The sequence below is a fragment of the Camelina sativa genome, chromosome 8 (assembly GCF_030686135.1).
Source record: "Camelina sativa cultivar CO46 ecotype springtype chromosome 8, ASM3068613v1".
NCBI classification, from domain to species: Eukaryota; Viridiplantae; Streptophyta; class Magnoliopsida; order Brassicales; family Brassicaceae; genus Camelina; species Camelina sativa.
Window position 1 is genome coordinate 19,438,107 of NC_141887.1, and position 56,286 is coordinate 19,494,392.

At 36.0% G+C, this 56,286-nt stretch overlaps 4 protein-coding genes and 2 pseudogenes across 4 annotated transcripts; 4 read left to right on the forward strand and 2 right to left on the reverse strand.

The window, feature by feature from the left end:
- Positions 1-8,922: 8,922 nt before the first annotated feature.
- LOC147940182 (uncharacterized) lies at positions 8,923-10,584 on the reverse strand (annotated as a pseudogene).
- A 4,335-nt stretch (positions 10,585-14,919) lies between these two features.
- LOC147940183 (putative pirin-like protein At3g59260) lies at positions 14,920-16,552 on the forward strand. Its single transcript, XM_087463191.1, has 7 exons — positions 14,920-15,059; positions 15,158-15,207; positions 15,304-15,342; positions 15,444-15,472; positions 15,569-15,631; positions 15,718-15,818; positions 15,907-16,552. The coding sequence occupies exons 1-7, from the start codon at positions 14,971-14,973 to the stop codon at positions 16,394-16,396; spliced, it is 861 nt and encodes a 286-aa protein (XP_087319317.1). The 5' UTR covers positions 14,920-14,970; the 3' UTR covers positions 16,397-16,552.
- A 10,053-nt stretch (positions 16,553-26,605) lies between these two features.
- On the forward strand, positions 26,606-27,109 carry LOC147940184 (uncharacterized). Its single transcript, XM_087461188.1, has one exon. The coding sequence runs from the start codon at positions 26,606-26,608 to the stop codon at positions 27,107-27,109; it is 504 nt and encodes a 167-aa protein (XP_087317314.1).
- Positions 27,109-27,666, forward strand: LOC147940185 (uncharacterized). Its single transcript, XM_087461189.1, has one exon. It carries the CDS (start codon positions 27,109-27,111, stop codon positions 27,664-27,666), a length of 558 nt encoding a protein of 185 aa, XP_087317315.1.
- Positions 27,667-40,353: 12,687 nt separating this feature from the next.
- LOC147940186 (uncharacterized) lies at positions 40,354-42,015 on the reverse strand (annotated as a pseudogene).
- Positions 42,016-46,351: 4,336 nt separating this feature from the next.
- LOC147940187 (putative pirin-like protein At3g59260) lies at positions 46,352-47,984 on the forward strand. Its single transcript, XM_087463194.1, has 7 exons — positions 46,352-46,491; positions 46,590-46,639; positions 46,736-46,774; positions 46,876-46,904; positions 47,001-47,063; positions 47,150-47,250; positions 47,339-47,984. The coding sequence occupies exons 1-7, from the start codon at positions 46,403-46,405 to the stop codon at positions 47,826-47,828; spliced, it is 861 nt and encodes a 286-aa protein (XP_087319320.1). The 5' UTR covers positions 46,352-46,402; the 3' UTR covers positions 47,829-47,984.
- Positions 47,985-56,286: the final 8,302 nt, after the last annotated feature.

Below are 56,286 nucleotides of genomic sequence, written 5' to 3' on the forward strand. Positions count from 1 at the left end.
ATTACACAACACACCACTTGTCTTTTGTAGTTCACCACTTGTCATTACCAAATGTATAAGTGTGTGACTCATGTCTTTTGGAGTTCACTATAAATAAGGTGTTGTAAGAAGAGTGAGATAATAAAAGTTGTTTTTGATCAAAGAAAGTCTCTCTCACTCTCGTGGTTTCTCCTCCCTCTCTCACTTTATTATTTCTTGTTCTCTTTACAAAGTATTACAAACACATTAAGAGTTTTGTAGTTATAGTGCACAACAAATTATACCTTTTTGTCAGTAATAGCCTTTTTGATTATTTTTTTTATAAATAAAAAAACATTTACCAACCCGTACCTACGTATTATGTTATAATCTTACTAACCCCAAACATATTCAACCGTTACAACGGTATATTTTAAAACAATGAAAAATAGAAATTTGTTTTGGCTAAAAACTATAAATATTTTGCTGTAAAAATTAAAATAAAATTTTAAAAAAAATCTCTAAGAGTTCAAATGGATTAATTTCTCTATAGTGTATATATTTGTCTTCATGGTGTGTGTGTAGATAGATATACACATATACTCAGTTTCTGTCTCCACACATACATATAGCCTTTTGTGAGCTAGTGAGATGAGTAGGTTTGTAAATTGAGATTTTAATAAATTTTAGTTGTAGTTACTTTGTCAGATTCATTGAATAAATATTCAATCAATATAGTAAACCAACCCATATTAATAAATAATAAATACAGCAAAATTAATAAACTTGGTCCAAACACTTTGACCCAACTCATTTTCTGAATATAATAACAAATACACAAATTTTAGTAATCAAAAAATTTAAAAATTTAAAATTGCAATAAAGACAACCATAACCGATCATTACAAAACAAAACAAAAAATCAGAAAGAACATTTTATAACCATAAAAATGGGTAAATTCCTACTATATATTTTCCCTTGTGCTGCATGCATACACGTAATAGATCCGGTTATGTTTCCATAGTATACAAACGTAGCCTTTTATGGCGGGAGATAGCTAGGTTAATTGTGTCAATTGGAATTTAATAAACTTGGCATATTTATTTACTCCATTGGAATGAGCTGATAAAACATAGAGATGTTTATATAGTTGATACTAAATACACCAAATGTATTAATTAACCAATTTATTTACTCCATCGAAACAAAAAGTAGTTGATACTAAATACACCAAATGTATTAATTAACCAATTTTGTCATTGGTCCAAATATTTTGATATCCCAAATAAAGTTGTAGTCTCTCATCCATATTGTTGTGCTATGATGGTAGATTTTGTTTCTATCGTTAAGCCGATAACAAATATCAAAATATTATTGTAGTTGCGAGGATACAATTATGTATAATAATACTTCCGTTAGATAGTGTCTGATTTCAAAGACATTACTTTATCCACGTCTATGTTATCGCTTTGTCAAGGTCAAACTAATTATGGTCAAATTAACAATGTCTACATCATCAGTTCCTATCAAGCGTGCCATGACGTACAGTGAACCATGATATTCCCAAGTTGGCTGCAAGCCTGCAACCATGGTAGGCGGGAAAATAACCGTACGCATGGCGTCAGATTCTGAAATTACTCGTTTTTTGTTCATGTACAAGGTAGTTAAAAAATTTAATCATGTTTAAGAATATTTGAATTCTCCAGGCTTTCTTTAGGAACAATACACAAAAAAAATCTGAAGCGATCGACAACTCACATGGAAGTCGTTGGAATTTTTTTAACATAATAATATGTTTTGACTAATCAATAATCCGTTATTTGTATATACGTTCTGATCATTGGAGATACGAACATTCGACGATCCTATATGGAGATGCGAGATCACAAGAATAAGAGAAACGCGTACATTTATAAACGAACTTATAATAACTAATCCTGATTGAAAACGCACATGTTATGTTTTATTTTTTAAGGCAAAAGTTACATTAATTTCAGCTAATCCAAATTTTATTAATTGACAATATGTCTTCAGTTGATTGTGGTTATATTAACATATTAACCGATGGTAACTGTTGGAATAATGAATTGTGGTTATATGAAAGAAAAGAATAACAATAATGTATGCAATTAAAAATAGGGTAATAGCAATCTGTAGCCCTAGAAGACTCGATAATTAACTGACACAAACAAACATTGTTTTGTCAGTATTTGTGTAAATGATTTTACGTTATTGTCTCTCACCTTTTTTTTCACAAGTTGTTTAACTTTCATCTTTTCTCTCTCCTTGCCTCTTTCTCCGACGAAGAGTTTGCTTTTTTTGCCCCAAGAAATTGACATCAACAAATATTTCACAGCAAAACAAAACTAAGTTAGAATATAACTGATTTTCAATGATCGCTGAAAAACAAAATTGTAGAACTTCTTTAATCGTGATATTGTTCTCGGAGCTGGTGGAATCGTGAGAAGATGACGGAAGATGGCAATGGCTAGATAAAAGATGATGATGATATATAACCCACAGTGGTGATGATGTGAGAGGAAGAAATAAGGCATAAGTGATACCGGCGGTGATAATATAAACCGGGATGATTGTGAGTGAGTCTGGCATAGGCGGTGGCGGCGAAATCGCAGAGGCTATGGTGGCGACGAGACTACGGTTAGCTTCCACAGTTGAGCGAAAGATACCTACTAGATCTAGTGCATCCACAGCTTTATCTACAATTTTCTGGTAACAAAACATCTCAAATGATGCTAATAGGATTTTCAAAGTTTTGAAATCGATTCGACCAAAATTTTCTGGTAACAAAACATCTCTTTATTTAAAGTTGTATATGATATATTGAAAACCTTAGCATGTTCTAAATAATTTATCACGTTATCAATTGTGAATGTCTCTAACATTCTTCTTAACTCGTTATTGTAATTTTTATCATGTTAACATGTAAAGTAAACTTGATTATATGCCACATATATTTAATAGTTAACTATATAAATTTACAACCGAAATCACTAAATGCCTCACAGTTATTTTGGTATATATGACATAAATAAATAAGTAAACACAATAAATATAAATTATCACCTAAATCATAAACTTATCGCGCTATCAAATGATTTAACATGATATATTTATAAGCTTAATTACATATATATTGTTATCGTGTTAATCCAATAAACAATTATCTAACAAATTCATAATATGTTTTTACTAATGCATTTGGTGAAAAATTTCGTCAAAATTTAATACAAAATTTTTGGATATCAATATGTAATCTTATCTTGATATCATATTTGTAACGCCCCGACCGCCACCTCTCAGTAGGCCCTATATCCAATCCCAGTCCATGGGCCCACCTTCCTTAATGGGCATTACGTCCTCTCACTAGGCCCATGGGCCCATCTATATCCGACGATCGGTTTGCTACGTCCGAAAGGCTTGAAAGACTCGTTACCGTCCAAACAAGTCACCACATGATATTTTCCTGTGTTTTGTCCTCACTCGCACAGTTCTGACAGTCACTTCCCGGTAGGTCACCCATTTTAAGACTACTCCTGTATAAGCTTGCTTAACTCTGGAGTTCTCTCAGTACCTTTGAGTGAAAAGATAAGTGCACTTTGGTGACATAGTGTAACGCTCCAACCGCCACCTCACAGTGGGTCTCATGTCCAATCCCAGTCCATGGGACCACTTTCCTTAATGGGCCTCACGTCCTCTCACTAGGGTCTTGAGCCCATCCATATCAGACGGTCGGTTTGCTACGTCCGGGAGGCTTTAAAGACTTGTTACCATCCCTACAAATCACCACATGATCTTTTCCTGTGTTTTGTCCTCACTCCCACAGTTCCGATAGTCACTTCCCGGAAGGTCACCCATCCTCAGACTACTCCAGCTCAAGCACGCTTAACTCTGGAGTTCTCTCAGGCCCCTTGACCATAAAGATAAGTGCACTTTGGTGATATAGGTGGTCAAATCAATTCTTTTAAACCTCTTTGCAAGTCTCTGAAACCGGGAGTGTCACACATAGGTGGTTAAATCAATTTTTTTAAACCTCTTTGCAAGTCGGGGTGTCACAATTCAACCCCACTAACAAATCGCAACAACCTCGTTGCGCACCAAGACCGTCACCCCCGATGGTGTGAGTCCACTCGACTCCACACTCGTTTGGGTTCGGCTCTGATACCACTTGTAACGTCCCGACCACCACCTCTCAGTAGGCCCCATGTCCAATCCCAGTCCATGGGCCCACCTTCCTTAATGGGCCCCATGTCCTCTCACTAGGTCCGTGAGCCCATCTATATCCGACAGTCGGTTTGATACGTCCGGGAGGCTTTAAAGACTTGATACCGTCCCTACAAGTCAATACATGATCTTTCCATGTGTTTTGTCCTCACTCGCACAGTTCCGACAGACACTTCCCAAAAGGTCACCCATCCTAAGACTACTCCAGCATAAGCACGCTTAACTGTGGAGTTCTCTCAGGACTTTTGACCGAAAAGATAAGTGCACTTTGGTGACATAGGTGACCAAATCAATTCTTTTAAACCTCTCCGCAAGCCGGGATGTCACAATAACCAACCATGGAGAGAACCTCGGCTCCGCCCTCCTCCATATAGAGACAACATTGCGTCGAAAAAGAAGATGTGGTATTCTGTTTTAATCATTTTTTTGGGTCAACATATTAATCTTACATATTCCAAACTGAAAAAGGAGAAAGTAGGAGAAAATTTTGGTTTAAAAAATTAAGAAAAAAATATTTTTCCATTAAATACGTTTTACCAATAGAACAAAGTTGAAACCAATATTTTTGAATAATTTTTTTTGTTAGGTGAAAAATATGAGACGATCTATGTTTATATAGAAGTGAGTATTTATAAAATTTAGAATAATTAACTGTATATTTTCTTTAATTCCATTTCTATTTTTTTGTAGAATTAATAACTCAAAATTAAAAATAAATGTTATAATTCCGAATTTAATGAAATATATATATATATATATATATATATATATATATATTTATAATCTCCTTATAATTATTTTTAAAAAATAATAATTTATGTAAATTTTGTAATTTTTTGATAATTCTCCTTTTACATTTTTGTAAATTTTTAATCTCAAACCCCTTCTATTAAATATTAATTTTTACACATGTCAAAATCTCATATTGATATAAACTTGACACATGTCAAAATCTTATTAATGGCTAATTCTCAAAACCCAACTTTATATAATAAGATGATTAAACAAATAAACCTAGTGATTTTATGACTAATTTAGGTTATTCAACATAAATCTATATTTTATATAAATATATCACTCTAAAAAAAAAAAAAGATGTATCACAAGTAAACCAATTGTCATGGTAAACTCATCCGGAATAAATCTCAATTCTTACTTTTGCTCAATTTTCACTATGATCATAGTTATGATACCTTTGATACATTCAGAAGCTCTTCAAATTCTACAAGCTAAAGATTCATTTCGAGGTTACCTTACGAGAATCACGATTCAAAATGATAATGACTATCTTCTTGGAATCCATTGTAAATTTAGAGATGAGGATATAGGCTTTCACATACTTGGTACAGGTGAATTATTAGCTTGGAAATTTCACATTAACTATTATTTATCGATGCTTTATTTTTGTGGTTTTAGCCAAGGACAAATAAATGAAGGTGTGTTCACAATTTACAGAGCATTTAGAGATTTTTTAGATGTGCAAACTGTAAGCAGATGTCCACACAAAACCCAACTTATTCAATTATCACAATATTCACAATCACAATCATTCATGTAGCATAACAACAACACTAAACATATTCATTACTGCGTATACAAAAACTCAAGGAATTTACACACATATTTAGTACTTAACTTTTCAGCTTTCTCTAACTAACTTTTCTTATCTTATAAAATGCTTCTTTAAAGAGTTAATCAGGAAAGATTACAGCTTAAATAGTATCACCCTAAACCAAAACAATAGTAAATCAAGATAGTAAATAACCGAGAGTACATAACCGATATTACATATTCTGATACTCTCCTTCAAGATGGAGAGTACAAATTATGTAATCCCATCTTGGACAATAGATAAGTGAACTTCGGTTTTGGAAGTGGTTTGGTGAGCAGGTCAGCTAGCTGATGTTGTGTACCAATCTTGAGAGCTTTCATAAAACCAGAAGCGACTCGTTCACGAACCACATGACAGTCCCGATCAATGTGCTTCGTCCGTTCGTGGAAAACAGAGTTCTGGGCAATGTGTAAGGCAACTTGATTGTCGCAGTACATGACAATAGTATCAACCAGCGAAACCTGCAAATCTTCAAGTAAAGAATTGATCCAGAGCAACTCACAAGTAGTATTTGCCATGCTTCGATATTCTGCTTCAGCTGAGCTTCGACTAACAACATATTGATTCTTCGATTTCCAGGAGATAAGAGAGTCACCAAGAAAGATGCAGAATCCAGAAATGGACCTACTTGTCTCAGGACAGTTTCCCCATTCAGCATCAACAAATGCACGAAGGTTGAGAGTGGATGTAGCAGAATACAGCAGTCCTTGACCTGGATCATTCTTCAAATAGCCAAGTATACGGTAAGAGACATCTAGATGAGACTTGTGTGGAGCATTGACATACTGACTTAGTTTGTTAACTGCAAAACAAATATCTGGCCTAGTGACTGTCAAATACACCAATTTGCCAATTAACCTCCTGTAATAAGACGGTTCAGGAAGCAGCTCTCCTGTTTCGTCACTCAACTTCAGATTCAGTTCTATAGGTGTTGAGAAGGGTTTGCAACCAAGATAACCAAACTCTTCAAGTAACTCCAAAGCATACTTACGTTGACAAATAGAAATGCCTTCTTGTGAGCGAGCTACTTCGAGACCCAAGAAATAACGCATCTGGCCTAAGTCTTTTAGCTTGAATTCCTGAGCAAGAAAAGATTTGACAGCCAGCACTGTTGAATCTTTGTTTCTCACTAACAAGAAATCATCCACTTAAACAAGAAGAGCAAGAAAACCATCTGAGTTTGATTTTACAAACAATGTTGGATCAAAGGGCGACTGAGTGAAACCATGTTGTAGGAGAACACCAGAGAATTTGTGAAACCATTGGCGAGAAGCCTGTTTTAAACCGTATAAAGACTTGACAAGCCGACAAACAGGTTTCTCTGGCAAAGTCTCCCCCTGTCATGGAGTGTATCCCTGTGGCAAGGTCATATAAATTTCTTCCTCCAAATCACCATGGAGAAAAGTATTTGTGACATCCATCTGATTAATGCTCCAATTGTGAATGGCAGCTAAAGCCAATATTAATCTGACAGTAGTGAGCTTAGCCACAGGACTAAAAGTATCAATATAGTCAACACCTTCTTGTTGTGTATAACCCTTGGCAACCAACCTAGCTTTATAGCGTTCAATGGAGCCATCAGATTTATACTTTATTTTATAAACCCATTTACAACCAATGGCATGTTTGCCATCAGGTAAAGAACGAATCACCCAAGTTGATGTACTCACAAGAGCATCCAACTCCATGTTCATTGCATCAAGCCAATGTTGCAACAGCACTGCCTCTTTGAAGGTATTTGGTTCTTTTTCAGCAATTATGGCAAAGCAGAACAGATGATACTCAGGAGAGAGTTTATCGTAGGACAAAGAAGCAGAGAGAGGATGAGCAGTAGCATGAGAAGAAGAAGAAGAAGAAGGAAAAGAATGTTTTGTGGTAATGTTAGAACAATGGTACTGTGAAAGATAACTAGGAGCATGTGTTTCTCTTCGTGGCCTAAGAGTGTTTTCCATACCATTCCGAGCTTGATCAGAGTTTAAAGTGTTTAATGGAGTAGAGGATCATGATGGTGTGTCGACTGGAACAGTGTTTGACTCAGTGACAGGATTAACTTCAGGCCTAGTAACAGAGAAATCATCATATATATATTAATGCGTTTGATTTTCATGAAATGAATGCAGCACATCATCAAAGAAACTAAGTCCTGGTGTTGTTGTTTTATCAATAAAGGGAAAAATTGTTTCATGGAAATTAACATTATGAGTAACGGAAACAACATTTGATTCAAGATCCAAGACTTTATATCCTTTAAAACCAGGTTCATAGCCAATAAACGCACATGCTCTAGCTCTTTCAGTAAACTTATTCTTATCATGTGAATGTGTAGATTCATAACACAAACAACCAAACACTTTTCGAAAAGAATAATCAGGAAGTTTCTTATACAAGATTTCAAAGGGTATTTGATCATGCAAAACAGGTGTAGGTGTTCTATTTATCAAGAAAGCAGCTGTAGAAACACATTCTAGCTAGTAGGCAAGAGGAATGTTAGATTGAAAATAAAGTGATCTTGCAACATTTAGAAGATGCTGATGTTTTCTTTCAACAACAGAATTCTCTTGAGGAGTATATGCGCATGAATGATAATGAAAGATGCCAAGTTTTGAAAGTAAATCAGTGAATTGAAGTTCAGGAGCATTGTCAGATCGAATGCTCTTAACTTGTACTCCAAACTGAGTATTAACTAGGTTTAGAAAGGATGGAAATATATTTGTAACATCACTTTTAAGTTGAAGAAAATAGATCCAAGTGAACCGAGAGCAATCATCAACAATGGTAAGAAAATAACGAAATCCTTTTGCTGATGTAACATGGAAAGGACCCCAAATATCAATGTGAATCAGAGAGAAAGGTTCCTCAGAAATTTTTTTATTATTTGAATCAAAAGACAACCGTTTTTGTTTTGACAATATGACAAACTTTACAATGAAATTCTGAAAGTTTCTGACGAATATTTAAATTTGAAGACAAAGTTTGAACTCTTGAAATAGATGGATGACCAATACGCTGATGCCAAAGCTCAGGATAAACAGCACTGAAAGCTACATGATGATTTGTATCAGGAAGGCGTTGATGGTGTAAGAGATAAAGATCATTGTATTGATCCCCTTCACCAATCATCCATTCCTGAGTATGATCCTGAATGAAACAAGAATCATGATAAAAATGCACAGATAAATTTTTGTTTGTTTTCGTTAATGAACTAACACTAATGAGATTTAAATGGAAAGAAGGAACAAAGAAAACAGGATGAAGAATAAGACTATCACTAAGTTTTACTATTCCAGCAGTGTGAATGGGTATTGTGATATTGTTTGGGAGAGTAATATTAGTGTGATCAACTTGGTAGACATTAGAGAACATCCTAAGGTCACAACAAATATGACAACTAGCTCCAGTATCGAGAATCCAGATAGTACTTGGTAAAGTAAGGCATGTTTCGAAAGCAGAAATATAGTGAGAAGGTAAAAGTGATTTACCTTGAGCTGAAATAGAATCGTGATGCTGTGAGACATGCGTTGAACGTATGACTTGATACGGAGAACCTTGAAGTTGTCTATTCAATTGAGTAACCAGCTGAGTTATCTGTTCCCCACCATGAGATCTACTGACAGGAGTAAAGGTTCTTCCAGATTGCACCATGTTAACAGAATGATTTATCATTGGAGAAGTTCCATTATTAAAGCTAGTAGAATGTTGTCCAACAGGAGTAGAGTTTCCACACGAAGATTGTCTAGAGGATTGGTAAGAAATGCCATTATAAAAGATAGCATGATTTTGTGGAATCTGAACTTGTGGACCTTGTTCTGTAGGTTGAGGATAAATCATTTGTTCGGAGGGCTGAGAATACACCATATGAACTCCATTATGTGGTGTGAGATTCCCTTTAGACTTGTCTGCACTGTAGCTAGAGTTTGGAGGTACTTTGTATCCAGGAGGGTATCCATGGAGCTTGTAACAGCGTGCTATTGTGTGACCAAGCAACCCACAGTGAGTGCAGAGAGGACGAGGTCTTCCTTGTTGAAATCCTCTCTGTTTCTGATAATTGACGGAAGCTTGATACACAGGGGACTCTGGTACAGGCAGTGGAGAAGTCAAACACCTCTGTTGCTCATCTTGAGAAATGAAGTTAAAGATTTTGGTGAATTCTGGAAGTGGATCCATCATGAGTATTTGACGGCGAGCTTGAGTAAATGACTCATTCAAACGCATCAAGAACCTGACAATGTTACGCCTCTCATATAACTGAATCCATCGATCGTTACATCCACAAGTGCATCCGCCACATCTACAGGTAGGTAACTCTTCAAAATTCTTCAATTCTTCCCATAGAGTGGTAGTTTTAGTATAATAAGAACTGAGATCTAAAGATCCTTGATGTAAGCGATCGAGTTGATCTTGAACACTATAGATCTTAGACAAATTGCTTTGCTTAAATCTCCCTTCTAGATTCAACCACAAGAGATGTGCATCATCAAAATAAACTGTTCCAGATCCTATTTCCTTCGAGACTGAGTTCGAAATCCAGTTACATACCATGTCGTTGCAGCGAGTCCAAGATCCAGAATCTGAGCTTGTTGAATTTGGTTTAACGATTGTTCCATCAACGAATCCAAGCTTGTTTTTCGCATTAAGAGCTTTTATGATCGAGCGACGCCAAGTGTGGTAGTTGGATTCTCCAGTAAGCTTGTCGAGGACCAGGTTCACGCCGGACGTGAAGAAATAACGTATTCTCGTAAGGATCAGAGCTCCCAGCAGCTGGATTAGTCATCGCTAAGGCGGATCTAAGATTTTGAACGGAGGAAGAGCACGATCGGAATGAAACGCGATCGGAAAAAAAAAGAGAAGTTGAGCTATCAAATTGAAGAGAATGAAACAAAGATTCAGAAAAAGAAAAAGAACAAGAGGATCAAATGAAAAATTGAGCTTGCGAAAGAAGATGAATGAAGCGAGCTCGAAGAAAAGCTCTGATACCATTTCAGCTTTCTGTAACTAACTTTTCTTAGCTTATATAATGCTTCATTAAAGATTTAATCAGGAAATATTACAGCTTAAATAGTATCACCCTAAACCAAAACAATAGTAAACTAAGATAGTAAATAACTGAAAGTATATAACCGACATTACATATTCTGATATAACTCAAACCATCTGGGCTTATTATTTTCTAGCTTCTTACTTTTTTATATATAAAATGAGTTAAATGAGACGGATATGCGGCCCAGTTGCCAACCCTAACTCAAACCATCAACACTCATATGAAAAACTAAGTACATTCATAATATTGATATTTACAATTTGCATACTATTAAACTACTAATTTTAAATAATTAAAATTTTCACATAAAAAATAATAATTTTAGTCATTTAATCTGTTACTTTATTACAAAAAGAAAACACTACAAACTGAAATTATATAATAATAAAAAATTGAAAATCTGTAAAATTGCATTAACGTCAGCAAGCGTCTATATGTGAAGTAGGGGGGGGGGGGTGTTGGTGGTGGTGTGTCTTTCCAACTATCTTGCTTTTGTGGCAGACGTAATTTATATTCGTAACCTTGAGAAGAGTTTGGTAGCTCTGGAGAAATCCATGGAAGTACTTAAGGCAAAGCGAGAAGATGTGTTAAGAAGGGTGCAGGGAGGAAGGAAAAGGCTTAACGAAGTCAAGGTATGGCTTACGAGTGTTCAGACCTCCAAGAAAACATACCATTGACAAGTATTGCAGGTGAATTCGTTAGGTGTAGGCCAAAACTAGTTGTTTTGGATCTGTCTAAGAATTTGCGTCTTGATTTATAAAGAACATTGATTGCAAGACTACCTGCTTGTCGCCAAAGGTTGAATAAACTAATGCATCTGTATCTAGCGAGGGTACAACAAGTCTTTGGAGTATGATGGGATATCAAATTTGTCGCGCTTAAGAACAATAACGTTACGATATTGCAATAAAGATCTTGTTTCATTTGACGGAAGCTTGAAGGAATCGCTTCTCTTGAAAGTTCTAACCATTAAAATCTAGTCAAGATCGGTTTTGGAGAAACTTTTTTTTTCTGTGGCATGTTGTGGAGATGTATTCAAAAGATAGTCTAGAGCATCTAGAGATTTTTTTAGATGTGCAAACTGTACATGGTAAGCAGAAAAAGATGGTTCTATAATTTTTTATTGGTTAAAGTATTATGAAATTGAATTATTTTTAAAAAAATGTAACTCATTTGATTAAAATATAAATATAATTAAGTATAACCTATGAATAATTGTTTTTTTCTTTAAGTGAAGTTTTGTGAATAGAGTTTCTAACTCCACCAACAATTAGAACTTTAAACTGCATGCAACTTCTAATAACATTAATTAACTTGAAAAAAATAAAAGGGCCAAAGGATATGCATCATGCATAAAAAAAGAAATTTCTTCTGTGGAAGAGATTACAGATGTCCACACAAAAACACAACTCATTCAATTATCACAATCACAATCACAATATTCACAAATGACAAATTCACAATCATTCATGTAGCATAACAACAACACGTACGTGCACATCCTAACACTAAACATATTCATTACTGCGTATATAACAACTCAAGGAATTACACACATACTTAGTACTTGCCTCCGCCAGTTTACATCTGAGCTTATTATTTTCTAGCATCTTACTTTCTTATATGTCTATAGATTCTTGTTTCCCACATTTATATTGCTGTGAAATTTAATAATTTTTGATTCATCCCTAATTATTATTCAAGTATATCACTCACTTGTTAACTTAATAAAAATATCTTTAATTAAAAGCTCAACGACTATGTGATGGAAATTAATTAGAGTTAACACTTAACATTAGCTTGGTTAAAAAAAAACATTAGTTTGGTTATATAATTTTTGCATGGGGTTGGTCTATAAAACGTAAAATATTTTTGATATAAAACGAGTTAAATGAGATGGATATACGGCCAAGTTGCCAACCCTAAACCCAAACCATCAACACATATGAAAAACTAAGTAACTACATTAAATTTTCATAATATGGACAAAAAATGTAATATTGATATTTACAATTTGCATAACTATCAAACTACTACTTTTAAATAACTAAAATTTTCACATGAAAAAAAAAAGAAAGTTTACACATAGAACAAACAAGAAGTAATCAAGAACTATTTCTTTAATCATTTAATCCGTTACTTTATTTCAAAAAGAAAACACTACTAAGTGAAATTATATAATAAGAAAAAATTGAAAATCTGTACAATTGCATTAACGTCAGCAAGCGTCTATTTGTGAAGTGCAGGATGGGGGGTGGGGGGGGGGGGGGTGTGTGTCTTTCCAACTATCTTGCGATCAAGTGTTGAACCGTGCCGTTAGCTGCTTTTGTGGCAGAGGTAATTTATATTCGTAACCTTGAGAAGAATTTGGTGGCTCTGGAGTAATCCATGGAAGACTTAGATGTGTTAAAGAAGGGTGCAGGGAGGAAGGCACAGGTCTACAAAGGCTTAACGAAGTCCAGGTATGGCTTACGAGTGTTCAGACCTCCAAGAAAACATACCATTGACAAGTATTGCAGGTGAATTCGTTAGGTGTAGGCCAAAACTAGTTGTTTTGGATCTGTCTAAGAATTTGCGTATTGATTTATAAAGAACATTGATTGCGAGACTACCTGCTTGTCGCCAAAGGTTGAAAAAACTAATACATTTGTATTTAGCGAGGGTACAACAAGTCTTCGGAGTATCGATGGGATATCAAATTTATCGCGCTTAAGAACATTAACGTTACGATATTGCAATAAAGATCTTGAAGGAATTGCTTCACTTGAACGCTTAGACGAAGTTAACCATTGAAATCAAGTCAAGATCGGTTTTGGAGAAACTGTTTTTTCTCTGGCATGTTGTGGAAGTGTATTCAAAAGGTAGTTTATCAAAGACATTTGGGACGAATCTATCGATGTATTGACTTTTACGACTAATCTCCGTAGCCCCAGTGGTCCATACTTCCCAAACTTCACAAAAGACAAAGCACGAAAATTGAAAACATTATAGACATTAAGTGCACATTGTTGGCCTAACCGACAAAAGCATACATAAAGAACAAGTCCTTACATACTAAATTAAAGCCGAGACACAGTACTCATGGCTTTGACATGGTGAAAAGAAGCATGAGTGAATCCTAAAGAAATTGAGAAGCCATAGTAGTAGTAACAAATGCGTTAAGTAGAGGACAGGTTGAGGTTATTACTTGAATCTTGCATTTGGCCGGTTAGACCTTCTCTAGGAACGTTTCGTAGTGTACTATGAGTTTATTTTAGGTTCGGCATTGTCTCAAGAAAGTACACGACTTGCTCCATCATTCTGTCCATGTCTCAAAGATCTTTGAAGGCAAGACGACCCTCATCCAGAGTAACGCGTAAATCAAGATCGTTAACCCCCACGTCGCAGCACGTTTAATAACCATTCAGTGACATCATCGCAACGAACAACGCCATGGTCACACATAAGAGAGAACTTGTTAACAGTGGAATCCAAAAACTCTATTCACGAAACCTAAAACCCCAACGAATCATCTGAAACCTTTCTTTCTCTGTAGTCATACGTCGTCGTACAAGTTGTCTGGTTTTTTTTTTTTTTTTCATGTGACAAAAAAACAATTTTTTTTTATTATTTACAAAAAAGGAATGTTATTTTCAAAGTAATAATAATTCAGAAAAACATAATTAAAAAAGAAAAAAGTTAAATATTTAGAATGTATATGTTAATTCAAGGAATTTACTTAATTATATTATTATGCATTTTACTAAAATTCATTATATGTGAAAAAAAGAAGTTCTTGAACGACAAAACAATGCATTTTGGGATGTTTTCTATATTTTTATTTTATTTTCTTAAACATCAAAAGCTAGTTTTCCTATCCATTGATAGCCTTTGATGTTTAAAAAAATAAAATATTATAGAAAATTTTCATTTTTTTTTTTAATTTTCGACAAAGCTATAGAAGTTTACATTTATGATAAATTGGTGTACATTACAAACAAACATTTATGGTAACAAGAATTTTTTAGTTATTGCTATTTTTGTCTTTGCTTTTGTGATATAAATATGTGTACGCACGCCAAAATAAACACACAAACACTCAAAGAGAGATAGACAAAAGACACAAAGGACATCATCACCATGTCAGAGAGACAGATTGTTAAGAAGATTTATGCAAATTTTGAGAACGACGGTGGTGCTGCTGCTGTTATTAGACAAGGCATTACCAAGTGAGTTTGCTTTTTTTATTGTTCATCAATTGTCTAACGTATAATGGCTTCTTCACCTTCAAGTTTCATTTAATTTTCTTGTTGCATGGTTAATTCAGGACAAACCATGAGTTATTGGACCCGTTCGTCTCGCTTTCTGAACTTTCCTGTAACATTCTTTTTACTTCCCCAATGTGTGAATTAAATTTTTGATTTTTTATGTTTACTTATTGTTTGTTCTGATTTGCTCTGTTTCTTGATTCAGTTTCACCTCCTGGTGGATTCAGAGATCATCCTCACAGAGGTCAAATTCACGCCTATTTTTTTCAGTTTTTTCTACGTACATCTGCTTAATTCCTCTAGTCTCTAATTTTTCTGATGTAATTGGATCAACTGTGTACACAGGTTTTGAAAGTGTGACATACATGTTGCAGGTGAGAACATATATCTTCAGCCATGATTTAAGCCAATAATAAAAAGCCTTTTTTACTTTTGCTTACTTGGATATCGATTTAACTTGTACAATATAGGGAGGCCTCATTCACCAAGACTGTAATGGTCATAGAGGTACAATCCAAGAAGGAGATGTTCAGGTGAAACAACAATAAACATAATTAAAAATACTCTTACTACTAAGCTTTCTTGTTGCATCCTTTTGATTTTGGTTATTATATTGCAGTGGACGACAGCAGGAAGAGGAATCATTCATTCTGAAATGCCTCAAGAAGAAGTTAACAGTCTCATTCAACTCTGGATCAACCTCCCTTACAGTCAAAAGATGTACAAAGAAAATTCTTCATGACAAAAGATTCTAGTTATATTCATCTTTTTCAATGTTTTAAGATCTGTTTTGTTTGGTTTATGACAGGATCTGGCCAAAAAACCGAGAAATACCGAATTCATATATTCCGAGAGCATGGGACAATGGAGTAGAGGTCAAAATCATAGCCGGAGAGTCGATGGGAGTCAAGTCTCCTTTCTACACAGAAACACCAATCATGTTCCTTGACGTTACGCTCGACCCAGGAGCTCAAACCCTCCAGACCATTCCAGAGTCATGGACTGCTTTCGCCTACCTTCTAGAAGGCGATGAAGGCGTGTTTAGCTCCTCGGACTCTTCCACAGTAGAAGCACACAATGTTGTGGTATTTGGAAGAGGGGATCAAGTTAGCGTGAAGAATACATCAAGCTCTAGGCCGTTGAGGTTCTTGTTGATTGCAGGGGAACCCATCGGCGAGCCTGTGGTTCAGCACGGGCCATTTGTGATGAACTCGCAGGCTGACATTGATATGACAATTGACGACTATCGCAATGCCAAGAATGGCTTTGAGATGGCTAAGTCTTGGAGGTCACAGTGAAGAGTTTGAAGCAATAACCAGAGACATGCACTTATATTTATTAGGTTTTTTTATCTTATCGCACACCGTTTTAATTATACATTCTATTTCTATATCTTACCATTGTCACGTAATAACAAAACACATGCTACGTTTTTAATAAATTGATTAACTATAGTTCAACTTCTTTCAGATTCACAATACATGTTTTATGATTTGAAGCTTAATTTTCTTTTTCGTCTTAGTGAACCAATATTTTTACTAGGATTAAAGAATAACTTTTCACAAAAGACAATGTCAAAAACCTTATTCCATATAAAAGGTTTTCCTATTTCTGAAGTTGTGTAGGCTTACGATTACAATATTTAATCTAATACCAAAGTATGGAAATAACCCAAATATACAACATTTATATGTTAATTACACAAATGAGCTCTGGCTCATAATACCCTCCCCCCCTCCCTCCCGCACAAGCTGGAGTATGAAGATCACGAATACCCAGTTTGAGAAAAAACTCATCGAACTCATTGCGACCAAGAACCTTCGTAAGAATATCAGCCAACTGAACCTTAGTCGAAACATGCTGAGGAGCAATAACACCTTTAACAATCTCATCTCGAATAAAATGACAGTCTGACTCAATATGTTTCGTCCTTTCATGAAAAACAGGATTTTTACTCATGTGAATAGCAGCCTCATTCTCGCAATGAAGTGGCACCGGAGCAGAACAATCAACACCCATGGAGAAAAGAACCTTCCGCAACCACAAAATCTCACACACAGTCTCTGACATGGCACGGTACTCTGCTTCAGCCAAAGAACGAGAGACGACATCCTGTTTCCGTGTCTTCCAAGAAATCGGAGATCCTCCCAATTGAATAAACCAGGCAGTTAGTGATCGCCGTTGCAATGGACAATTGTTATAATCAGCATCACACAAAGCCGAGAGACGAAGAACAGTACCAGCTCAGAGTAAAATACCCTGACTCGGATTACCCTTGAGGTAACATACAACACGAGAAGCTGCCTACCAATGTTCCACCTTCGGAGCAATCATGAACTGAGACAAAATATGGATTGCATAGGAGAGATCCAGTCGAGTAACAGCCAGATAAATGAGACGACCAACTAAACGTCGATAGCGAAAAGGATCAGGCAACAACTCACCATCTACTGTAGCCAAATGATGATTTTGTTCTATCGGATGAGACACCGGTTTGGCGCCAAGTAAACCCGTGTCGGACATAATATCAAGCGTGTACTTGCGTTGAGAGAGATACATACCTGTCGAATTTCGAGCAACTTCAATACCCAAAAAATACTTAGAGATACCAAGACCCTTCATATGAAAACAAGAACTTAAGTATTATTTAAAATCAGTGATGACCATAGATGAGCTCCCGGTAACAATAAGATCATCAACATAGACAAGGAAATGAATTCGACGATCATCGGCAGCAAATGTGAACAAAGAGTAGTCCTTTAATCTTTGAGTGAAACCATAGTCCTTAAGAGCAGTAGAAAGCTTTGAAAACCAGCAACGAGGCGCCTGTTTTAGACCGTAAAGAGAATTGTGTAAACGGCAGACTTGAGTTTTATCAGGTGTACGGAAACCCGAAGGAGGACGAATGAACACTTCTTCTTCCAAATCACCATGAAGAAAAGCATTATGGACATCCATTTGATGCACTTCTCAATCTTGAGAAACCGCAACTTCCAAAAAGGACCGCAACGTCGTCATCTTACAAACAGGTGCAAAAGTCTCCTTATAATCCAGACCCTCAGTCTGATTATTACCGATGATATATCATGGTTTTTAGGTGGTTTTAGCCATGATATAAGTCTTATTTATAGACTCTTTTTGGTATTTTTAGAGTCTTTTGAGTCTTTATAGGATTTAGCATGGATGGGAGCAAAATAGGAGGATTTGGAGCAAATTCAAGCATTGAGGCTAAGCTGTGAAGTTGGGAGACAAGTTCAGAGACTTGCATCGGTCGATGGAAGTGATGGTGTCGATTGATGCATCATCCAGCAGAAGAATCGGAAGTTTTCCCACAAGTTTTGAAGATTTACAAAGTTGCCCCAAAGTCTTCCATATTTGCATCATTAGTCTCTGAACGTTTTTAGGAATATAAATAGGATTTTTGGATCATTGTTTAGACCTAAGTTATTTTCAAATTTTATTTTCTGCTATCTTTTGAGAGAGAGACCTAGAGAGCTTTTTGGGAGAGACAAGAACTCAGCCCTGTTGAGAGAAGCTTTTCTAAACTCCTTTGTTCTTCTCTTTTGAATTTAATGATATCTATTTTATCCATGGTTTTTGTTTCATTAATCATGTCTGAGTAGATCTCTTGTTAGGTTCAGGGTTTTTCATAGGGTTTTTATGATTTATTAGATCTATTATTTTTAGGATTCTTTATCTTTCTAGATCTTCATCTTAGGTTGTTCTTCATATTAATTCTTGATTGATCACCTAGAGTTAATACCTAGGAAAATAAATTGATATGAGAATATAATTGATTTTCCTGATAACCTTTTGACGAGCAAAATTACTTTCTGCAAAGAGATTTGATTTAGTGATTTTGTGAACAATCTAAACTTGTTTTTAAAGCTGATTTATTACCTAGAATTTTGCAAAGAGATTTGGATTTTATGATTTTAAATTTAGATAATATTTGCAGTTAGAACTGATTTATTTTACAAAAGAGTTTAGAGTTCTAGATCTGATCTTAATTGCTTGAATCCTAATTTATTGATTGATTTAATATTTCATAAATTCCTGACAAAATCCCTAGGCCTAGCTTTTTAATTCCCTGAGTTTACAACACTTTTTAAATTTTGTTTCTGCATTGTTTTTAAATTAATATTTTGATTTAGCATAATTAAAAGATTATTAAATCTATTGTGTGATCTAGAGTCCTTGTGGATATGATCCCTAAATACTACAATGATCTCTTAATTTGAGAGAGTAGCTCTAGGGTAAATTTGAGCATATCAACCGAGAACAACAAGTCGAGCCTTGTAACGCTCAAGCGTTCCATCAGATCGGTATTTCAAAGTAAACACCCATTTGCAACCAAGAGCTTTCTTCCCTGGAGGCAAAGTTTCAACCGTCCATGTACCTTGGTCTTCAAGAGCAATGATTTCAACACGAACTGCTTCACGCCAATTTTCATCTTCGAAAGCCGCAACATATGTGCGAGGAATAACACCAGCAGTTATCGCAGCAAGAAACGCACGATGATGGACCGAGAACTGAGAACAATCAACATAAGAGTCAAGCGGATACCAACTAGATTCAAATAAAACATCATCATGCTCCAAATGAGTCGTGTTAGTCACATAACAATCAAGACGTTTAGACTTAAACTTTGGACGACATCCTCTTCCCATAGGAACAGCATCCTCATCATCATCAACAGAAGAGATAATACACTCATAAGTCTCAGCAGAGACATCGGGAGATACAGGGGATGTCGGAGAAAGAGAAACCTCACTCTCCGGTAAAGACGGCGTAGGACTCACAGGAGGAGATGCCGGAGAAGAGACATCCGGTATAATAGGATCAGTTGTGATCCCCGAGACCTCAACCCGAGGACTATCAGCCAACGCAGTAGGCAGAGTCGGAACCAAAACCCGCGCAAAAAAAATCATCCTCGTCGTCCGGTATATGAGGACGAGGAGTCAATGTAGTCAATGGGATAGGAGACTCCAAAGGAACCTCAGCAAAAGGATATTCATTCTCAAGAAACACAACATCACGAGATGTAGAAATCGCACCATTCTCAAGATCATATATCTTCCAACCCTTCTTCCCGTAAGGGTAACCAAGAAAAACAGAACGATTGCTCCGAGAAGCAAACTTATCGCCGCCATGACGTTGATTATGAGCATAGCATAACCAACCAAACACGCGTAAATGATTCATAAGCGGTGGTCTGTTGTAGAGTATCTCGAAAGGAGTCTTACCTTGTAAAACCACCGTAGGCGTTCTATTAATTAAATAACCTGCCGTAAGAACACAATAGCTCCAAAACTCCACCGGAAGGTGAGCCTGAAACCGCAAAGCCCGTGCAACATTAAGGATGTGTCGATGCTTCCGTTCGACTCTCCCGTTCTGTTGTGGTGTACCAACACAAGAAGTCTCGTGAATTATGCCTCTCTCGCGGAAAAAACCACCGAGACTCAGAAACTCGGATCCATTATCACTTCTAATAGTTTTTACTTGCTTGGCGAACTGCCGTTCAACCATAGAAATGTAGTCACGCAAAGTAGAAGCAGTATGAGACTTGTTTGGCAACAAATAAAGCCACACAGCACGAGAATAATCATCAACAATGGTGAGAAAAAATCGAGAGCCACAGATTGTCGTTGTCCGATACGAACCCCATAAATCACAATGAACTAGATCAAAAACCGCAGAATTTTTATTATTGCTAATGGAAAAGAGTCTCGTGTTTGCTTGGAACGAATACAAACGTCACATGTTTTGGAATCAAAAACATTACTACAACTACTAGAATCGGAAAACTGCATCAGCTCCATGGTCGTGGACGAGGGGTGTCCCAAACGACGGTGCCATACATCCTTAGGTTGCTGATCCAAAGCTCGTGTCACCGCTGTAAAAGCCATCCCTCGGTAAAAATACAGACCATTGTCTTGTTCACCCGCTCCAATCACCGTCTGTGTGATGCGGTCCTGAACAACACAAATCTTATCAGATATCTGAAAGATACAGCTCCTATCTCTAGTTATGTGAGAAACCGATATAAGATGACATTGCAACCCATCAACAAAAAAACACATTCAGTAACCGAAGATGAGACCCAAGAGAAATCTTCCCTTTCTTAGTCGAAATAGTGAACCGACCATCCGGCAATTTGATGAACATAGGTGCCATACCACAAACATCCAAGAGAAAATCAAGACTACCCGTCATGTGATTCGATGCACCGGTGTCAATGATCCAAGATTCAATGAAAAACTTACCCGAAAGGTGATCATTAGTACTAGCATTCCTTGTATTCAGCATATCCTTTAGCTTTATCCACTCTTGATCACTCAAACCACTAAACCCCACACGATCTGCCTCCATGATCGATGTAGAGCCCACAAACGCCGGTGACGAAGTCGTGACATGATGGACTTGTGGCGTCTCAACACGCTTTGGAGGAATAGTTGCCACCCGACGATCGACAGTGGAAGTGCCAGGACCACCTGGCAGAATGTTGGGCAGTTTAGAACGTGGCCGATCGCCCCACCACCATGGATAACCGATCTTGCGAAAACAATGATCAGCTAAATGGCCTTTCCGTCCACAGCTCGTACATAACGCAGACGGATCACGCAATTGTGATGACGTAGCCATACGAGCAGCACTTTGAACAGCGAAACTAGCTCCTTCATTTCGTGCTTCCAACAATCGACGAGCGCACTTAGATTCCTCATCTTGCGAGACAACCTGATATGCCTCATCAACAGATGGAAGTGGGTCACAGGAAAGAAGAGAAGACTTGACAGTCCCAAACAGACTTTCATCAAGCCCCATCAAAAATTGATGCAGCTTATCTTCTTCCCGTTCTTTCGCAATTTCTTAAACCGTCTTGGCACGTTGAAGATCCGCAAGACTCGTCCATAGCTTGGTCAGCTTTCCATAATATGCCTCAACAGCCGATCCTTTTTGCTGACAATTTGCCAACTCAGTTTTAATACGTTGTACACTCTGTCCATTCTTCACAGAAAACCGCTTTCATGATGAGACAAAGAGCTGCTCAAATCCGGTGCTACCGTGAGTCTGATCCAAGAGACCACCATTGCATTATTTGCCCACCAGTCTTCAAGATCATCAGAATCATCATTAGGTTGAGGGATAGTACCATCCACAAAACCAAATTTCTTTCTTGCCCGTAAAGCAAGTCGAAGATTCATTGCCCACTCATCATAGTTAGGGCCACGAAGTTGTGGTTGTGAAATCACAGACCCGGGATTACCTCCAGCAGAGAGATCATACGGATCGATCCGACGCCGTGCCGACTCAACCCGTGCCTTGGATCTGAAAGACAGAGAAGAACTCATCTTAGAAACAGAGTCTTCCTCTGACATGATTTAAGATATGTATACCGACAGAATGATCAAGTATACTAAGGTCAAGGAAAAGAGAAAACAAAAACGAAGATTTAAGCTTTAACAAGTATGGGTATAGAGGATCGAAGAACCTAAAATTTTAGGTTTAGCTCTGATACCATGTCAAAAACCTTATTCGGTATAAAAGGTTTTCTTATTTCTCAAGTTGTGTAGACAATGCCTTATATACGATTACAATATTTAACCTAATACCAAAGTATGGAAATAACCCAAATATACAACATTTATATGTTAATTACACAAATGAGCCCTGGCTCATAATAGACAAAGCAAAGCTTATACAGAAAATTAACTGAAAAAAAAAGACATTAAAAAGACATTAAGCTCGCATATAATTCTATAGTATAATAATAATTTCATGAATAAATTAGTAACTATATAAATAATTAATATAATTGTAATTTCTTATCTATTTTTGTTAATGAAAAAGTATTTCACAAGAATATTTATTTAAATTTAAAGTTCAAGTTTTGATGTACATATTTTTATGCATAACTAAAAACACTATTTATTTATTAATATTTTTTTGCTTTATGACATATATGAACTTATTTTTATTTATTTGTTATTTCTAGTCATGATTATTTATTGTATAATTTATAAATTTTTTTATTAATCAATCATGAAAGCGGATTTTAAGGTGTCCTGCATCATTTATGGAGTTATCTACAACATAGTGCGTTTTCCATTTTATCAGGCATGAAAAAAAATAAACTTGATTGGTGTAGTTATTATGGATTTCTTTTTTTGGAAATATGTCCAGCTTATTTAGGTCACCATTCATGGTTTAAATGGCGTACGAAGGAGTGTTATTAATGAACTTGATATCTTACTCTCTATAATCATTGCTCACATCTTGTCAATATTATTGTATATTTTTATTTATTGGTAGCATGCATAAAGCTGAATTCCCACTAAAGCTGAAATCCTTTTGTCCCGCTTATTTAGGTCACCATTCATGGCCTTAGAGGAAACTACCACATTCTATATAAAACTTTTCTAAAATACCACATTTGAAATATCTTTTTTAACCTACCACAAATCAACTTTTGTCAGATAATAGAAAGACGAAACTGTCCCGGTAGAGAGATAAACTTTCTTGTTTTTGATTTGACATGGGACCTAGAATGACATGAATTAAAAAAATATAAAAATAAATAAAAGAAAAAATTGACGATGGAGATATTTATCTGTTTTTTTTTTGGACCAAAGGACAAATCATTATTGTCCGTGAGATTTGTTAAAATAACATAAGACGGTGGACAAAATTTGGTTCTGTGGACAATGTGTGCTTCATAGACAAGTTGAGGAGTACAAACTTGTCCATTAGCTTAAAGTACTTCAGTACATAGATAAATAAAGGACTACTTGTCCATCTTTTGTGCGAGTTTAAAACTGGTCCACCGAGTTACTACAAAAGTTGTCTACAAATTTTTTTGTGAATCATCTAGTGCATGAAAAAATTAATAGAGGAAAAATAGAAGTTTTGGGCAAGTGTAAAACTTGTCTATCGAGTAAATAAAGTATTGTCTTTGTAAATAACTTGTCGATGACAAGATTAATAGTGGACAACCTGGTGCATTTAATTGGTCCATCAGCTGAATCCCCTAATTCAAATCGTCTATCAAATGAACATAGTTATGATTGGTCTACTATAAAGAGACAAATTTCATATTAGAACAAGTCTAAAAAGAGACCTCAACACAAGGTAAGCTGGAATCGCCATCAAGGTGATCCAATATAGTCAAATTCCAATCCAAGAGCAAGAAAATTTTTAATCCTTGCTTGTGCTCCAAACAAATCGGTCTTGCAAGGAGGAGAGGAAGACTCGCCGGCGACGAATGGTTAGATCTGGTAATGAATGTAAGACTGACGACAAAACTAAAGGCAAAGACCAAGAGATAAATATGAGGAGGCGATCTGGCGGTTCCGGTTGGTCCGGCAAAAGAGCTCCAACGATGACGGTGGCAAGAAGAGCTCCGGTTGTCCTTTGGTTCTGTGGGTGTAAATTTTTTGGAAAGAAAAATTAAAACATATGACAGGAAAAGAGGTTTTTTTGTGTTTCGATTTTGTGAATTTGGAGAGATATGAAGACCATTAATGGAAGAAGGAAGAGATAAGTGTTAGTTCGTTCACTTTATTTTGGAATTGGTCTGACACAAAAGTTGAAAAAGCAAAACAAAAAACAAAATCGAAATTCTTTTTTTTTTTAATAAAAAATAATAATAATAAGGGTTGTTTTAGTCTTTCACTATTATGCTTGTGGTATTACTGGAAATGAGTTAGTAAATGTGGTAGAATCGTTGAGTTTGGTTTTGGAATACGGTATAATTGTTGAAAAAACTCTTTCCTCTATGTCTATTCCCTCAACCATTTAAATATTAATATTTACCTATGTCCAATAATCTAGTTAGTTGGTTCTCTCTATATATCTGCAAATATAAATTGGTCACATAATAAGTACTACTAGTCTACCACTCTCTGAGATTTTGGTGGGATCGCTGTGACTAGACTACCGGTTCAAACTCAATTGGTTCACAGTAATTGTTTTTTCCATCCATTACACTACTAAACTCAACCATATTTAATCATTACAAAGCACATATATATATTTTTCTAAAAACATTTGGCTGAAAAAGCAGTGAACGTTAAAATGGGTGAATTTATTTTTTTTCTTCATGATTTATGCTTGTATTTAATTTAGGGAAATTGGCAATAGTAACTAAGAAAAAAAACCCAAAATTTAATAACTAACTACTCAACCATATACCTAATATATTTTCTATACAATATACAATATATACCATATTAACCCTACTATATCCACCCTTACCACCACCAACCACACTCCTCTCTACTTCCTAACAACCACCTCTACCACCATCACACCACCTCCAACCACTGGACCATCGCCGAAAAACTGCCAGAAAACCATCGAAGTACCCCGGAAACCGCTGGAAATCGCCAGAAAACACCGGAACTCCGTCAAAAACCACCGGAAAACCACCGGAGCACCGCCGAAACACTGCCGGACCACCAACACCGCCATCCACCCCTATCCACCACTACCCTTAAACCATAAAACCTAAAATTGTAATTTACCTTACCCTTGATCCTAATTTTTTCTAATTTTTTCAAATAGATGGTTATATTATTTGTTAGTTTTTCTTTTTGGTTATTCAGCAAATTCACCCTTTAATTTATCGGAATCAGCTTTTTTTTTTGCAAACTCTGAATCAGCATATAAACTATTTAATATTATAAATTAAAATTGTAATAAAGTAAGGACACCAAAATTATTAATTATGTTATAAAATATAATTGTGATTAATCCATCACAAGACACATGTCATGACACTTGTTCATGTAATATTACACAACACACCACTTGTCTTTTGTAGTTCACCACTTCATTACCAACTGTATAAGTGTGTGACTCATGTCTTTTGGAGTTCACTATAAATAAGGTGTTGTAAGAAGAGTGAGATAATAGAAATTGTTTTTTAATCAAAAAAAGTCTCTCTCACTCTCGTGGCTTCTCCTCCCTCTCTCACTTTATTATTTCTTGATCTCTTTACAAAGTATTACAAACACATTAACTGTTTTGTAGTTATAGTTTACTTCACGTTATCAGCACGAACGACTCTCGATCTGGTTACAAGTTTGAGCATAAGCGATTTGCGATCCGTCATAAGTTTGAGGTAACATTTAAGTTATGTTAAATTTGTTTAAATTTAATTTAATTTAATTAGTTTATATGCATATTACTATATGTATTATTTATAGAGTAAAAAAAAAACTATACATTCATTCTTGATCTAATGGTAGGCTATGCCTCCTTGATCATTTTGATCTACATTCTTGATTTAATGGTAGGTTCTGCCTCCTTGATCATATGTTCAGATCTATATATTTTAAATCATATGGAAGGCTATGCCTACTAAAATGATTGTTTTAATTTATGAATATATTTTATAGCTTATAATTTTGTTTTATAGTTTATATTTATTGCTAAAACAAGATTTTACAAAATTATTTCATAAAATTTTACATTTAACAAATTGTCTTATTATTTATATAGTAATCATGTCAAACTTGGCAAATCTTGAATTCGCCGCCCTTGATGTCTCTGGAAAAAATTATATGACATGGGCATTAGATGTAAAATTCTATCTAAAAGGGAATGGGCTTCTCAAAACCCTTGATCCGTCAGAAACGGGTTTAGAAGAGGAAAAAGCAAGAACCACGATGTTCTTGCGTCACCATCTCCATGATGGTTTAAAAAATGAATACATCACGAGAGAAAATCCTGCAGATCTCTGGATCGCGCTCAAGGATAGGTTTGATCACCAAAAGTATGTGATCTTACCAAAAGCCAAACATGAATGGCTAAACCTGAGGTTTCAGGATTACAAAAGTGTAAGTGAGTACAATTCCGCTTTGTTCGGGATCACTTCAAGGATGGCTCTCTGCGGAGAAGAAGTTTCTGATTATGATATGATCGAGAAAACATTCCAAACTTTCCATCCTTCAAATGTACTCTGCAGCAACAATATCGAGAAAGTGGGTATACTTGATATTCTGAATTGATGCAAGTTCTGCATGTTGTTGAACAAAATAATGAGCTCGTGATGATAAATCTTCAAACCCGTCCAACTGGATCAGCTCCACTTTCAGAAGTGAATGTTGCTACATCCAGCTATAATAATTGGCAAGGACGAGGACGTGGAAGCGGACGTGGTCGAGGCCGTGGTCATGGTCGTGGAGAAGGTCGTGGACAAGGAAAAGGAAGAGGTTTCTCTCCTAATGACTTCAACGCAAGAAAAACCAATAAGCATCTTCAAATCAATAATGTTGGTCGCCTTATAAAGAAACAAGGTGAAAGTACTTGTTATAGATGCGGCATGAAAGGACATTGGTATCAGACCTGTCGTATTCCAAAACATTTGGCCGATCTGTACCAAGCATCCCAAAAGGCAAAAGAAAGGGATGTTGAGACCAACCTCATCTATGATGAAGCTGGACCTTCTTTCCATGGCCTAAACGATGAACCCCATCTTGATATAGCAGATTTTCTCGCTGGTAATGAAAACAGAAAATCATGCGAATATGGCCGATATGCCATGATATGCTTTGTCATAGTTTGATATGTACTTAATGTTTATAAAATATCTTTTTGGATAACAGTTTTATTATAATATATAATAAGCTTTTTTGTAAGACTTTCTGTTATTTTATTAATGTTTATTTTATAAATATTTTATTTCAGAAAATGTTAAATTTTGAGATTGAGGATGGAGATATGTGTCTAGCAGACAGTGCTACGACGCACTCAATACTTAAAGAGAAAAAATATTTCTCCTCTCTCAAAATAAAAGACTTCGCTAGAAGCGTGAGCACTATATGTGGTAATGCAAAGATTAGTATAGGCTCTAGAAAAGCCAATTTTTCAATGCCAAGGGGAACAAATTTTAAAATTGATGCATTATATTGCCCTAAGTCTCATAGAAACTTGATTAGTTTCCGAGATATCCGAAGAAATGGGTATCATATAGAGACTCTGAATAAGAATGACATTGAATACCTTTGCATAACATCTAAAGAGAAACATATATTGGAAGAATTGCCAATGTTATCTTGTGGATTGTATTGCACAAGAATAACTAATTTTGCATCTTATGTTACAGTAAACTCTAAGTTTACTAGTACATTTAAGATATAGCATGAAAGACTTGGACATCTTGATTCAATCATGATGCGAAAAATTGTGCAAAATTCTAATGGCCATCCATTAAAGAACCAAAAGATTTTTAGATCTGATGAGTTTTCATGTGATGCATGTTCTCAAGGAAAACTCATAATTCAGCCATCGCCAGCCAAAGTTGGGAATGAATCACCAATGTTCTTAGAGAGAATACATGGTGATATATGTGGATCTATCCACCCTTCATGCGGACCGTTTCATTATTTTATGGTACTGATTGACGCATCTAGTAGATGGTCAAATGTGTGTCTATTGACAACACGAAACACGACCTTCGCAAAATTCATTGCCCAAATAATCAGGTTGAAAGTTCAATTCCCTGATTATGCCATAAAGAAAGTCAGGCTTGATAACGCTGGTGAATTCACTTCACAAGCTTTCAATGACTATTGTATGTCAATAGGAATCGATGTGGAGCATCTGGTTCCTCATGTTCATACACAAAATGGCATGGCTGAATCTTTGATTAAACGGCTACAACTTATTGCCAGACCGTTAATATTGAGAACTAAGCTCCCAATTTCTATATGGGGTCATGCTATATTGCATGCTGCGGCATTGGTCAAAATACGACCAAGCGCATATAATAACTATTCTCCTTTACAATTAGCATCTGGCCAAGAGCCAAACATATCCTATCTCCGTATTTTTGGATGTGCGGTTTATGTTCCTATAGCCCCACCGCAAAGAACAAAAATGGGACCACAAAGGAGATTGGGTATATATGTCGGTTATGCATCACCGAGTATAATTCGATATCTTGAACCGCAAACTGGTGATATGTTTACGGCACGTTTTGCCGATTGCCATTTTAATGAAGATGAATTTCCAGCATTAGGGGGAAGAATTAAACAAGTACCAAAATATATTACATGGTATACACCATCTTTGATATATCTTGATCCCCCTACAAATCAAGGTGAACTGGAAGTTCAGAAAATTGTACATTTACAAAGTTTGGCAAATCAATTACCAGATGCGTTCATAGATACAAAAAGGGTGACAAATTCATATATCTCTGCTGCAAATGCACCATCAAGAGTTGAAATTCCTAGAGAGGAACTTGATGGAAGCAAAGCTAATTAATCTAAGGTTCAATTGAAACGGGGGAGGCCAATGGGCTCTAAAGATAAAAATCCCCAGAAAAAAAAAAGAAAATGGGAGATGAAAAGTTACAAGAAGAACCAAATAAAGAGAAAAGTCCTCAGGATGATATAGAAAATTATGAGGTTTCTATTAATTATGCCAAAATGGAATGGTATGGTATAGAGATGAAATCGATGATGATAATGGAATATTCTCTTTTTCTGTATCTAAAGAGATCGATCATGAAAAAGACGATCCAGATCCAAGTCCGTATCATAATGCCAACATAGGCCTGATTGGGAGAAATGGAAAAAGGTATGCAACTTGAGTTGCTCTCCCTCAATAAAAGAAATGTCTTTGGACCTCTTGTCACTGCATCTAAAGATGTAAAACCTTTTGGTTGCAAGTGGGTATTTGTGCGAAAAAGAAATGAGAAAGATGAAATCACAAGATATAAAGCCCGACTTGTTGCACAAGGTTTTTCTCAAAGACCTGGAGTTGATTATGAAGAAACATATTCTCCAGTCATGGATGCAATTACATTCAGGTACTTAATGAGCCTAACGGCTTCTAAGAATTTAGAAATGTACCTTATGGATGTAGTGACAGCATATTTAAATGGATCATTGGATAATGATATATACATGAAAATCCCATAAGGATTTAAGATTCTTGAGGCATTAGACTCTAAGCCTAATGAAATTTGTGCAATCAAATTACAGCGATCACTTTACGGATTAAAACAATCTAGGCGCATATGGTATAATCGCTTAAGCGAATACCTGTTGAAGAAATGGCATGTTAATAATGAAATATGCCTATGCGTTTTTATAAAGAAATCTCCATCGGGATTTGTGATCATTGCTGTATATGTTGATGATCTGAACATAATTGGAACTCAAAAGGAGATTTATGATGCAAGAATTCATATGAAAGAAGAGTTTGAAATGAAAGATCTTGGAAAGACAAAATTCTGTCTCGGGCTTCAAATAGAGCATTTGCAAGATAGAATATTTGTGCATCAATCAAATTATACGAAAAAGATTTTAAAGCGCTTTAATATGGACAAAGCGACTCCTTTGAGTACTCCAATGGTCAATAGATCTCTGAATGTCGATCGTGATCCATTCAGACCTTGTGAAAATAACGAGAAAATACTTGGTCCCGAAGTACCTTATATGAGTGCTATCGGTGGACTCATGTATCTTGCAAATTGCACTAGACCGGATATTGTATTTGCTACGAATCTACTTGCAAGATACAACTCATCTCCTACTCGCAGGCATTGAAATGGGATAAAACATATTCTCCGTTATCTTCAAGGTACGATTGACTCGGGATTATTCTATCCTAGAAACTCTTTGGTTGGTCTAGTTGGTTTTGCAGATGCAGGATATTTATCAGATCCACATAAATCCTGATCCCAAACTGGATATGTTTTCACAATTGGAGGAACTGCAATCTCATGGCGCTCACAGAAACAGACTTTGGTCGCCACTTCCTCAAATCATGCAGAAATAATTGCTCTTCATGAAGCATCGAGGGAATATGTATGGCTCAGATCAATGACTAACCACATGCAAGAATCGAGTGGAATAGTCACCAGTAAAGAGCCAACAATATTATTTGAAGACAATGCTGCTTGTGTCGCCCAAATCAAAGAAGGTTACATAAAACATATACCTCCAAGATTTTTCTCCTACACACATGAACTAGAGCAAAAGAAGGAAGTTGATATCCAACATATCCGTTCAAGTGACAATGCGGCAGATCTATTTACAAAGGCGCTTCCGACTACCACATTCAGAAAGCATATTCACTGTATTGGAATGCGTCATCTACGAGATCTATGAAGAAAGATTATACATATCTTTTCGAGGGGAAGATTACGTTACTATACTCTTTTTCCTTTGTCATGGTTTTTATCCCAATGGGTTTTTCCGTGACAAGGTTTTTAATGAGGTAGTACGTAACTTGTCAATGGTGATGGATAATCAAGGGGGAGTGTTATAAAATATAATTGTGATTAATCCATCACAAGACACATGTCATGACACTTGTTCATGTAATATTACACAACACACCACTTGTCTTTTGTAGTTCACCACTTGTCATTACCAAATGTATAAGTGTGTGACTCATGTCTTTTGGAGTTCACTATAAATAAGGTGTTGTAAGAAGAGTGAGATAATAAAAGTTGTTTTTGATCAAAGAAAGTCTCTCTCACTCTCGTGGTTTCTCCTCCCTCTCTCACTTTATTATTTCTTGTTCTCTTTACAAAGTATTACAAACACATTAAGAGTTTTGTAGTTATAGTGCACAACAAATTATACCTTTTTGTCAGTAATAGCCTTTTTGATTATTTTTTTTATAAATAAAAAAACATTTACCAACCCGTACCTACGTATTATGTTATAATCTTACTAACCCCAAACATATTCAACCGTTACAACGGTATATTTTAAAACAATGAAAAATAGAAATTTGTTTTGGCTAAAAACTATAAATATTTTGCTGTAAAAATTAAAATAAAATTTTAAAAAAAATCTCTAAGAGTTCAAATGGATTAATTTCTCTATAGTGTATATATTTGTCTTCATGGTGTGTGTGTAGATAGATATACACATATACTCAGTTTCTGTCTCCACACATACATATAGCCTTTTGTGAGCTAGTGAGATGAGTAGGTTTGTAAATTGAGATTTTAATAAATTTTAGTTGTAGTTACTTTGTCAGATTCATTGAATAAATATTCAATCAATATAGTAAACCAACCCATATTAATAAATAATAAATACAGCAAAATTAATAAACTTGGTCCAAACACTTTGACCCAACTCATTTTCTGAATATAATAACAAATACACAAATTTTAGTAATCAAAAAATTTAAAAATTTAAAATTGCAATAAAGACAACCATAACCGATCATTACAAAACAAAACAAAAAATCAGAAAGAACATTTTATAACCATAAAAATGGGTAAATTCCTACTATATATTTTCCCTTGTGCTGCATGCATACACGTAATAGATCCGGTTATGTTTCCATAGTATACAAACGTAGCCTTTTATGGCGGGAGATAGCTAGGTTAATTGTGTCAATTGGAATTTAATAAACTTGGCATATTTATTTACTCCATTGGAATGAGCTGATAAAACATAGAGATGTTTATATAGTTGATACTAAATACACCAAATGTATTAATTAACCAATTTATTTACTCCATCGAAACAAAAAGTAGTTGATACTAAATACACCAAATGTATTAATTAACCAATTTTGTCATTGGTCCAAATATTTTGATATCCCAAATAAAGTTGTAGTCTCTCATCCATATTGTTGTGCTATGATGGTAGATTTTGTTTCTATCGTTAAGCCGATAACAAATATCAAAATATTATTGTAGTTGCGAGGATACAATTATGTATAATAATACTTCCGTTAGATAGTGTCTGATTTCAAAGACATTACTTTATCCACGTCTATGTTATCGCTTTGTCAAGGTCAAACTAATTATGGTCAAATTAACAATGTCTACATCATCAGTTCCTATCAAGCGTGCCATGACGTACAGTGAACCATGATATTCCCAAGTTGGCTGCAAGCCTGCAACCATGGTAGGCGGGAAAATAACCGTACGCATGGCGTCAGATTCTGAAATTACTCGTTTTTTGTTCATGTACAAGGTAGTTAAAAAATTTAATCATGTTTAAGAATATTTGAATTCTCCAGGCTTTCTTTAGGAACAATACACAAAAAAAATCTGAAGCGATCGACAACTCACATGGAAGTCGTTGGAATTTTTTTAACATAATAATATGTTTTGACTAATCAATAATCCGTTATTTGTATATACGTTCTGATCATTGGAGATACGAACATTCGACGATCCTATATGGAGATGCGAGATCACAAGAATAAGAGAAACGCGTACATTTATAAACGAACTTATAATAACTAATCCTGATTGAAAACGCACATGTTATGTTTTATTTTTTAAGGCAAAAGTTACATTAATTTCAGCTAATCCAAATTTTATTAATTGACAATATGTCTTCAGTTGATTGTGGTTATATTAACATATTAACCGATGGTAACTGTTGGAATAATGAATTGTGGTTATATGAAAGAAAAGAATAACAATAATGTATGCAATTAAAAATAGGGTAATAGCAATCTGTAGCCCTAGAAGACTCGATAATTAACTGACACAAACAAACATTGTTTTGTCAGTATTTGTGTAAATGATTTTACGTTATTGTCTCTCACCTTTTTTTTCACAAGTTGTTTAACTTTCATCTTTTCTCTCTCCTTGCCTCTTTCTCCGACGAAGAGTTTGCTTTTTTTGCCCCAAGAAATTGACATCAACAAATATTTCACAGCAAAACAAAACTAAGTTAGAATATAACTGATTTTCAATGATCGCTGAAAAACAAAATTGTAGAACTTCTTTAATCGTGATATTGTTCTCGGAGCTGGTGGAATCGTGAGAAGATGACGGAAGATGGCAATGGCTAGATAAAAGATGATGATGATATATAACCCACAGTGGTGATGATGTGAGAGGAAGAAATAAGGCATAAGTGATACCGGCGGTGATAATATAAACCGGGATGATTGTGAGTGAGTCTGGCATAGGCGGTGGCGGCGAAATCGCAGAGGCTATGGTGGCGACGAGACTACGGTTAGCTTCCACAGTTGAGCGAAAGATACCTACTAGATCTAGTGCATCCACAGCTTTATCTACAATTTTCTGGTAACAAAACATCTCAAATGATGCTAATAGGATTTTCAAAGTTTTGAAATCGATTCGACCAAAATTTTCTGGTAACAAAACATCTCTTTATTTAAAGTTGTATATGATATATTGAAAACCTTAGCATGTTCTAAATAATTTATCACGTTATCAATTGTGAATGTCTCTAACATTCTTCTTAACTCGTTATTGTAATTTTTATCATGTTAACATGTAAAGTAAACTTGATTATATGCCACATATATTTAATAGTTAACTATATAAATTTACAACCGAAATCACTAAATGCCTCACAGTTATTTTGGTATATATGACATAAATAAATAAGTAAACACAATAAATATAAATTATCACCTAAATCATAAACTTATCGCGCTATCAAATGATTTAACATGATATATTTATAAGCTTAATTACATATATATTGTTATCGTGTTAATCCAATAAACAATTATCTAACAAATTCATAATATGTTTTTACTAATGCATTTGGTGAAAAATTTCGTCAAAATTTAATACAAAATTTTTGGATATCAATATGTAATCTTATCTTGATATCATATTTGTAACGCCCCGACCGCCACCTCTCAGTAGGCCCTATATCCAATCCCAGTCCATGGGCCCACCTTCCTTAATGGGCATTACGTCCTCTCACTAGGCCCATGGGCCCATCTATATCCGACGATCGGTTTGCTACGTCCGAAAGGCTTTAAAGACTCGTTACCGTCCAAACAAGTCACCACATGATATTTTCCTGTGTTTTGTCCTCACTCGCACAGTTCTGACAGTCACTTCCCGGTAGGTCACCCATTTTAAGACTACTCCTGTATAAGCTTGCTTAACTCTGGAGTTCTCTCAGTACCTTTGAGTGAAAAGATAAGTGCACTTTGGTGACATAGTGTAACGCTCCAACCGCCACCTCACAGTGGGTCTCATGTCCAATCCCAGTCCATGGGACCACTTTCCTTAATGGGCCTCACGTCCTCTCACTAGGGTCTTGAGCCCATCCATATCAGACGGTCGGTTTGCTACGTCCGGGAGGCTTTAAAGACTTGTTACCATCCCTACAAATCACCACATGATCTTTTCCTGTGTTTTGTCCTCACTCCCACAGTTCCGATAGTCACTTCCCGGAAGGTCACCCATCCTCAGACTACTCCAGCTCAAGCACGCTTAACTCTGGAGTTCTCTCAGGCCCCTTGACCATAAAGATAAGTGCACTTTGGTGATATAGGTGGTCAAATCAATTCTTTTAAACCTCTTTGCAAGTCTCTGAAACCGGGAGTGTCACACATAGGTGGTTAAATCAATTTTTTTAAACCTCTTTGCAAGTCGGGGTGTCACAATTCAACCCCACTAACAAATCGCAACAACCTCGTTGCGCACCAAGACCGTCACCCCCGATGGTGTGAGTCCACTCGACTCCACACTCGTTTGGGTTCGGCTCTGATACCACTTGTAACGTCCCGACCACCACCTCTCAGTAGGCCCCATGTCCAATCCCAGTCCATGGGCCCACCTTCCTTAATGGGCCCCATGTCCTCTCACTAGGTCCGTGAGCCCATCTATATCCGACAGTCGGTTTGATACGTCCGGGAGGCTTTAAAGACTTGATACCGTCCCTACAAGTCACTACATGATCTTTCCATGTGTTTTGTCCTCACTCGCACAGTTCCGACAGACACTTCCCAAAAGGTCACCCATCCTAAGACTACTCCAGCATAAGCACGCTTAACTGTGGAGTTCTCTCAGGACTTTTGACCGAAAAGATAAGTGCACTTTGGTGACATAGGTGACCAAATCAATTCTTTTAAACCTCTCCGCAAGCCGGGATGTCACAATAACCAACCATGGAGAGAACCTCGGCTCCGCCCTCCTCCATATAGAGACAACATTGCGTCGAAAAAGAAGATGTGGTATTCTGTTTTAATCATTTTTTTGGGTCAACATATTAATCTTACATATTCCAAACTGAAAAAGGAGAAAGTAGGAGAAAATTTTGGTTTAAAAAATTAAGAAAAAATTATTTTTCCATTAAATACGTTTTACCAATAGAACAAAGTTGAAACCAATATTTTTGAATAATTTTTTTTGTTAGGTGAAAAATATGAGACGATCTATGTTTATATAGAAGTGAGTATTTATAAAATTTAGAATAATTAACTGTATATTTTCTTTAATTCCATTTCTATTTTTTTGTAGAATTAATAACTCAAAATTAAAAATAAATGTTATAATTCCGAATTTAATGAAATATATATATATATATATATATATATATTTATAATCTCCTTATAATTATTTTTAAAAAATAATAATTTATGTAAATTTTGTAATTTTTTGATAATTCTCCTTTTACATTTTTGTAAATTTTTAATCTCAAACCCCTTCTATTAAATATTAATTTTTACACATGTCAAAATCTCATATTGATATAAACTTGACACATGTCAAAATCTTATTAATGGCTAATTCTCAAAACCCAACTTTATATAATAAGATGATTAAACAAATAAACCTAGTGATTTTATGACTAATTTAGGTTATTCAACATAAATCTATATTTTATATAAATATATCACTCTAAAAAAAAAAAAAGATGTATCACAAGTAAACCAATTGTCATGGTAAACTCATCCGGAATAAATCTCAATTCTTACTTTTGCTCAATTTTCACTATGATCATAGTTATGATACCTTTGATACATTCAGAAGCTCTTCAAATTCTACAAGCTAAAGATTCATTTCGAGGTTACCTTACGAGAATCACGATTCAAAATGATAATGACTATCTTCTTGGAATCCATTGTAAATTTAGAGATGAGGATATAGGCTTTCACATACTTGGTACAGGTGAATTATTAGCTTGGAAATTTCACATTAACTATTATTTATCGATGCTTTATTTTTGTGGTTTTAGCCAAGGACAAATAAATGAAGGTGTGTTCACAATTTACAGAGCATTTAGAGATTTTTTAGATGTGCAAACTGTAAGCAGATGTCCACACAAAACCCAACTTATTCAATTATCACAATATTCACAATCACAATCATTCATGTAGCATAACAACAACACTAAACATATTCATTACTGCGTATACAAAAACTCAAGGAATTTACACACATATTTAGTACTTAACTTTTCAGCTTTCTCTAACTAACTTTTCTTATCTTATAAAATGCTTCTTTAAAGAGTTAATCAGGAAAGATTACAGCTTAAATAGTATCACCCTAAACCAAAACAATAGTAAATCAAGATAGTAAATAACCGAGAGTACATAACCGATATTACATATTCTGATACTCTCCTTCAAGATGGAGAGTACAAATTATGTAATCCCATCTTGGACAATAGATAAGTGAACTTCGGTTTTGGAAGTGGTTTGGTGAGCAGGTCAGCTAGCTGATGTTGTGTACCAATCTTGAGAGCTTTCATAAAACCAGAAGCGACTCGTTCACGAACCACATGACAGTCCCGATCAATGTGCTTCGTCCGTTCGTGGAAAACAGAGTTCTGGGCAATGTGTAAGGCAGCTTGATTGTCGCAGTACATGACAATAGTATCAACCAGCGAAACCTGCAAATCTTCAAGTAAAGAATTGATCCAGAGCAACTCACAAGTAGTATTTGCCATGCTTCGATATTCTGCTTCAGCTGAGCTTCGACTAACAACATATTGATTCTTCGATTTCCAGGAGATAAGAGAGTCACCAAGAAAGATGCAGAATCCAGAAATGGACCTACTTGTCTCAGGACAGTTTCCCCATTCAGCATCAACAAATGCACGAAGGTTGAGAGTGGATGTAGCAGAATACAGCAGTCCTTGACCTGGATCATTCTTCAAATAGCCAAGTATACGGTAAGAGACATCTAGATGAGACTTGTGTGGAGCATTGACATACTGACTTAGTTTGTTAACTGCAAAACAAATATCTGGCCTAGTGACTGTCAAATACACCAATTTGCCAATTAACCTCCTGTAATAAGACGGTTCAGGAAGCAGCTCTCCTGTTTCGTCACTCAACTTCAGATTCAGTTCTATAGGTGTTGAGAAGGGTTTGCAACCAAGATAACCAAACTCTTCAAGTAACTCCAAAGCATACTTACGTTGACAAATAGAAATGCCTTCTTGTGAGCGAGCTACTTCGAGACCCAAGAAATAACGCATCTGGCCTAAGTCTTTTAGCTTGAATTCCTGAGCAAGAAAAGATTTGACAGCCAGCACTGTTGAATCTTTGTTTCTCACTAACAAGAAATCATCCACTTAAACAAGAAGAGCAAGAAAACCATCTGAGTTTGATTTTACAAACAATGTTGGATCAAAGGGCGACTGAGTGAAACCATGTTGTAGGAGAACACCAGAGAATTTGTGAAACCATTGGCGAGAAGCCTGTTTTAAACCGTATAAAGACTTGACAAGCCGACAAACAGGTTTCTCTGGCAAAGTCTCCCCCTGTCATGGAGTGTATCCCTGTGGCAAGGTCATATAAATTTCTTCCTCCAAATCACCATGGAGAAAAGTATTTGTGACATCCATCTGATTAATGCTCCAATTGTGAATGGCAGCTAAAGCCAATATTAATCTGACAGTAGTGAGCTTAGCCACAGGACTAAAAGTATCAATATAGTCAACACCTTCTTGTTGTGTATAACCCTTGGCAACCAACCTAGCTTTATAGCGTTCAATGGAGCCATCAGATTTATACTTTATTTTATAAACCCATTTACAACCAATGGCATGTTTGCCATCAGGTAAAGAACGAATCACCCAAGTTGATGTACTCACAAGAGCATCCAACTCCATGTTCATTGCATCAAGCCAATGTTGCAACAGCACTGCCTCTTTGAAGGTATTTGGTTCTTTTTCAGCAATTATGGCAAAGCAGAACAGATGATACTCAGGAGAGAGTTTATCGTAGGACAAAGAAGCAGAGAGAGGATGAGCAGTAGCATGAGAAGAAGAAGAAGAAGAAGGAAAAGAATGTTTTGTGGTAATGTTAGAACAATGGTACTGTGAAAGATAACTAGGAGCATGTGTTTCTCTTCGTGGCCTAAGAGTGTTTTCCATACCATTCCGAGCTTGATCAGAGTTTAAAGTGTTTAATGGAGTAGAGGATCATGATGGTGTGTCGACTGGAACAGTGTTTGACTCAGTGACAGGATTAACTTCAGGCCTAGTAACAGAGAAATCATCATATATATATTAATGCGTTTGATTTTCATGAAATGAATGCAGCACATCATCAAAGAAACTAAGTCCTGGTGTTGTTGTTTTATCAATAAAGGGAAAAATTGTTTCATGGAAATTAACATTATGAGTAACGGAAACAACATTTGATTCAAGATCCAAGACTTTATATCCTTTAAAACCAGGTTCATAGCCAATAAACGCACATGCTCTAGCTCTTTCAGTAAACTTATTCTTATCATGTGAATGTGTAGATTCATAACACAAACAACCAAACACTTTTCGAAAAGAATAATCAGGAAGTTTCTTATACAAGATTTCAAAGGGTATTTGATCATGCAAAACAGGTGTAGGTGTTCTATTTATCAAGAAAGCAGCTGTAGAAACACATTCTAGCTAGTAGGCAAGAGGAATGTTAGATTGAAAATAAAGTGATCTTGCAACATTTAGAAGATGTTGATGTTTTCTTTCAACAACAGAATTCTCTTGAGGAGTATATGCGCATGAATGATAATGAAAGATGCCAAGTTTTGAAAGTAAATCAGTGAATTGAAGTTCAGGAGCATTGTCAGATCGAATGCTCTTAACTTGTACTCCAAACTGAGTATTAACTAGGTTTAGAAAGGATGGAAATATATTTGTAACATCACTTTTAAGTTGAAGAAAATAGATCCAAGTGAACCGAGAGCAATCATCAACAATGGTAAGAAAATAACGAAATCCTTTTGCTGATGTAACATGGAAAGGACCCCAAATATCAATGTGAATCAGAGAGAAAGGTTCCTCAGAAATTTTTTTATTATTTGAATCAAAAGACAACCGTTTTTGTTTTGACAATATGACAAACTTTACAATGAAATTCTGAAAGTTTCTGACGAATATTTAAATTTGAAGACAAAGTTTGAACTCTTGAAATAGATGGATGACCAATACGCTGATGCCAAAGCTCAGGATAAACAGCACTGAAAGCTACATGATGATTTGTATCAGGAAGGCGTTGATGGTGTAAGAGATAAAGATCATTGTATTGATCCCCTTCACCAATCATCCATTCCTGAGTATGATCCTGAATGAAACAAGAATCATGATAAAAATGCACAGATAAATTTTTGTTTGTTTTCGTTAATGAACTAACACTAATGAGATTTAAATGGAAAGAAGGAACAAAGAAAACAGGATGAAGAATAAGACTATCACTAAGTTTTACTATTCCAGCAGTGTGAATGGGTATTGTGATATTGTTTGGGAGAGTAATATTAGTGTGATCAACTTGGTAGACATTAGAGAACATCCTAAGGTCACAACAAATATGACAACTAGCTCCAGTATCGAGAATCCAGATAGTACTTGGTAAAGTAAGGCATGTTTCGAAAGCAGAAATATAGTGAGAAGGTAAAAGTGATTTACCTTGAGCTGAAATAGAATCGTGATGCTGTGAGACATGCGTTGAACGTATGACTTGATACGGAGAACCTTGAAGTTGTCTATTCAATTGAGTAACCAGCTGAGTTATCTGTTCCCCACCATGAGATCTACTGACAGGAGTAAAGGTTCTTCCAGATTGCACCATGTTAACAGAATGATTTATCATTGGAGAAGTTCCATTATTAAAGCTAGTAGAATGTTGTCCAACAGGAGTAGAGTTTCCACACGAAGATTGTCTAGAGGATTGGTAAGAAATGCCATTATAAAAGATAGCATGATTTTGTGGAATCTGAACTTGTGGACCTTGTTCTGTAGGTTGAGGATAAATCATTTGTTCGGAGGGCTGAGAATACACCATATGAACTCCATTATGTGGTGTGAGATTCCCTTTAGACTTGTCTGCACTGTAGCTAGAGTTTGGAGGTACTTTGTATCCAGGAGGGTATCCATGGAGCTTGTAACAGCGTGCTATTGTGTGACCAAGCAACCCACAGTGAGTGCAGAGAGGACGAGGTCTTCCTTGTTGAAATCCTCTCTGTTTCTGATAATTGACGGAAGCTTGATACACAGGGGACTCTGGTACAGGCAGTGGAGAAGTCAAACACCTCTGTTGCTCATCTTGAGAAATGAAGTTAAAGATTTTGGTGAATTCTGGAAGTGGATCCATCATGAGTATTTGACGGCGAGCTTGAGTAAATGACTCATTCAAACGCATCAAGAACCTGACAATGTTACGCCTCTCATATAACTGAATCCATCGATCGTTACATCCACAAGTGCATCCGCCACATCTACAGGTAGGTAACTCTTCAAAATTCTTCAATTCTTCCCATAGAGTGGTAGTTTTAGTATAATAAGAACTGAGATCTAAAGATCCTTGATGTAAGCGATCGAGTTGATCTTGAACACTATAGATCTTAGACAAATTGCTTTGCTTAAATCTCCCTTCTAGATTCAACCACAAGAGATGTGCATCATCAAAATAAACTGTTCCAGATCCTATTTCCTTCGAGACTGAGTTCGAAATCCAGTTACATACCATGTCGTTGCAGCGAGTCCAAGATCCAGAATCTGAGCTTGTTGAATTTGGTTTAACGATTGTTCCATCAACGAATCCAAGCTTGTTTTTCGCATTAAGAGCTTTTATGATCGAGCGACGCCAAGTGTGGTAGTTGGATTCTCCAGTAAGCTTGTCGAGGACCAGGTTCACGCCGGACGTGAAGAAATAACGTATTCTCGTAAGGATCAGAGCTCCCAGCAGCTGGATTAGTCATCGCTAAGGCGGATCTAAGATTTTGAACGGAGGAAGAGCACGATCGGAATGAAACGCGATCGGAAAAAAAAAAGAGAAGTTGAGCTATCAAATTGAAGAGAATGAAACAAAGATTCAGAAAAAGAAAAAGAACAAGAGGATCAAATGAAAAATTGAGCTTGCGAAAGAAGATGAATGAAGCGAGCTCGAAGAAAAGCTCTGATACCATTTCAGCTTTCTGTAACTAACTTTTCTTAGCTTATATAATGCTTCATTAAAGATTTAATCAGGAAATATTACAGCTTAAATAGTATCACCCTAAACCAAAACAATAGTAAACTAAGATAGTAAATAACTGAAAGTATATAACCGACATTACATATTCTGATATAACTCAAACCATCTGGGCTTATTATTTTCTAGCTTCTTACTTTTTTATATATAAAATGAGTTAAATGAGACGGATATGCGGCCCAGTTGCCAACCCTAACTCAAACCATCAACACTCATATGAAAAACTAAGTACATTCATAATATTGATATTTACAATTTGCATACTATTAAACTACTAATTTTAAATAATTAAAATTTTCACATAAAAAATAATAATTTTAGTCATTTAATCTGTTACTTTATTACAAAAAGAAAACACTACAAACTGAAATTATATAATAATAAAAAATTGAAAATCTGTAAAATTGCATTAACGTCAGCAAGCGTCTATATGTGAAGTAGGGGGGGGGGGGGTGTTGGTGGTGGTGTGTCTTTCCAACTATCTTGCTTTTGTGGCAGACGTAATTTATATTCGTAACCTTGAGAAGAGTTTGGTAGCTCTGGAGAAATCCATGGAAGTACTTAAGGCAAAGCGAGAAGATGTGTTAAGAAGGGTGCAGGGAGGAAGGAAAAGGCTTAACGAAGTCAAGGTATGGCTTACGAGTGTTCAGACCTCCAAGAAAACATACCATTGACAAGTATTGCAGGTGAATTCGTTAGGTGTAGGCCAAAACTAGTTGTTTTGGATCTGTCTAAGAATTTGCGTCTTGATTTATAAAGAACATTGATTGCAAGACTACCTGCTTGTCGCCAAAGGTTGAATAAACTAATGCATCTGTATCTAGCGAGGGTACAACAAGTCTTTGGAGTATGATGGGATATCAAATTTGTCGCGCTTAAGAACAATAACGTTACGATATTGCAATAAAGATCTTGTTTCATTTGACGGAAGCTTGAAGGAATCGCTTCTCTTGAAAGTTCTAACCATTAAAATCTAGTCAAGATCGGTTTTGGAGAAACTTTTTTTTTCTGTGGCATGTTGTGGAGATGTATTCAAAAGATAGTCTAGAGCATCTAGAGATTTTTTTAGATGTGCAAACTGTACATGGTAAGCAGAAAAAGATGGTTCTATAATTTTTTATTGGTTAAAGTATTATGAAATTGAATTATTTTTAAAAAAATGTAACTCATTTGATTAAAATATAAATATAATTAAGTATAACCTATGAATAATTGTTTTTTTCTTTAAGTGAAGTTTTGTGAATAGAGTTTCTAACTCCACCAACAATTAGAACTTTAAACTGCATGCAACTTCTAATAACATTAATTAACTTGAAAAAAATAAAAGGGCCAAAGGATATGCATCATGCATAAAAAAAGAAATTTCTTCTGTGGAAGAGATTACAGATGTCCACACAAAAACACAACTCATTCAATTATCACAATCACAATCACAATATTCACAAATGACAAATTCACAATCATTCATGTAGCATAACAACAACACGTACGTGCACATCCTAACACTAAACATATTCATTACTGCGTATATAACAACTCAAGGAATTACACACATACTTAGTACTTGCCTCCGCCAGTTTACATCTGAGCTTATTATTTTCTAGCATCTTACTTTCTTATATGTCTATAGATTCTTGTTTCCCACATTTATATTGCTGTGAAATTTAATAATTTTTGATTCATCCCTAATTATTATTCAAGTATATCACTCACTTGTTAACTTAATAAAAATATCTTTAATTAAAAGCTCAACGACTATGTGATGGAAATTAATTAGAGTTAACACTTAACATTAGCTTGGTTAAAAAAAAACATTAGTTTGGTTATATAATTTTTGCATGGGGTTGGTCTATAAAACGTAAAATATTTTTGATATAAAACGAGTTAAATGAGATGGATATACGGCCAAGTTGCCAACCCTAAACCCAAACCATCAACACATATGAAAAACTAAGTAACTACATTAAATTTTCATAATATGGACAAAAAATGTAATATTGATATTTACAATTTGCATAACTATCAAACTACTACTTTTAAATAACTAAAATTTTCACATGAAAAAAAAAGAAAGTTTACACATAGAACAAACAAGAAGTAATCAAGAACTATTTCTTTAATCATTTAATCCGTTACTTTATTTCAAAAAGAAAACACTACTAAGTGAAATTATATAATAAGAAAAAATTGAAAATCTGTACAATTGCATTAACGTCAGCAAGCGTCTATTTGTGAAGTGCAGGATGGGGGGTGGGGGGGGGGGGGGTGTGTGTCTTTCCAACTATCTTGCGATCAAGTGTTGAACCGTGCCGTTAGCTGCTTTTGTGGCAGAGGTAATTTATATTCGTAACCTTGAGAAGAATTTGGTGGCTCTGGAGTAATCCATGGAAGACTTAGATGTGTTAAAGAAGGGTGCAGGGAGGAAGGCACAGGTCTACAAAGGCTTAACGAAGTCCAGGTATGGCTTACGAGTGTTCAGACCTCCAAGAAAACATACCATTGACAAGTATTGCAGGTGAATTCGTTAGGTGTAGGCCAAAACTAGTTGTTTTGGATCTGTCTAAGAATTTGCGTATTGATTTATAAAGAACATTGATTGCGAGACTACCTGCTTGTCGCCAAAGGTTGAAAAAACTAATACATTTGTATTTAGCGAGGGTACAACAAGTCTTCGGAGTATCGATGGGATATCAAATTTATCGCGCTTAAGAACATTAACGTTACGATATTGCAATAAAGATCTTGAAGGAATTGCTTCACTTGAACGCTTAGACGAAGTTAACCATTGAAATCAAGTCAAGATCGGTTTTGGAGAAACTGTTTTTTCTCTGGCATGTTGTGGAAGTGTATTCAAAAGGTAGTTTATCAAAGACATTTGGGACGAATCTATCGATGTATTGACTTTTACGACTAATCTCCGTAGCCCCAGTGGTCCATACTTCCCAAACTTCACAAAAGACAAAGCACGAAAATTGAAAACATTATAGACATTAAGTGCACATTGTTGGCCTAACCGACAAAAGCATACATAAAGAACAAGTCCTTACATACTAAATTAAAGCCGAGACACAGTACTCATGGCTTTGACATGGTGAAAAGAAGCATGAGTGAATCCTAAAGAAATTGAGAAGCCATAGTAGTAGTAACAAATGCGTTAAGTAGAGGACAGGTTGAGGTTATTACTTGAATCTTGCATTTGGCCGGTTAGACCTTCTCTAGGAACGTTTCGTAGTGTACTATGAGTTTATTTTAGGTTCGGCATTGTCTCAAGAAAGTACACGACTTGCTCCATCATTCTGTCCATGTCTCAAAGATCTTTGAAGGCAAGACGACCCTCATCCAGAGTAACGCGTAAATCAAGATCGTTAACCCCCACGTCGCAGCACGTTTAATAACCATTCAGTGACATCATCGCAACGAACAACGCCATGGTCACACATAAGAGAGAACTTGTTAACAGTGGAATCCAAAAACTCTATTCACGAAACCTAAAACCCCAACGAATCATCTGAAACCTTTCTTTCTCTGTAGTCATACGTCGTCGTACAAGTTGTCTGGTTTTTTTTTTTTTTTTCATGTGACAAAAAAACAATTTTTTTTTATTATTTACAAAAAAGGAATGTTATTTTCAAAGTAATAATAATTCAGAAAAACATAATTAAAAAAGAAAAAAGTTAAATATTTAGAATGTATATGTTAATTCAAGGAATTTACTTAATTATATTATTATGCATTTTACTAAAATTCATTATATGTGAAAAAAAGAAGTTCTTGAACGACAAAACAATGCATTTTGGGATGTTTTCTATATTTTTATTTTATTTTCTTAAACATCAAAAGCTAGTTTTCCTATCCATTGATAGCCTTTGATGTTTAAAAAAATAAAATATTATAGAAAATTTTCATTTTTTTTTTTAATTTTCGACAAAGCTATAGAAGTTTACATTTATGATAAATTGGTGTACATTACAAACAAACATTTATGGTAACAAGAATTTTTTAGTTATTGCTATTTTTGTCTTTGCTTTTGTGATATAAATATGTGTACGCACGCCAAAATAAACACACAAACACTCAAAGAGAGATAGACAAAAGACACAAAGGACATCATCACCATGTCAGAGAGACAGATTGTTAAGAAGATTTATGCAAATTTTGAGAACGACGGTGGTGCTGCTGCTGTTATTAGACAAGGCATTACCAAGTGAGTTTGCTTTTTTTATTGTTCATCAATTGTCTAACGTATAATGGCTTCTTCACCTTCAAGTTTCATTTAATTTTCTTGTTGCATGGTTAATTCAGGACAAACCATGAGTTATTGGACCCGTTCGTCTCGCTTTCTGAACTTTCCTGTAACATTCTTTTTACTTCCCCAATGTGTGAATTAAATTTTTGATTTTTTATGTTTACTTATTGTTTGTTCTGATTTGCTCTGTTTCTTGATTCAGTTTCACCTCCTGGTGGATTCAGAGATCATCCTCACAGAGGTCAAATTCACGCCTATTTTTTTCAGTTTTTTCTACGTACATCTGCTTAATTCCTCTAGTCTCTAATTTTTCTGATGTAATTGGATCAACTGTGTACACAGGTTTTGAAAGTGTGACATACATGTTGCAGGTGAGAACATATATCTTCAGCCATGATTTAAGCCAATAATAAAAAGCCTTTTTTACTTTTGCTTACTTGGATATCGATTTAACTTGTACAATATAGGGAGGCCTCATTCACCAAGACTGTAATGGTCATAGAGGTACAATCCAAGAAGGAGATGTTCAGGTGAAACAACAATAAACATAATTAAAAATACTCTTACTACTAAGCTTTCTTGTTGCATCCTTTTGATTTTGGTTATTATATTGCAGTGGACGACAGCAGGAAGAGGAATCATTCATTCTGAAATGCCTCAAGAAGAAGTTAACAGTCTCATTCAACTCTGGATCAACCTCCCTTACAGTCAAAAGATGTACAAAGAAAATTCTTCATGACAAAAGATTCTAGTTATATTCATCTTTTTCAATGTTTTAAGATCTGTTTTGTTTGGTTTATGACAGGATCTGGCCAAAAAACCGAGAAATACCGAATTCATATATTCCGAGAGCATGGGACAATGGAGTAGAGGTCAAAATCATAGCCGGAGAGTCGATGGGAGTCAAGTCTCCTTTCTACACAGAAACACCAATCATGTTCCTTGACGTTACGCTCGACCCAGGAGCTCAAACCCTCCAGACCATTCCAGAGTCATGGACTGCTTTCGCCTACCTTCTAGAAGGCGATGAAGGCGTGTTTAGCTCCTCGGACTCTTCCACAGTAGAAGCACACAATGTTGTGGTATTTGGAAGAGGGGATCAAGTTAGCGTGAAGAATACATCAAGCTCTAGGCCGTTGAGGTTCTTGTTGATTGCAGGGGAACCCATCGGCGAGCCTGTGGTTCAGCACGGGCCATTTGTGATGAACTCGCAGGCTGACATTGATATGACAATTGACGACTATCGCAATGCCAAGAATGGCTTTGAGATGGCTAAGTCTTGGAGGTCACAGTGAAGAGTTTGAAGCAATAACCAGAGACATGCACTTATATTTATTAGGTTTTTTTATCTTATCGCACACCGTTTTAATTATACATTCTATTTCTATATCTTACCATTGTCACGTAATAACAAAACACATGCTACGTTTTTAATAAATTGATTAACTATAGTTCAACTTCTTTCAGATTCACAATACATGTTTTATGATTTGAAGCTTAATTTTCTTTTTCGTCTTAGTGAACCAATATTTTTACTAGGATTAAAGAATAACTTTTCACAAAAGACAATGTCAAAAACCTTATTCCATATAAAAGGTTTTCCTATTTCTCAAGTTGTGTAGGCTTACGATTACAATATTTAATCTAATACCAAAGTATGGAAATAACCCAAATATACAACATTTATATGTTAATTACACAAATGAGCTCTGGCTCATAATACCCTCCCCCCCTCCCTCCCGCACAAGCTGGAGTATGAAGATCACGAATACCCAGTTTGAGAAAAAACTCATCGAACTCATTGCGACCAAGAACCTTCGTAAGAATATCAGCCAACTGAACCTTAGTCGAAACATGCTGAGGAGCAATAACACCTTTAACAATCTCATCTCGAATAAAATGACAGTCTGACTCAATATGTTTCGTCCTTTCATGAAAAACAGGATTTTTACTCATGTGAATAGCAGCCTCATTCTCGCAATGAAGTGGCACCGGAGCAGAACAATCAACACCCATGGAGAAAAGAACCTTCCGCAACCACAAAATCTCACACACAGTCTCTGACATGGCACGGTACTCTGCTTCAGCCAAAGAACGAGAGACGACATCCTGTTTCCGTGTCTTCCAAGAAATCGGAGATCCTCCCAATTGAATAAACCAGGCAGTTAGTGATCGCCGTTGCAATGGACAATTGTTATAATCAGCATCACACAAAGCCGAGAGACGAAGAACAGTACCAGCTCAGAGTAAAATACCCTGACTCGGATTACCCTTGAGGTAACATACAACACGAGAAGCTGCCTACCAATGTTCCACCTTCGGAGCAATCATGAACTGAGACAAAATATGGATTGCATAGGAGAGATCCAGTCGAGTAACAGCCAGATAAATGAGACGACCAACTAAACGTCGATAGCGAAAAGGATCAGGCAACAACTCACCATCTACTGTAGCCAAATGATGATTTTGTTCTATCGGATGAGACACCGGTTTGGCGCCAAGTAAACCCGTGTCGGACATAATATCAAGCGTGTACTTGCGTTGAGAGAGATACATACCTGTCGAATTTCGAGCAACTTCAATACCCAAAAAATACTTAGAGATACCAAGACCCTTCATATGAAAACAAGAACTTAAGTATTATTTAAAATCAGTGATGACCATAGATGAGCTCCCGGTAACAATAAGATCATCAACATAGACAAGGAAATGAATTCGACGATCATCGGCAGCAAATGTGAACAAAGAGTAGTCCTTTAATCTTTGAGTGAAACCATAGTCCTTAAGAGCAGTAGAAAGCTTTGAAAACCAGCAACGAGGCGCCTGTTTTAGACCGTAAAGAGAATTGTGTAAACGGCAGACTTGAGTTTTATCAGGTGTACGGAAACCCGAAGGAGGACGAATGAACACTTCTTCTTCCAAATCACCATGAAGAAAAGCATTATGGACATCCATTTGATGCACTTCTCAATCTTGAGAAACCGCAACTTCCAAAAAGGACCGCAACGTCGTCATCTTACAAACAGGTGCAAAAGTCTCCTTATAATCCAGACCCTCAGTCTGATTATTACCGATGATATATCATGGTTTTTAGGTGGTTTTAGCCATGATATAAGTCTTATTTATAGACTCTTTTTGGTATTTTTAGAGTCTTTTGAGTCTTTATAGGATTTAGCATGGATGGGAGCAAAATAGGAGGATTTGGAGCAAATTCAAGCATTGAGGCTAAGCTGTGAAGTTGGGAGACAAGTTCAGAGACTTGCATCGGTCGATGGAAGTGATGGTGTCGATTGATGCATCATCCAGCAGAAGAATCGGAAGTTTTCCCACAAGTTTTGAAGATTTACAAAGTTGCCCCAAAGTCTTCCATATTTGCATCATTAGTCTCTGAACGTTTTTAGGAATATAAATAGGATTTTTGGATCATTGTTTAGACCTAAGTTATTTTCAAATTTTATTTTCTGCTATCTTTTGAGAGAGAGACCTAGAGAGCTTTTTGGGAGAGACAAGAACTCAGCCCTGTTGAGAGAAGCTTTTCTAAACTCCTTTGTTCTTCTCTTTTGAATTTAATGATATCTATTTTATCCATGGTTTTTGTTTCATTAATCATGTCTGAGTAGATCTCTTGTTAGGTTCAGGGTTTTTCATAGGGTTTTTATGATTTATTAGATCTATTATTTTTAGGATTCTTTATCTTTCTAGATCTTCATCTTAGGTTGTTCTTCATATTAATTCTTGATTGATCACCTAGAGTTAATACCTAGGAAAATAAATTGATATGAGAATATAATTGATTTTCCTGATAACCTTTTGACGAGCAAAATTACTTTCTGCAAAGAGATTTGATTTAGTGATTTTGTGAACAATCTAAACTTGTTTTTAAAGCTGATTTATTACCTAGAATTTTGCAAAGAGATTTGGATTTTATGATTTTAAATTTAGATAATATTTGCAGTTAGAACTGATTTATTTTACAAAAGAGTTTAGAGTTCTAGATCTGATCTTAATTGCTTGAATCCTAATTTATTGATTGATTTAATATTTCATAAATTCCTGACAAAATCCCTAGGCCTAGCTTTTTAATTCCCTGAGTTTACAACACTTTTTAAATTTTGTTTCTGCATTGTTTTTAAATTAATATTTTGATTTAGCATAATTAAAAGATTATTAAATCTATTGTGTGATCTAGAGTCCTTGTGGATATGATCCCTAAATACTACAATGATCTCTTAATTTGAGAGAGTAGCTCTAGGGTAAATTTGAGCATATCAACCGAGAACAACAAGTCGAGCCTTGTAACGCTCAAGCGTTCCATCAGATCGGTATTTCAAAGTAAACACCCATTTGCAACCAAGAGCTTTCTTCCCTGGAGGCAAAGTTTCAACCGTCCATGTACCTTGGTCTTCAAGAGCAATGATTTCAACACGAACTGCTTCACGCCAATTTTCATCTTCGAAAGCCGCAACATATGTGCGAGGAATAACACCAGCAGTTATCGCAGCAAGAAACGCACGATGATGGACCGAGAACTGAGAACAATCAACATAAGAGTCAAGCGGATACCAACTAGATTCAAATAAAACATCATCATGCTCCAAATGAGTCGTGTTAGTCACATAACAATCAAGACGTTTAGACTTAAACTTTGGACGACATCCTCTTCCCATAGGAACAGCATCCTCATCATCATCAACAGAAGAGATAATACACTCATAAGTCTCAGCAGAGACATCGGGAGATACAGGGGATGTCGGAGAAAGAGAAACCTCACTCTCCGGTAAAGACGGCGTAGGACTCACAGGAGGAGATGCCGGAGAAGAGACATCCGGTATAATAGGATCAGTTGTGATCCCCGAGACCTCAACCCGAGGACTATCAGCCAACGCAGTAGGCAGAGTCGGAACCAAAACCCGCGCAAAAAAAATCATCCTCGTCGTCCGGTATATGAGGACGAGGAGTCAATGTAGTCAATGGGATAGGAGACTCCAAAGGAACCTCAGCAAAAGGATATTCATTCTCAAGAAACACAACATCACGAGATGTAGAAATCGCACCATTCTCAAGATCATATATCTTCCAACCCTTCTTCCCGTAAGGGTAACCAAGAAAAACAGAACGATTGCTCCGAGAAGCAAACTTATCGCCGCCATGACGTTGATTATGAGCATAGCATAACCAACCAAACACGCGTAAATGATTCATAAGCGGTGGTCTGTTGTAGAGTATCTCGAAAGGAGTCTTACCTTGTAAAACCACCGTAGGCGTTCTATTAATTAAATAACCTGCCGTAAGAACACAATAGCTCCAAAACTCCACCGGAAGGTGAGCCTGAAACCGCAAAGCCCGTGCAACATTAAGGATGTGTCGATGCTTCCGTTCGACTCTCCCGTTCTGTTGTGGTGTACCAACACAAGAAGTCTCGTGAATTATGCCTCTCTCGCGGAAAAAACCACCGAGACTCAGAAACTCGGATCCATTATCACTTCTAATAGTTTTTACTTGCTTGGCGAACTGCCGTTCAACCATAGAAATGTAGTCACGCAAAGTAGAAGCAGTATGAGACTTGTTTGGCAACAAATAAAGCCACACAGCACGAGAATAATCATCAACAATGGTGAGAAAAAATCGAGAGCCACAGATTGTCGTTGTCCGATACGAACCCCATAAATCACAATGAACTAGATCAAAAACCGCAGAATTTTTATTATTGCTAATGGAAAAGAGTCTCGTGTTTGCTTGGAACGAATACAAACGTCACATGTTTTGGAATCAAAAACATTACTACAACTACTAGAATCGGAAAACTGCATCAGCTCCATGGTCGTGGACGAGGGGTGTCCCAAACGACGGTGCCATACATCCTTAGGTTGCTGATCCAAAGCTCGTGTCACCGCTGTAAAAGCCATCCCTCGGTAAAAATACAGACCATTGTCTTGTTCACCCGCTCCAATCACCGTCTGTGTGATGCGGTCCTGAACAACACAAATCTTATCAGATATCTGAAAGATACAGCTCCTATCTCTAGTTATGTGAGAAACCGATATAAGATGACATTGCAACCCATCAACAAAAAAACACATTCAGTAACCGAAGATGAGACCCAAGAGAAATCTTCCCTTTCTTAGTCGAAATAGTGAACCGACCATCCGGCAATTTGATGAACATAGGTGCCATACCACAAACATCCAAGAGAAAATCAAGACTACCCGTCATGTGATTCGATGCACCGGTGTCAATGATCCAAGATTCAATGAAAAACTTACCCGAAAGGTGATCATTAGTACTAGCATTCCTTGTATTCAGCATATCCTTTAGCTTTATCCACTCTTGATCACTCAAACCACTAAACCCCACACGATCTGCCTCCGTGATCGATGTAGAGCCCACAAACGCCGGTGACGAAGTCGTGACATGATGGACTTGTGGCGTCTCAACACGCTTTGGAGGAATAGTTGCCACCCGACGATCGACAGTGGAAGTGCCAGGACCACCTGGCAGAATGTTGGGCAGTTTAGAACGTGGCCGATCGCCCCACCACCATGGATAACCGATCTTGCGAAAACAATGATCAGCTAAATGGCCTTTCCGTCCACAGCTCGTACATAACGCAGACGGATCACGCAATTGTGATGACGTAGCCATACGAGCAGCACTTTGAACAGCGAAACTAGCTCCTTCATTTCGTGCTTCCAACAATCGACGAGCGCACTTAGATTCCTCATCTTGCGAGACAACCTGATATGCCTCATCAACAGATGGAAGTGGGTCACAGGAAAGAAGAGAAGACTTGACAGTCCCAAACAGACTTTCATCAAGCCCCATCAAAAATTGATGCAGCTTATCTTCTTCCCGTTCTTTCGCAATTTCTTAAACCGTCTTGGCACGTTGAAGATCCGCAAGACTCGTCCATAGCTTGGTCAGCTTTCCATAATATGCCTCAACAGCCGATCCTTTTTGCTGACAATTTGCCAACTCAGTTTTAATACGTTGTACACTCTGTCCATTCTTCACAGAAAACCGCTTTCATGATGAGACAAAGAGCTGCTCAAATCCGGTGCTACCGTGAGTCTGATCCAAGAGACCACCATTGCATTATTTGCCCACCAGTCTTCAAGATCATCAGAATCATCATTAGGTTGAGGGATAGTACCATCCACAAAACCAAATTTCTTTCTTGCCCGTAAAGCAAGTCGAAGATTCATTGCCCACTCATCATAGTTAGGGCCACGAAGTTGTGGTTGTGAAATCACAGACCCGGGATTACCTCCAGCAGAGAGATCATACGGATCGATCCGACGCCGTGCCGACTCAACCCGTGCCTTGGATCTGAAAGACAGAGAAGAACTCATCTTAGAAACAGAGTCTTCCTCTGACATGATTTAAGATATGTATACCGACAGAATGATCAAGTATACTAAGGTCAAGGAAAAGAGAAAACAAAAACGAAGATTTAAGCTTTAACAAGTATGGGTATAGAGGATCGAAGAACCTAAAATTTTAGGTTTAGCTCTGATACCATGTCAAAAACCTTATTCGGTATAAAAGGTTTTCTTATTTCTCAAGTTGTGTAGACAATGCCTTATATACGATTACAATATTTAACCTAATACCAAAGTATGGAAATAACCCAAATATACAACATTTATATGTTAATTACACAAATGAGCCCTGGCTCATAATAGACAAAGCAAAGCTTATACAGAAAATTAACTGAAAAAAAAAGACATTAAAAAGACATTAAGCTCGCATATAATTCTATAGTATAATAATAATTTCATGAATAAATTAGTAACTATATAAATAATTAATATAATTGTAATTTCTTATCTATTTTTGTTAATGAAAAAGTATTTCACAAGAATATTTATTTAAATTTAAAGTTCAAGTGTTGATGTACATATTTTTATGCATAACTAAAAACACTATTTATTTATTAATATTTTTTTGCTTTATGACATATATGAACTTATTTTTATTTATTTGTTATTTCTAGTCATGATTATTTATTGTATAATTTATAAATTTTTTATTAATCAATCATGAAAGCGGATTTTAAGGTGTCCTGCATCATTTATGGAGTTATCTACAACATAGTGCGTTTTCCATTTTATCAGGCATGAAAAAAAATAAACTTGATTGGTGTAGTTATTATGGATTTCTTTTTTTGGAAATATGTCCAGCTTATTTAGGTCACCATTCATGGTTTAAATGGCGTACGAAGGAGTGTTATTAATGAACTTGATATCTTACTCTCTATAATCATTGCTCACATCTTGTCAATATTATTGTATATTTTTATTTATTGGTAGCATGCATAAAGCTGAATTCCCACTAAAGCTGAAATCCTTTTGTCCCGCTTATTTAGGTCACCATTCATGGCCTTAGAGGAAACTACCACATTCTATATAAAACTTTTCTAAAATACCACATTTGAAATATCTTTTTTAACCTACCACAAATCAACTTTTGTCAGATAATAGAAAGACGAAACTGTCCCGGTAGAGAGATAAACTTTCTTGTTTTTGATTTGACATGGGACCTAGAATGACATGAATTAAAAAAATATAAAAATAAATAAAAGAAAAAATTGACGATGGAGATATTTATCTGTTTTTTTTTTGGACCAAAGGACAAATCATTATTGTCCGTGAGATTTGTTAAAATAACATAAGACGGTGGACAAAATTTGGTTCTGTGGACAATGTGTGCTTCATAGACAAGTTGAGGAGTACAAACTTGTCCATTAGCTTAAAGTACTTCAGTACATAGATAAATAAAGGACTACTTGTCCATCTTTTGTGCGAGTTTAAAACTGGTCCACCGAGTTACTACAAAAGTTGTCTACAAATTTTTTTGTGAATCATCTAGTGCATGAAAAAATTAATAGAGGAAAAATAGAAGTTTTGGGCAAGTGTAAAACTTGTCTATCGAGTAAATAAAGTATTGTCTTTGTAAATAACTTGTCGATGACAAGATTAATAGTGGACAACCTGGTGCATTTAATTGGTCCATCAGCTGAATCCCCTAATTCAAATCGTCTATCAAATGAACATAGTTATGATTGGTCTACTATAAAGAGACAAATTTCATATTAGAACAAGTCTAAAAAGAGACCTCAACACAAGGTAAGCTGGAATCGCCATCAAGGTGATCCAATATAGTCAAATTCCAATCCAAGAGCAAGAAAATTTTTAATCCTTGCTTGTGCTCCAAACAAATCGGTCTTGCAAGGAGGAGAGGAAGACTCGCCGGCGACGAATGGTTAGATCTGGTAATGAATGTAAGACTGACGACAAAACTAAAGGCAAAGACCAAGAGATAAATATGAGGAGGCGATCTGGCGGTTCCGGTTGGTCCGGCAAAAGAGCTCCAACGATGACGGTGGCAAGAAGAGCTCCGGTTGTCCTTTGGTTCTGTGGGTGTAAATTTTTTGGAAAGAAAAATTAAAACATATGACAGGAAAAGAGGTTTTTTTGTGTTTCGATTTTGTGAATTTGGAGAGATATGAAGACCATTAATGGAAGAAGGAAGAGATAAGTGTTAGTTCGTTCACTTTATTTTGGAATTGGTCTGACACAAAAGTTGAAAAAGCAAAACAAAAAACAAAATCGAAATTCTTTTTTTTTTTAATAAAAAATAATAATAATAAGGGTTGTTTTAGTCTTTCACTATTATGCTTGTGGTATTACTGGAAATGAGTTAGTAAATGTGGTAGAATCGTTGAGTTTGGTTTTGGAATACGGTATAATTGTT

What these genes read in the sequence shown, in the direction of transcription:
- LOC147940183 (XM_087463191.1), top strand. Translation starts at nt 14,971, where the DNA reads ATGTCAGAGAGACAGATTGTTAAGAAGATTTATGCAAATTTTGAGAAC. An exon ending in CAGAGATCATCCTCACAGAG is followed by an intron (nt 15,343 to 15,443) that starts GTCAAATTCACG and finishes CTGTGTACACAG; the next exon opens with GTTTTGAAAGTGTGACATAC. An exon ending in CTCCCTTACAGTCAAAAGAT is followed by an intron (nt 15,819 to 15,906) that starts GTACAAAGAAAA and finishes GGTTTATGACAG; the next exon opens with GATCTGGCCAAAAAACCGAG.
- LOC147940184 (XM_087461188.1), top strand. Translation starts at nt 26,606, where the DNA reads ATGTCAAACTTGGCAAATCTTGAATTCGCCGCCCTTGATGTCTCTGGA.
- LOC147940185 (XM_087461189.1), top strand. Translation starts at nt 27,109, where the DNA reads ATGCAAGTTCTGCATGTTGTTGAACAAAATAATGAGCTCGTGATGATA.
- LOC147940187 (XM_087463194.1), top strand. Translation starts at nt 46,403, where the DNA reads ATGTCAGAGAGACAGATTGTTAAGAAGATTTATGCAAATTTTGAGAAC. An exon ending in ATTAGACAAGGCATTACCAA is followed by an intron (nt 46,492 to 46,589) that starts GTGAGTTTGCTT and finishes TGGTTAATTCAG; the next exon opens with GACAAACCATGAGTTATTGG. An exon ending in GTGTGACATACATGTTGCAG is followed by an intron (nt 46,905 to 47,000) that starts GTGAGAACATAT and finishes TGTACAATATAG; the next exon opens with GGAGGCCTCATTCACCAAGA.